Below are 61,098 nucleotides of genomic sequence, written 5' to 3' on the forward strand. Positions count from 1 at the left end.
ATACCGATTACCGCATAATCGCATAGTACCCAAATTTTATTTCCTTTTTGATCAACTGTTCTACTACACCATTACAGATAAATTGAATTCAGCTGGAAATCTGCGACTAGTTTTTTCAGAATCTGATGCTCTTCTGTTATTGTTGATTGAAATCTTGGCGCATTCGATTACTAGTCTGCTTTGATCGAGCCGGAAATTATGTAGTGGTGGTCAGTTGTTACTTTCTTGATATCTTATGCAGCTTCGTAGAGGAAATCATTGAAGAATGTCTGAAGTTCCTTCGTTGATCACTTTATGCATAGGCGCAATTAAAGATGCAATCCTTGAAGGTGAGTTCTTAGACGAAGTTGTTTGTGGTTATGGTAGTCGTTAACATTTTCTTTGAGGATTCGATTGGACGCCACTTAGTTAGGGTTACTTAAGGTTGCATGATTTGTTTTACGTTTCTGCTAGCATGGGAGTTTCCATCTGCAAATTAAGATAGAACAGTGGTAGTATTTGGGAATAATTAGAAGTTAAGTTTTGATTTTGGTTCAAAATTGAATTGCTTGATTGTAGGTGTGAAACATCTAATTGATCAATTTTGCTTTTTTTTTTTTTTTTTTTTTGTGCAGAAAATGGCAATTTACCTTTTGTTTACAAACTTCCTGCGGAATTATTTGATCAGCTCTTACCGAACTTACCTCCTCTAGCACTGCAGAATCTACAGGAAGCCATGTTTGTTCCTCTATCTTTGATCTCTCTCTAAGTCGTTTCTTTTCTTTTTGTTGATATGCTGTGTGTGTGTGGACATAAATATGTTCTTATACACAATTTCCATGAGCATTACTGACAAACACTTACTATTTTCATCTTTATAAACACTGATAATTCATGTCATGATATCAACCTAATGCACATAGGCTTTTTACTATCTTTGCAGACCATTGGTTAGCTCTACTGATCAGGGTTTTGTTGATGACTGCTTAAAACCTTCAAGAAAACGGAAAAGGTTTTCTAACAAGTCCTTTGGTTAAAAACATATAATTTGAACAGCAAAACAGCATATAAGCTGTAAACATTTCTTTGCAGATTTGATAACTTTGATATAGCATGGAAAGCCCTATATGAATCAAGATGGACAGATGTTCAGAAGTTCACAGTAGATTCCTTACCAGAAGATGTTGAACAGAATGAGTCAACCACCAACTGGCAGCAGATTTACTGGGAAAGACATCTGCAAAAGTATGCAACCTGTTTGAAATTTGAATACACCATCTTCACATAGTGGATATTTATTTCTTGATATTCAATCATATATTATCTGAGTTTGACATCTTAACAGTTGCCTTGATGCAGTAGCTGAGTTGGTTTCCATCACTTTGTTTGATGGCTTTCTTGGTGAAGTTGAAATTTCAGGTAATTTCTACTGGCTTTTGTATTCTTCTGTAAAGAACATTACATCACATCACATCACACACAATTTTTGTTTCTGCAGATGCATTGTTAAAGTCTATTACATACGAGAGGCACCTGAGCATGCCAAAAAGCTATCTAAAATTAGAATATCATTGTGAAAGATTTGGTCTATATGCCAGGTAAAAGAAAACCTTCTCCTCTCATCCTCTCTTCTTTCTGCAAATTCAATGTGGAGAAGTTTATCAAGCTTTGACCTTTACTTATTCAAATGCAGATGTCTGAGACTCCGTAATGTCCATTGTGTTGCAGAAATTGGTGTAAGTTACACAAACTAAAAGTCACATTTTTTTTGTTCTTGTATTGTTTATTGATTTTGCTTTTGTGTAACAGTATTTATTAAGGAAAAGTCGGTTGGAATATTTGGAAACACACTGGATCAAGTCAAAGGAGCAGGTAATAAGTATTTCTTGATGGTTTTGCAGCTACTTTAGTTTCCTCCATTAATAAAAAGATTAAGTTTTTGTTTTTCAGGTTGCTGGACTCTGTAAACTTCTGGATCAAAACAAAGACACTCTGTCAACACTTGAATTTCTCAACTGCAAGCTTCCTGCAGCTCTTATCACTGCAATTTGTGATTCATTATACCTGAAGGGATTCGAAACAAATGTGATTAAAAATTTCTCAATTAAAAGATCAAGCTTTCTTGACAGCTCAAATTTTCCATTACCTCTTGGTTTGGAATCATTATTATCAGCAGCAAGGTGTGTGTGTGTGTGTGTGTGTTATCCATGATTTAACTCCGTTTTAGTAGTCATTTAGTTATACTGATATCATAAATAAAAAATGATTTTTCAAACAGTGGTTTGACTAAATTGAGCCTCTCTGATAGTCACATATGGTGGAAAACTGCAAAAATGTTGTTTGATACCCTTCTTGATACGGAATCCGGTTTACAAGTATTGGATCTCTCAGAAAACTGTGTGAGTAATTTTAGTGTAAAATTTTTTACTTTTATAATATACGAATAAATTTAAATTTATATTATCAACATTTCAGATTGCAGGTTGGCTTTCACATTTCAAATGGGGATCACCTAACTGTATCAAACCACATATAAAAATCAACAAATCCCTCTCCTCATTACGTGTACTCAATCTCAGGTTTTTTTCTTTTAACCTTTCTGGAGTATTTATTATTTAGTTTAATATATATATATTTTTTTTTTGCATGATTTGCAGAAGCTGCAATTTACAAAAATCCGATGTAGATTGCCTTAAAAATGTGATGACTTATATGCCAAACCTAGAGGTCTTAAATTTAAGCGAAAATCAATTACGAGATGAAGGGATCAAGTCAGTAGCTCTTTTTCATTCCCTATATAAATATAAGTAACTTTTAGTATCATAAAAATTTTCATCTTTTTTATATTTTTAGAGTCTTGATTCCATGTTTGGTTGAAAAATCCAAGTGTCCTACTCCCCTTGCTGAGCTGTACTTGGAACACTGTGAGCTTTCGTGTATGGGAGCAAGTCAACTTTTAAAATTTCTTGAATCATTAAAAACCCCTCTAAAATCTCTATCACTTGGATATAATTATCTTACCAGGTTTGCTTCTCTTTCTCTCTTTTTTTTTTTTTTTATATTTTTATTTTTAAATATTTCTGTTGTTGAACAAACTTTTTCCTCACAGCAACTTCGGCCCATTTTTGGGGAAATTCTTGCTTTCGGGTATCCAAGAGATTGATATTAAAGGAATCAGATTAGGTTCTGGTTTTTCAGATGCACAACAAGAAATTACACAAGAGATAAGTCTTGTTCGCATCAATATAAGGTTTTTACTTTTTATTTTATTTTATATATAACTACATTATATACATATTGTTAATGTATAAAAAAAATTGTTTATAATTTTTGCATAGCAATAATTCGGGTGGAGTGGGAACAGCGAACCTTTTGTCAAAGTTGATTTCAGAGGCTCCAAATCTTGTTTCAATCAATGCAAGTGATAACTGGATACCAATTGAGTCATTTCCAGCTATATGCTCATGCTTGAAAGCCTCAAAAGGTGAACTACTCTTTTTTTTTTTTTTCTTTTAAAAAATTATGTTGCTATTATTGGAAATAATGTGTGATATCTGTTTATTTATGATGTTTAGGGAAAAAACTTGAGCGTTTAGACTTGAGGCAGAATCCATTATGCAACAAACCGGATATTGCTTCTCTACTAGCTGAATTTCAAGTAAATGGAAAACCGGATATTTTAATTTCACCACCCTTTTCAAATGTGCTTTATGACAACGATCCATAGCTCTGTGGAAAACCAAACTATATAATATATAATATAATGTAATATAATATGTAACTACTAAGTAACGAATTTATTTAATATATAGTGATAGTATGATGTATAAAGCCTTTATGTAATAATAACTTGTTAACATAGTTTTAATTTGCTTTTTAGGGTAGTTTTTGCTGTTGTTTTCATTTCATGTGGGTGGGCCCTGGATTCAAGCTTTTGATAAAAGTTTTTTTTTTTTTTTTTTTTTTTTTTGAGTTGAACTAACTAACTGGCCAGGCTGTAAAGATGACCTCGTTTTTATGTAATTATTATTATACAAATAAAGGAGTGTTGTACATCCAAAAGAGGAACTTCTCTTATTTGTCACTTGCTTGAAGAAACATTTGTTACGGTTGTCATGTAAAATCAATTAAATATTTTTGTTTTTAAGAAAAAGAGAAGGAAGTGATTGTTTTGTGAAGATGTGATTGATTTGTTCGGTGGTTATTTTGCATAGGAATGTATGGGTTTTTGTAGGTCGGATTGATTTGTTATAGGATTTGATGACAAGGACATGATAAAATATATATATATATATATATATATATATATATATATATATATATATATATATATATATATATATATATATATATATATATATATATATATATATATATATATATATTTTTAATAAATAAAGATGGGTTGGTGGTTTGGCTTTGTCATCAAGTTAAACCTTATCTTTTTGTTTTGTCTATCATCTCTTTGGAACATTTGTTGTGATTTATTTCACAAATGCTATTATTCTTTCACGGAAAAGGGAAAACCAACAAATGATTTTGAAATTGTATCCTATATATTTATCTTTCCTAATTGTTGGTTGATAATTTTACAAAAAGATATTCGCCTGGTTTCTCCATAAAAGTGGAAAAAGAAAAATCAAGATGCTAATGTTATAATTTAAGTTTTTCAATTTCGGTTAGAAGAAAATGATAAAGTTCGGAAAAAGTTACTAAAAGTTTAACTACTTAAATTATAATTTAAGTTTTTCAATCTCGGTTAGAAGAAAATAATAAAATGATAAAGTTAGGAAAACGTTACCAAAAGTTTAACTACTTAAATTATAATTTAAGTTTTTCGATCTTAGAAAAAAGTAACATATATTTAATTCTCACTTAAATTGTTGTTATTTTTTTGTTAGCATCTTTTTAGAAAAATACATTTATTTATCATATGTAATATAGTAAAAAGGAAATGAGATTTAGCGTCATGTCATCAATATTTTAATTATATAAAAATGATAATAACTTTCTCACAAAATATATATTAGTTAAAAATTGATAAATATGATCATGTTAAAGTTAAACCATGTATAAAATAAATGACTTAAAAGTTAATAAATTATATTTGCGGATGTATAGGGTATATGGTTATTAATATTGCATTTTATAATTTTAATTAATATATTTTGTGAAGAGTTAATCAGTAAAATGACAAAAAGAAATCTGTATGTGATATTATCATATTAGAAGATAACTATGTTCACAAAATGACTCTAATTTACGAAGAAAAATCTCGTATTCTCACGTGAATATAATTTAGCTTATTTTTCACCAAATTTATTAAACTAACAGAATACTTTAGTTAACGTTTCTGTTTTGAACATTGAAATCGGATCACAATCAAATAAACTCTTCAACATATTTCACTATTATCTTATTCATAATATGCATATAAAAGTTCATTATACATATTTCATAAACAAAGATATATTTCGTGAAATTATTATACAGATAAGTGTTTGGTTCAATATAGTTTTCTTCACAAATCAATGTCATGTTGATATGACAACTACAGGCTATTGTATTTTGGAGTTTTACTAGTAAAGTTATTTTGCGTATGTATAGATAGTTCATGAAATAGTGTTTAACAAATTATGTTTTCCAGTTTGGCAGTTGTCCTATCATGTTACTTGTTTGTCAATACTTTGACGGTATATACAACCAAAGCATACAATTAACTGTAATTTTGATTTTAATCTTTTTATGGTCTTGATTTTTACTTAGACAATTACTTCATAAATATATACATGTTTCACACAATTATGTTTAACAAATTTTACAAGTTAAGTAATTGTTAAACTTATAAAATAGTGTTTCGCAGACCAAATGGATTTGGCCGAACATTAACACATAACTTTGTTTATTGTTTATTTAGTGACGATAGATTACCAACAAGCACTTAAAATTTACAACGTAGGTGTAATCTTAAGGGGAAAAAAAAAGGAAACCAAAGACCTTGAATAGCTTAATCACCCTTAGCAATGCAAGAGAAAGGCCATCAACCAACTCATATCAATTAATTCATATTGCTTTTAATTCACCATGTAGACGTGCCTTTGTTAAATATTACTTGAAACCGATTTAGGGGTTATGGGGAAGGTTGGTGCAACACTTTAAATTTTGCAACATAGTGTAATTGTTTGGAAAATTTCCCGATGTAATGTAAATTTTTTAGTGCACAACCCCTAGGATTTTTTGTCATGCATCCGCAGGTGCTTGAAACCAATACCAAATCAATATCTAGCCAACACGAAAATGAATAACAAATAACATTGTTAGATGCATTTTACGCACCTATTTAGTACGTCTATTTCATAACTTTGTATTGCATTTAGGCTTAGAATCATGTATTTTACATGTTTTTGGGATATTCCATGGTACTATTTCATCTGCATACTTTTATGATTTTTCAGGGATTTTTGGAGGTGGAATCTTGCTAGGGATGATGATCGGAAGCTCGGAGCAAAATTTCATGATTTTTGGAGCAAGGATGCATGAAATGCAAAAATTGAAGAAACAAATCACAAACTGTTACATGGTTGTGTTTTTTAACACATGGAATAATCACGATCGTGTTTTTAGAATATTAGAACATGAAGAAGCCGTTTACACACTCGTGTTTCTTATGCCTGAAAATAAACACAGTCGTGTTTTCGCTAACATAAGCCATTTTTAGCAACGAGCTTTCAAGACTTTCCCCAACATAGCAATGTAATGTGGGAGTAAACACGATTGTGTTTTATCACTATGTTAATTTACACAGTCGTGTAATTGAGAGCGTGGGTTATTTGGCCGTGTAACATCCATAAAATTAGGGCTGTCAAATCGGGCAGTCGTGTCGTGTTTTTGTCTGACACGACACGACACGATAAGGTTTTGTATAACACGAACACGACACGACACGATGTCGTGTTTTTTTTCTCATTAACACGAAAACGAACCAATTAAAACACGACAACACGACACGAACGACAAATATAATATTACATAACTATTATTGTATTTCTTTCATACTTAAAGATATATAACACGACAAAAACGACAAACACGACAACCATATGCTTAATCGTGTTAATCTTGACACGAAAACAACACGAACACGAATTCGAATTTTGATTTCGTCCTGATTTCGTTTCGTTTCGTGTATTTTTGTCGTGTCGTGTCATAAATTGACACCCCTACATAAAATTCAAGCAAATTTAAAACCTTTTCAAAACATTTAAAACCAGTAGTTATTACAAATTTGTTTTCAAAATAGTCTAATATCAGAGTTTTCCCATAAACATAAATAAAACATGAGGAGTTGTACGATCATGCATTCGCCTTGTCGCGATCCCCCTAATGTACCTGAAACTGTAAGCCCAAAAGCTTAATGAGTTCCCCCAAAATACCCATACCCACGACAATATACATATAATCATAAACAACATACTATGAGTCCAGACAACCATCGGGTTGGAATACCCCAGGCCCTCAACCAATCGGTTGGAATGTCAACAAACTATGGGTCCAATCATCCTCGGGATGGAATACCACCAAGCCCACAACCAACAGGTTGGAATGCCCACATACTATGAGTTCAATCATCATCGGGATGGAATACTCACGGCCCACAACCAACAGGTTGGAATGCCCAGGTATATTGGCTTTCGCACAAAGCAGATAAGCCTTAACCACCAAACAAACATGTGAACATATAACAGATAATCACATAACAGTTTATACACAACGAACTGATCAAACAAACACATAACTAGGGGTATCAATTTAGGACACGACACGACAAAAATACACGAAATGAAACGAAATCGGGACGAAATCAAAATTCATATTCGTGTCGTGTTTGTGTCAAGATTAAAAAACACGATGTAGTGTCGTGTCATGTTCGTGTTCATAAATCGACACGAAATTAACACGATTAAGCATGTGGTTGTCATGTTTGTCGTTTTTTTCATTTTATATATTTTTAAGTATGAATGGAATACACTAATAGTTATGTAATATTTTTTTTTCGTGTCGTGTCGTGTTGTCGTGTTTTAATTTGTTTATTTTCGTGTTAATGAAAAAAAAACACGACATCGTGTCGTGTCATGTTCGTGTTATACAAAACCTTGTCGTGTTAGACAAAAACACGACACGACCGTCCGATTTGACAGCCCTACACATAACACATAATACCATCCTATTTATCAGGACACCGACCTAACCAGGTCACTAAGCATAAACATAACATCATCCTAACTACTAGGATGCAACCCAATAAACATATCATGCCATAACCGTATACAATCCATAAAGGGTCGTGTGATAACCCGAAATTTCTATCTTGTACAGGCATTCATATCAATCAAAGTCAGACTCATTTCTATTATCTTTTAGCATCGTTTAGGGTCTGTTTGAGTGTTTTAAGCCTAGTACATTCAAGGTTTGGGTTTAGGGATGAGTTAACTTATGTTCTTCGTATTGCATTCGATCCAAATACTCCTTCAAGAGGAGTGTACGGCCGCACACATGAGTGTACGGCCGTACACTCAAAGTGGTCGTGAACTCATGCCCATGTATAAGCCAATCCTTCTTTTTCCTTCACTTTTCACACATCCAAGTCAAGAAAGTCAATTCTCTCTCAACTATCATCAAGCTTTTCACCTTGATCTTTAAAAATGTAAGTATTCCTTCCATTGATTAGTTGAGACATTGCTTTATCTAGTGAAGATCCATGATTTCATCCATGAAATTATCTCTTTTGGTTAGATCTTCAAGTCTTCATCACTTTCACCAAGAACACCCACTTGTTCTTGGGCCGTGAACTCCATAGGAACCCTCAAACGTGTGAGTATCTCTTCTACCTTCTAGTTAAGCTTGAGAAACACTTGATTCCTAGCCTTGAATCATCATCTAATGCAATAACTCTAAGGGTGTACGGCCGTACACTCCTCATATGGCCGTAAACCCTTGTTTAGTGCATGTTTTGGCCTCAGACTCATTTTATGTCCCAACACAGGATCATGAACACTTAATGGATGCTAGATAGGTCCGTAAACACCCTTTTTGCATGTTTCTTCTACGAGTGTATGACCCTACACTCCATGACCGTACACTCAATGGTCATATACCACATTGGTCGTACACAACTTGGTCGTACACACCTTAATGTGGCCGTAAACCCCTTTGATGCAATCATATGTGATTGTAACACTTCAATTTAAGTGTTTCCTAGCCCCTAAGGTGGTTTCCTTGCATGATTAGTTGTATATACACTAATTATATACATATATGTGTCATTATATGCTTAACAGGATCCGTTTGTGCTCGAGGCTTCACTTGACATTTAGCATCATATATTGAACTTGCATTCATATCACTCACTACAGGTGAGTTCATACCCCTAACTTACCTTTTAAATGATTTTAAATGCTTTTATGGGGGGAGGGGGCAGGGTCGATCCAATGTTTTTTACTACCCGGGGCGAGAAATTTTTTTATGCCTATATATATATATATATATATATATATATATATATATATATATATATATATATATATATATATATATATATATATATATATATATAATTTACAAAATAAAAAATACAATAAATTTTATAATCAGCCATAAATACAAACAAAAACATACAACTCACCCAAGGGTTGCTAAATGCCTATATTTCTGACTTAGTGCATTTTTTGAAGCAAAACATCTCTAGTTTTACAATAATCAATATTTTGTTGTCTCTAGAAGTCGGAAATCTAGTTAGAAAGGATCTTTAGACAATAAAGTTAGAAATATAGCTCATGCTTCACATCACATAAACAAAAACACAAATGTTTATAAAGGTTATTCATACAACAAATATTGAACTCTAACAAAATTTGAAATAAAATTCACGAGAATCTTAGTATTGGATTTCTGAAATAGTATATACAAATCAGATTAGGAGAAAACATATTTGAAACATATATAAACAAATTTCGAAATATACAAATATGGTTTCTGAAAGAGTTCAAACTTAGAGAAAACAATACAACTCACCCAAATCTGCTTACAGAAACAACACCACCCAAATCATATACAAAATCCAATAAGTAAAAATAAATCAAACTTATGAAACAAAGCTAGATAAACATATATTTCAAATAAACTCACCCAAATCTACTTTCAGAAACAACAAAACCCAAATTTGATTTATGAAATAGTAAAGAAAATGATACACAACTGAAAATCCAAAAGACTTTGAGGCTTTCATTCCTTTTTCCTGTAATCAAATAGAGTATAAACAAATAAATATAAAAATAATTTGATTTCTGAAACAAATCCCAAATATAATGAAGTCATTCAATAGTTTGAATCTCAGTCTGATGTCTTTTAAAATTAGGAGAACACAAAAACTCATTCAAGATAAAGGCTTTGATGCTACTTGTTATTTTAAATCTCAACCTCTTTCAAGTTTCATACTCTCATTCCATTTCTGAAAGTAACTTTTGAAAACAAGTTAAATAAGAAAGTGATCAGATTTTTGAAGAAACCTAAATTAAATAAACACAGATTTCGAATGAACTCACCCAAATTTGATTTTTGAAACAACCAACAAGAAACGAATCACGCCCAAATTAGTGAACCACTAAATCAGAACTTCAGAATTGGATTTGATGTATCAGATTAAAGAAAATGGGACTTTAAAATCGGACTAGAGCAGAAAAATCGCTTCTATATTGGGACTAAGTGTCGACTGGTAAAAAAGAAATTGAGATGTGAGAGTTGTGTGTTATTGATTATTGACTGGAATGGAGAAATATAGAAATCAAATCTTACTTTTTAATTATTGGAGGTGTTTCTAGGTAAGGCAATGTCGCATTGATTTCTCCCATTGAAAGAAGCCAAGATACCAGGCGAGAGGCGACGTTTGGTTTGTCTATGTGCATGATCGAGATGAGACGATGACTCTTCATTTGTTTGGCGTCTGCTTTCCTTCTCACGATTACAAAACAAAATATGGGCTAAGTTTTCGGACCATATAGATATATATACAGACCATTTTGATGCCCTTAAAATTTTGATGTCGTGGGCCTAAGCCCAAGCCGCCCATGTATTGGGCTGACCCTGGAGGGGGGAATACAAGTTGAAACATTATAGTTATTATATCAATCACATGTAATTAATAACTATTAAACAAATGGATTTCTTATACTTCAAAATTGTATTATCAAACAAACTACTTTAAAACATTTTATCAAACTCTTTTATATGCTAAACACTTTATCAAACTCTTTTAAACTTATAAATTGTCAAAATCATGTCTATACATATATAGTTATATAAATAAGATTGAAATGGCTTAAGACTGATAACTCGCTTTATTTCTTGTTCCTTGTTTGGTTGTGGACTTAGGGTATCGGTTGTTTGTCCGAATGTCGTTTTGATCTTAGTTATATATATATATATATATATATATATATGTGTGTGTGTGTGTGTGTGTGTGTGTGTGTGTGTATAGATATAAAAGTTCTTAAATTGGTTCAATGCCTTTAGGTAACAAATGCATACAAACATACTCGGTCATTCAAACAACATTACTAGTAAACTATAATAGGTATAGTTTAGGAGACTACTACTCACTATTTCTACTACAATGAAACATACAAGAGTCAGTTCAAACATACTATAATGAGAAACAGAAAGAACATACTATAATGAGAAACAAGGAGAAACATACTATACACTATACAAAGAGAACATACATCACACTAGAATAGATAGAGCATACTATACAAATACAAGAATACTATAACATTAATGTGAGCCACTACTTCGTGGCATGGCAATCTACTGTTGTGTCACGTTTTGTAACCAGAGTCTCCTGGAGGGCGAGTGTGCATTTGTGTATAGATCTATGCTGGACTGACCGTCCTACACGTTGCTGCTAGCTACAGTGGGACCTGCAGATCTACGGGTGAGGAATGGCATACCACTTCGACGTCTTCGAACATCCTGTTTTAATAGTAGATCAAGCATGGTTATAATCATATCACATTTTACCTTAATTAACAATTGGTTTAAGGTAGTTAGTACGACAGTAGTTACTATATACAAATACTACAATACATCATTTTTTTCCCATTACATTCAGTTTGTGATCTTCTCACATAAATGGTAATGTAAACTATATTTCAGTAATGATAGTCATACTTGGGAAAAACACTCACTTTTACAAACAAACAACATTCAGAACATCCGGGTGTTGGTAGACGGCTGCATTTCTAGTAGAAAATATAAGATTTTCTAAGAGATACAAACATTTACTACAAACACTTATAAACATTTACTACAAACATCTACAAACACCTTTCTTAAAACTTATACAACATTTGACACTAAATAGTAAATACTTATGAACTCACCAGCTTAAACGTTGATCCTCTCTTTCAAAATAATTTGTATTCTCAGGTCACCAGTAGATAGGTACCGATGACCAGATTTTGGAGAAGACGGAGCACTTTCAAGACTCGTCTTTATTTTGATTATTCATTTTTGGTGTCTTATTATTATTGCACAGAACACACTTGTATTGAGTTATACTATTAATGCAATGGATGCATTGTTATGATATTGTACATGACGTCCTCCGCTCTCAAATGTTTCCACCAATTCGGTTTGGGGGTGTGACAGGTCGGCCTTGGTGCCTTAGACCCTGTTGATATAGTGAGTATAACTCACCTTGCAAGTAGTGTTGAAGTACTGTAAATCTCTAAGTGTTGTCTCGCCAGGAATCCCAAACTATTACACAATAAATACTAAGTTAATACCCAAAATAACCTTCTTGACCAAATGTCCACACCGTTCATTAAATCCATTCTCTTTATTGGTCAAGGCCCAAATACCTAGTCCTGACTTGAAAGTCCATAAATAAAGCCCATTATCGACCCAATTTACTAAATTAGGCCCAGCTTCCTAATTGGGCCTAACCCCATGATCCACTATCACTACTGGGCCCAAAATATCTTATTTACAAAGTCCGGTAAAGGCCCAATTTCATTTAGTCCGTAACCAACCCAAAATCCGAAGCCCATTTGACAAAGACCCAACAGAGGGCGTATGTGGGGCATACTCCTCTAGATGTTGACCACCATCGGGGTGGTTGACCCAATACGCTGGGCGTACTGGATTTACGTTGGGCGTACTTAACAATTTTCCAAAACCTTATTAAGTGCTTAATGGCTTAATCACTTAAGCCCAAACTTCAGATCCAGAGACCTAACATGCCTAGGATCCATAAAGTCATGAACTTTATCACTTTGGACGTACATAAATTTCTTAATACTTGGTCTTAATCCATTAAGACCTTATCTCTCCATGCATGGGACACATACAACTAATGGGACCTCATTTTTATCACTCAAGGTCCCTTTAAGAGTCTAGAAGGACAACCTTTTTTTGTCCAAATCACATCATGCACCACCTTATGGCTTATGGGATAAGAAATGATTCTATTAAAGTAAAACAGTGAGATCTATGCATATATACATAAAGTTTGGAACTTTATACCTTCTAGAGCTTCTTCAGCACAAGCTAACTTCAGATCTACAAGCTTAATTTTCTTCTCCAACTCTTTGATGAAATGACTTCCTCTTAAAGCACTAAAGAACACACCAAATAAGCTTAAACACACAAAGGAAAGGCTAGGGTTTGGGGATGACAAATGTAATTTGTGGAGGTTGAGGTAAGGGAGGTTTTGATGCTTATAATGTTGCTTATATAGGCCCCAAACCCTAAATATTAGGGTTTCACCCTAGCATTAGTACGCTTAGCGTACTCTTATATACGTGCATCGTACTCCCTCTTGGCCCAAGTTTGCAAACTTGGCCCTTAAACTTATCTTGGCTCTTCACTTCCAACCACAAGGACTATAAATGACAAGGAAATGATAGAAGAGGGTATGAGAATACCTGCCAAATCTCGGGATGTTACAGGCCGTTGCTAATTTTCGCTAAAAAAGAGGAGCTGACCTCATTTCTGGGGTTGTCGAGTTTTGAAGCTTTGATGGGCGATTTCTAGGGGATTTTCAAGCTTGATTTACAATTGGAAACTATTTTAATCCATATTTTGTAAGTTTGATTCATACTTTCATTACATGATAGACTTTGTTCTTGATTTAGCCACGTATGGCTAAACCCTTCTATTTTCGGTTTCATGGATTACTTGATGTTATATTTTTAATTCAATGACTTGATGTTATGTTTCATTATGTATCTAGCAATTGTAGTTTTGTTTTAACAAAGAGTTTGATTGTGATTTTTGTTCATGGTGGCCGTTTGGATTAGAATTAGGTCATTCTTGTCATCCAATTTTATGAAATATGTAAGTGTTTTGTGAAATTTGTTGGCTTAGTGTCTAAGTCCATAACTATTTTGGTATGTACTTGACCCGATTATGAGCTTGGTCCTTTTGGGTTGCCATCACCATTGCAACTTGTGGGAGGAATTGAGGAGATAGGATATTAATTATGATTTAATATATTATAAGAATAATTTATTAAAGGGGAAATAATATTGTTTAATCAATATAGTCAAGAATTAATTGATAATTAATTTTGTGGCTAAAAGACATGAATTAAATAAAGAGGACTAGAACTATCAATTATGTGATAGTTGAATATTGGGCTAATGGACTCCATAGAGGATGGAGTGGATGAATTCTATGGGTAAACCCCTAAGAAATCGCCCAAGGCCTCTAAGGAGGGAGTCCATGGACTGCTTAAAACCTAAGCAGTCAGATTATGGTTTCCTAAGTTCAAAACCCTAATAGCCTCACATATTTAAGGACTCCTAGGGCACCAAAAATGTGGCCAACTAATTTCTTAGGGTTTCTAGACGTTTTTGGTTGCCTATTCTCTTCTCCTCCTTCACCCTTATTACTAGTGGTGTTTGTGACTCCATTAGAGGTGCAACACTTGAGGCACTAAGCTTTTTGAAGCCAATTACAAGGAGAAATAGATTGTTATTGCTACATAACAATCAAAGGTAAGATCTAAACCCTAATTTTAATTGTTGTTTATTAGATCTAGGGTTTATAGATTTGGATAATTCAATTGCATGTTCATTAGACAAACTAGATCTAAAGCATTAGGGTTTGCATGTACACCATAGGAATGATGTAGTGCTCAAAACCCATAAGTGGTATTAGAGCCTAGGGCTGTTTGTTGATGAATTTGATGCTTATTTGATTGAATATTAACTGAAAATCGAAAATTTTGAGTTTTTAGGGTCGGACTCATTGAGTCCATGACTGAACTCGCCGAGTCCACTGGGTACTCGACGAGTCCAGTGCTGACTCGACGAGTCAGCGAGTCTGCAAGCTAATTTTCATGATATTCTTGCTATTTTGTCTTAGGATTATTACCAAAAACGTTTTTAATTGGGAAAATCCGATTTTTATTGATTTTGGGTGAATATCCTTACCAAAATAGAAGATAATTACCAATTAATCAAATATTTGTTGCCTTATAAGATAATGTTTAATTATTTAAGTTATTTGGTGAATAATCTTGCATATAATTTTACTAGGTCAAAGTTAGATAACCGCCAATTAATTGTTAATTGCCTTATTTCAATTGTTGATCTAGAGTGTTCTTGATAAAGTTTGAAAAAGTTTCAACTTACACCCTTAAGGTTTTATAGTTTTAAATTTGAGCTTAATAGTTTAGGTTTTGAAATTTAAATAGTTAAACCATAATGTTTTGAAAAGTTTCAAAACTTGCCATCAGGTTTTGTAGTTTAAAATTTGATTAAAAGTTTAATTTTGAAATATTAAATTCTAAAACTCCTAGTATATTTGAAAAAGTTCAAATTACATCCTTATGGTATTATTAAGTTAATTAAATGTATAATTAAAAGAGAGTTAATAATTTCATAAAGTTTTGGTTTACATTTAACTAAATTAAAAGTTTGATTTATTAAATTAGACCACTTAGTATTTTAAAAGTATAAAATACACCCTTATACTATATGTAACATTAAAAGTCTAATATTATATATATGTATGAGTGAAAAGTCAGTCTTACCGTTAGTAGGCCTCATTCACGAAGCTTGTCTATAAAGGGTGTTTAAGGAAATTGCCTATAAAATGGTGATTAAATGAGTATCCACTCTTACCCACCGCACTCTTGACTAGTGGAGGGTCGTTAGCCAAACGGGTAGGATAGGATGAAACCTTCCATTATAAATATAATGAAGTACAAAGTAACTAAATGCTTTTACTAATTCCCAAATCATATTTACTTTAGGCAAAATGTGAAATTGTATGCTAATCCATGGAATTACACTTCATACCCTTGTCAAACGTTAGTGGAGCGTGTGTGGTTAACCGACACACTAATTTAGGGTTGACATTGGTAGTGAAGGGTGGCTCGATGTTTATCATAGATCAATGGAGTGTGTGTGGCTAACCGGCACATTGATTAGGTGATAGTAGCATTGGGTGCACCACGTGATTCGCACGGTTATTCACACCTTGTTTGTGATCATCGACATCTCAGTCACAAACATGAAGGGCATAATCGAGATTTAAACATGCCATCGAAAAGTTCAATGAATCTCAAAAGATCTAGGAATTTCAGTTCATTTAAGACTTAAACTTCATTTTTGTTTTTCATGGTGGAAATTGGTAAATCGTCATTTACCTACCTTCAAATATTCTGCAACTAGATTAAGGCATCCATCTTCTAGGTTGTAGAGTATTGTGTTGGATCATAGCCTTAATGACTCATTTTGGTGTTTTATTAAGGACTCAATCAACTTGACTTGAATTTTCTCCCGTATTGTAGATGTCTAGTTCTGACAATCATGGTCTTCCTGAATCCTTTGAAGATGATATTCCACGATATGATCGAGGAACAAGAGATCATGCTTCACTTCCTCCACCTCCTCCAACTGTTCTCCCTAACCCACAAGTTCAAAGGCTTGAAAAGTTCAAGCTCATTCAAGCCCTATTGGCAAGTAAGCACGAAGATGGAAAGTCTATGTGTGCACACGTCTTAAAGATGAAGTCACACATTGACAGGTTGGGTATGTTGGTGTTGTCGTCCCCAATGAGCTAGCTGTAGACTGGGTTCTTGAGTCACTTCCTGAATCATATAGTGAGTTCTTTCGAGTGTACTATATGATGGAGCATGACGTGACCCTCTACAATCTCACCTATTTGCTTCTTGTTGTTGAATCAACAATGATTTGGCGCACTGGAGAAGCAAAGATGATTGGTAGATCTGCCTTCCAAACCTCCATGGAAATAGGCAATGGCAATGAAAGGCATGTTATGGTCAAAAGGTTTGACCATAAGAGAAAGGCAAGGTCTAAAGTAGTTTTGTGTGTTGTTCCAAAAGAATCAATTTGCTTTTATTGCCAATATAAGGGGCATTGGAGATGAAGCTGTCCTGTTTACCTGAGAGATCTAAGAGATGGGAGAGTCAAGACGTATGGCTCTACTTCATGTAAAATCCATTAACTAACTCTATAAGTTCTTATTTTTGATTCTTAATACATGATGTGATAAGATTACATTTTGATGTTTGACATGATCGAAGAAAAGAAAGGTTCGAAGCTTAAGGAAGAAGTGTGTTGAATCTGATCATGAAGAAATGGATTTCGATCGCATGGATTCAAAGATAGGATTTTTGAGCCGCTACTTTAGAGTTAGGATAGATTGCTAAGAAATATAATAGCAGAGTTTTCAGTTGAATTGCGTTGCAAGGACAAATTTTTCCGCAATAAAATAAAATTTTGATTTTGTCTTATTTATTTATCTTTGTGATGAGGTGTATGAAAAATTGATGTTTGAACGTTTCTATTATTAGCAATGATGGATTTGATTCTTAATTAGGTTATTTGTGGAAATATCGAGAATTTACCAAATAAGGAGAGTTTCTCATCGTCTAAGTATCAACTGGACAGAAACTTGGAATCATGCAGCCTGCATTGTGTGATGAATGAAAAAAAAAACTTTCATATTTGGAAATTACACTAATTCCTTGACAAATAGTCAAGTGAAGGACTAGGATCAGATACATTTGGTTGTGCGTTGGTCAAGTCCACCACAAAGTGAGATAAAATATTCGTCATGATTTACTAAAGTTTAGTAAATATGATTATACTTATAAGATTAAGTGTAATTATGAGTGATTGAAAAGGTTTCAATAAATGGCAGAACGAATAAGAAGAATCAAGAGAGTTTCTACATTCTAAGAAGTAAGGAGAGTACCTTTTATTGTGTTTTATGATAAGTCTTAATGATTAAGAAACATTCCTCAATTGATCCTCTAAGTAAGTCTTAGTGCATTTGTATGTCTAAGAAGAGGAATCGAGAATTGTGGAAATGGTTAAATCAAGAAGTCTATCATACATCGTTCTAATATCGAGTCTTAGAGTTATACTTCGAGATTGTGAATTGACTGACATGTTTTTTAGTAGGTTTATATTGCTTATCAAATGTGGAGTTTGAAAGTTTCTTATTCTTGTACATTTGAAATTGGTAAGTTGTGATGTCTTGGATAAGACAAAGACCAACTAGAACCAATTATGTAAAGTGTTTTGTCTTGATAAGAACTACACTAACTCTTGAATATTAGTTTTGTCAATGAATGTTTCTTGACAAGAGAATCTTATATGTCAAGAGGTTAGTGGGAGTTTTTAATGATCTTGAAAAAGTTTCAAGAACAAATTAAGAATAAACCTTATCAATCATCACTAGCACACGACTTGAGGTTTACAACCTATCGTGTTTAAATAAATTTGTTTCTGTGTCATTCCAGTTGATTTAATTATGCATGTGAGTTCTATGAGTTCTAAATTAATTGCATAATGGCAAGATACCCTAATCAATGGAAAGTACATTGATAGGTAAGTGTGAGTTGCTTAACAACCTGGGAAGCAATGGTGAGCCCTCGTGCTGCCATGAGGCAAGAAATTAAGATTGAACAAGTTCAGTCCATATAAGTTAGATTTGTTACAAAAATTGTCTTATGATTGTTGTTATGACAAATTTACATGGATAGGAACACATACGCTATAAAAATCTAAGTGTCATAAGGTTTCTCTCATTCATGAAAATGATTGTGAGGAAATGCTTTCATTAAGAGAGATTTTAAGAAGATATCAATCGTGAAAATTGTGTTCTCAAATTCAATTATGATTACGGCATCCCTCTTCATAGTTCGAATTATGAGATTTGGCAATTAGTCTAAACATTTTGAGACTTAGTAACATGAGTTCTAAAATTGTTTAGACGCACATATAAGCTATTTAAGAAAAGGTGTATAAGTTTAAGAAGATTAGATAAAGGATTATCAAAGCATCTAGTATTAGAAATATGAACTTAAGGAATTTAAGCATTGTATTCTGGAAGTTCAACTGTTTTCTGAATACATGTCAAAGCTAGTGGGATCATAAGTGTTATGCCAATAAGGAAATAATCATCATGTTAGTGGGAGCATGATTATTATGGTAATTATTGCAAGTTAGCAATATTAATTATAGAAAACAAAGATTCACTTTGCAAAGTTGTAGGGGTTGAAAAGTTGTTTTGCTATAATTAAGGGAGAGAATATTATACTTCGTTTCAAAATCTAAAGCTTAGATAGAGAAATGTTAATAAATTTAGTCAAGGATACACAGTGCATTCTCAAAATTCTATTATGATTACGACATCCCTCTTCATAGTTCGAATTGTGAGAACATATCACATAAATTGTTATGGCAGAAGATTGATAAAGTATCATATCTTTATGTAAGACATTATGCATCGTGTCCCATACGCTTCGGGTATAGGATCGATTGCATATGCTATAATATTTAACCATTCTAAAATTTTTCCAAATGCCTAGTGCATTAAGAGGGAAAAGGGACTAGAACCGGTTTTGACTAAAATAATTAAACAAATATCAAAGGACAATCTTGTTCAGTGAGGATGGGTCACCTGTGAGTAGTTGGAAGTATGGTATTGGATGGACCATATCGACATTATTATGAATAGATAAGATTCTATTTAGAATGAGTTGTCATGTGGCAAATATGGAAATGTTTCCATATTGGGAGTTGGAAATTAGGAATTTTATTGTCTAAGATTAGAAACTTTTATGCAAGAAGGATGTTCAAAGGAATGTACTTTGAGTGAGAGACATCACATCTATATAATTGTTTTGTAACAATTTCCAACAAAGCCTTCTGTAAGTCATTGGTCGGGTCTTTGTGACTTTTGTGCTGTGACTTCAAGAAATGAACGTTGCATAAAATGTTAGAATCTAAAATATTCTAACAGTGGCAGGAAACTTATATTCTTACACTAATAATGGGATTAGGAATTGTGAAATGAGCATCATTGGAAAGGTTTTCAATTGATCTATTTCACAAAGTATGGATCATAGGTAAACAAAGTGTGCATGCTTGGGGAATGGGACAACTTTTGTTATAATTCAAGTAATTAGTTGATTATCCGAAACATCAAGCAATGAATAATGAGTAATCAATATGGTGACTAAATAAGAGGTGTTTTATTTATACTCAAAAGTTTTGAGGCCATATAGGATTAAGTATTATTATTGTGTTTCACTTTGCATGTTTTGACTTCCAGAATAACTGGGTTATTCAAACCTCCACAATCGGTCATACGCTGGAAGTAGGTATGAAGGAAGACTATCGTGAATTCGTCTGTAGATTGTCTAAAGTGTTTAGACATAGCAAAAGTTTTTTTTGTAGAGTTCATGAGTGCTTTAATAAGATTATAGTATTGGATTAAACTCACGCTCACTTGAATCACTTCATGGATTTATCACGAGTGATTGTGAGACGATAATATTGTATATTCTTGAAACCGAGACGTATGAGTTGTAATTACGATTCGGTTGCACATTGATAATATGTAAATGCACCAGTAAATTGGTGTTATAAAACATATTGTTGTGTGTGATTTGATTAGTAAGAGCAAGCAAGCATTTGAGTTGAAGTTTATCCATTCCTTTTACCCAAAGCAGGATAAAAGCGATATATGTGGGCCCCTCGATGATTTAGTGATGACACCCTAAGTGCTTGGCCAAGTCGGGACTAAGTTTATGTGTTCACTTGTAGTCAGTTGTTAGTCGTCACAAATCGGATGTAGGGAAACAATACATAGAAGGAGAGAATGATCTAAATCCATGCCTCATGTCTATACGATATCTTGAGAATGGAGGAATATATGATCTCTTATCTAAAGGACACGCGTATTTGATAAGATCATAGTCGAGAGCGGCTTTTGAAAACTACGTTTTTTGATCAGGTTCTGAAGCAATACACAATAGTTATTAGACTTATCCAAGTGGGAGACTGTAGGATTAGTGTCTAAGTCCATAACTATTTTGGTATGTACTTGACCCGATTGTGAGCTTGGTCCTTTTGGGTTGCCTTCACCATAACAACTTGTAGGAGGAATTGAGGAGAGAGGATATTAATTATGATTTATTAATATATTATAAGAATAATTTATTAAAGGAGAAATAATATTGTTTAATTAATATTAGTCAAGAATTAATTGATAATTAATTTTGTGGCTAAAAGATATTAATTAGATAAAAGGGACTAGAACTGTCAATTGTGTGATAGTTGAATATTGGGTTAATGGACTCCATAGAGGATGGAGTGGAAGAATTCTATGGGGAAACCCATAAGAAATTGTCCAAGGCCTCTAAGGAGGGAGTCCATGGACTGCTTAAAGCCTAAGCAGTCAGTTTAGGGTTTCCTAAGTTCAAAACCCTAATAGCCTCACATATTTAAGGACTCCTAGGGCACCAAAAACGTAGCCAACTAATTCCTTGGAGTTTCTAGACGTTTTGGGTGCCTCTTGTCATTTCCTCCTTCATCCTTGTTGCTAGTGGTGTTTGTGACTCCATTAGAGGTGCAACACTTGAGGCACTAAGATTTCTGAAGCCAATTACAAGGAGAAATAGATTGTTATTGCTACATAACAATCAAAGGTAAGATCTAAACCCTAATTTCAATTGTTGTTTATTAGATCTAGGGTTTATAGATTTGGATAATTCAATTGCAGGCCCATTAGACAAACTAGATTCGAAGCATTAGAGTTTGCATGTACACCATAGGAATGATGTAGTGCTCAAAACCCATCAAAATTGATATTAAATGACAACATCAAATTAGTTTTGTGATGAGATTAACTTTAGTGTAAACTATAATTCCATTCATTTACGGTTCCGAGCTTACGAGAAGTATCGGGCATTGTTGGGAACATTCACATGAAACTTAATGCAACCTTTCAATCTAATTCTAAGAGCTTGTCTATATTAGGTTAGTGAGGTTATGATTAGTCAAAGAGCTTGTTTTTGTTAATTAATGTAACAACCAAAAATTTAGAGAGATTAGACTTTTAGTCAAATATTGACAAAAATGACAATTTGGTCATTATTGAGAAAAAGATGAGAATATGAAGTTGTAACTTCATGAAGATGGGCAATACAAGTTTAAGTCGCTATAAGAGGTTAGATGAGTAGGTTTTGGAGAAAAAATGCATGAGAAATGCATTTTTGGTATAAAAAAAAGTAAAATTTGTATTTTTATGCTTTTTAGGTCATCTTTGCGACTTAATAGATTAAGACCTGTATTAATTCATTGAGAAATGAATTAATATAGTTGTATAATGTGTTCCTAGCTTCGTGTGGATATAAAGTTCATTGAAAACGGATAAGAAACGAAGAAGTTATACGCGTTTAAAGTTAGAAGAAAAATCGACTTGAGCTGGTATGGAATCAACAATGTACTTTGCTAATTCCCATAGACCACGGTGTCGCCATATATTGTCACGATGTGTAAATGCACATAAAATAGATTACAATCAGTTTAAAGAGCTCATTTCGATAATTTTTCATGGGGGGTGATTGGGAGCTGAGATGGGGCGATTATGATGCACAAATGGTGCCAATATGAATTAAAGATGGTTGATTGCAAGGATAAACATCTTTTTCCCTCTTGAGGTAATGATTTTTTCTTCTTATGAAGCTTTGAGCTTCAATGTTGTAATCATTAATTTGGTTAGATTACTTGAGTTAATCAGTTTATAACTCAATTGTGATGCTATTGAGAGTGTTTAGAAGCTTTGAACAAACTTTGTATGTGATTTCTAAGGTGAAATCCATTACGGATAATTAGGGCTTCAAACCCTAACTAATGAAAGAGATGATATGATAGAATTGATACTATGACTTAATGAATTAATTCATACGTAATATTAATTCATGGAGCTTAATCAGTTTCTTGACAAAAAATTGTCAGGTTAGTATTTTCGGACAAAAATGTGATTTTGGTAAGTTGGAGTGTTATTAAGCTCTTAATCGTTTCATATGAGTCCTAAGAAACTCTACATGGTATGTGAAAAGGTTTTGGCAAGAGATTGATCAAGATGATCAAATGGATATTTGAAGCCAAAATGGGACAAATAGTGTTCACTAATTGATAACGTGATGTATCACTCTCATTCTTTCTTTATGATTGTTGTATGTTTGATATTATATTTATATATGTATGTAAGTATGAGAACCTTGAGGCACTAAGTGAATTCCATCAAGTTATGAGATAATGATAAAGCATGAAAATACATAGAAATCATGTATCAGAACATGTATGTATATATATATATATATATATATATATATATATATATATATATATATATATAAGATATTGATAGGGACATGTAGTAAAGCATGTAATGAGATTGAGATTCCTTCCGGAATATAAGCATATTTCCTTTGGGAAAGATATTGAGATTTTAGTATATTTCCTTTGGAAATGAGATTGAGACATGAGCATACTTCCTTTGGGAACATGAGTATATTTTTCTTTGGAAAAGATGAGTACAATTTCCTTGGGAACAAGATAAACATTTCTTCGGGACAAGAATAAGATCCCAGAAAGAATGAGGTTATGCTACTAGCAAGGAGAAGAGATGATGATTCTTTTGAGAATCTTGATAAATGATTCCTGCGAGAATCCAGATTTTGTATGAATAAAGATGAGATATACAGAGTATATGAGATTGAGCATAGAATGAGATATACAAAGTATATGAGATTGAGCAGAGAATATGATATACAAAGTATATGAGATTGAGCAGAGAATAAAATATACAAATTATATGATATTGAGCAGAGAATTAGATATGCATAGTATATGAGATTGAGCGGAGAATGAGATATACAAGGTATGTGAAACTGAGCAGAGAATAAGATATACAAAGTATATGAGATTGAGCATAGAATAAGATAACAGAGTATATGAGACTGAGTAGAGATGAGATATACAGAGTATATGAGACTCGGTAAAGAATAAGATATACATAGTATATGAGACTGAGCATAGAACGAGATATACGTAGTATATGAGATTGAGCAAAGAACGAGATATACAAAGTACATGAGACAGATCGGAGATGAGACATACTAGATCACGTAAGAGGAAGGGAAAATGAGATTAAACAAAGTATAAGAGACAGAGAAAAGATTATATGTGTTAGAGCATAAAGGACCGAGTAATTAATGATATAGATTCGGGTATAATAAATAGAGTAGAGAATATATAGAATCAGAGTCAGACTTATGATATGTGCAGAGTATAAAATGAGTTGGAGATGTAATTATAAAGACAAGTATGAACTAAGAAAAGATAGACAAAATAACTCACTGGAAAATTGTGTATGATACTGTAGATATATTTATGTTTTACATGCTCAAATTTATATGTCAACAGTCGTGACACCAGAAAAGAAGACCGGAGCACAAGAGGAGGATTCAGATAGTAGGATGTTATTATTGTATCCCTCATTTTTATATAAATGGATAGATTTTTAATTGTACTCATCCGCTTTAACCTTCGATGAAAAAGTTTTAAAATTTGAGTAAAATTTTGCATTTTTAAATAAAGACTTATATTTTTATAGATTATATGTTAGAGATCGAGGGTGTTACAATTAACATGGTGAATGGGAGTTGTTAGAGCTTGTTGGTAAATCTAAGTACCAACTTAGATAGGGTGATTGTAGAGTGATTGTGACCCATGCAACCAATTGCGATGCAATAGCGGCCCTATGTCGGTTAAAGTAGGTAAAGAACTGTGATTTTCAAAATAACGGTTTAAAATATTGGCGACGCTATTAGTGCCACGATTTACCGTTATTATGTTCATCGCTATAGCAACGCTATAACCGCTATTTGAATAAATTCCATTTTTGAGCTATTTTACATACAAAAAATGTTTTTTTTGTGCCATCTATTGAATAAAATTGTTTTTTCTTAGCCCAAATGACAACTTTTATGCCATTCCATTAAGAAAATTATGATTATATGACTGTAACTATGAATGTGATGACTTTTATTGAAATCATGTATATGTTGTCTTGCTAATTATATTGAACACTTGAAGTACTAATTAATTGGGTTGAGTTGAACTTTGATGTATAATTTATTGATTAGTACTCTTATATATATATATATATATATATATAATATAATATAAAAAACGTTATACCACCGCAAGAATCGCGATTTCAAATAACGGCCAATTATATTTTTGGCTACGATAACTGTATAGAATGTGACATAATTTCACGATTAGTATAACATAACTACATAGTAAAACAAAAAAAACGAAATCCTTTTCTTAATTGAATTCATTTACAAGTCTTGTATGTGTTTAAAGTTTGTTTTAATTAAACAGATACACCCTATTACAATACGCCTTGTGCAAAAAGACAATTAGTTTACAGTTAGTCACGTGTCTTTGTGGATCGATCATACTTGATATGTGTTACATTTTAATTGCAATGTTGTAGTGATATTTGGATTCATATTTTGTACCCCTTTATTTGTTGAGTTTGACAGCATAACGAATTGGTATCGTTATCAAGGACATAATGTTACTAATTGTGTATGCCAATATCTTTTCGCACAGGTACTCTTTTTCTAGTTGATACGGAAATTGATAAAACACTCAAAAGGATAAAGAAGAAAGCCAAGCTTCGAAAAAAGCAACTAAATTCTAGGACTTCTTCATCATCCAATCCTCTGGTCATCAAAATTTAGGAGGAAGTTCTTCTCTCTAGTGACTCAGAAATGGAAACTTTAACCTAATCACCATCACTTATATTATCCCCACCTACAAACACTACTCCACCTTCCTCACTTGCTCATAACATCCCAGATCCAACACCTACTGAAACACTAATTCCACCAATCAACATGGGAGACAATTCACACGAGCAAACCATTCGTTAATGGGTGAGGAAAGAGGTTACTCAACAACCTCTTTGCATCATATATACGGATGCAACCAACATTGAACTAATATCTAGAATTATGCACCTCCTAAACCACCTTTAGAGGACTCAAAAATGAAGATCCTCACAAGTTCCTCACTGAGTTCAATGTTGTGTGTGTTGGCGTGAAACCACACAATGTTACAGAGGACCAAATCAAGCTTCGGGCATTCCCCTTTACGGTGCAAGATGTAATGAAAGATTAGCTCTATGACCTCCCACTAGGGATGGTCACTATATGGGTAGATCTTGCACACCTCTTCTTGGATAAATACTTCCCAAAAAATGAAAACCTCATAAGAAAAAAAGATCATCGGGGCCAAACAACACAGGAAAGAAGTCTTCCACACATATTGGGAGAGGTTTAAAAAGCTTTGTGCCTGTTGTACGAAGCATGGAATCACAAAATATCAGATCCTACAATACTTCATTAAAAGCATAACTCCATGGGGAATGTGATTACTCAATGCCTCAAGTGGAGTGTTATAACATCCAGATTCTTGGAGGTATTTAAATTAATGTATTTTGGGAAGTTGGGCAGTGTCATGTCGTAGTGAAGGCATCCCACGACGTGGTGATGGTCGTTATGTCGTGGATTTTAAATGGCCGCCATAGCGTGGCAACCTATAGCCATGGCGTGGCAGCTGTTTAATGAGAAATCCTAATTTTCGGGGTTTGCGTTGTATTTAATGGAGTGTGATGGCTAGGGTTGCTCACCCTTAACCTCCATCACACTCTCTCAGCCTCCAAGCAAACCTGTAACGCCTGTGTTTCTGGGCTTGCCATATATAGCAATGTAATAGTCTAGGTTAACCTTTGTAACCCGTTTTGAAATAATAGAAGTGTATTATTTGAGTATTATGTGTTTTGTGCTTAATTGCTTAATTATGTGGTTTGATTAATTAAGAATAAAAATAAGCGTCAAAATTTAAGTTTAAAATAAACTTGATATCTTTAGATAATGTTGTAGTAGTTGAAACAAGGTTTCCGAAGATATAAAGAATGTCGAAATCCGAGTTATAACGAAGAAGTTATGACCTGTCGAAGTTTCGCAACAAAACCGACACCGTTGAATGACGTAAAAAGTGAAAATTACGTTAGAGTGATATTTAGCCTTAGTGATCTAAACGAGAATTGAAGATCTCGTTGTTAGTATCAAAGCGATAAAAAGTTAGGCGAGAACGGACGTCAAACGAAGAAGTTATGAAATTATAACGAAATTTTCTGTCCCGGCCTGTTAAAAATAAATAATAAAAATAAAGTCAAAATTAGCCGATGGAGTCTAAACGGAAGTTGTAGAGCGTAGTCTCACCTTCGCGTGGATATAAAGAACGTCAAAAACGGAGTTCGTATGAGGAAGATATGAATTTTCGAAGTTTCTTAAATAATTAATAATTAAATTTAATTATTAAACCTCGGTATTATCCGGAGGCGAGTCACCGGACTCATCCGGAGTACGCCCTGCGTACAAGTGTCGACACTCGCACTCGAGGACTTCGGATGACGCATGCGCTTACGATTTCGAAGCAGTACGCCCCGCGTACTGGGAGGCCTCAGCCTCCTATAAATAGGATGCGAGGGCAGCCGGCTCTTTTGCCATTTTTCTCCCTTCTCTTTCCCGTTTTCCATCGTTTTGCGTGCCAGAAATACCCCGAAGCCCCTGTAATATTCCCGAGTCCCGAAGCAAGTCCCGAGATCCCGAAGATCCCGAGAAGTGCGGTTTCCGAGCCGAAGCTCTGCCCGCGAGAAGTTTGATTTTTGTAGAGATCTTTCGGATCTGCTGAGGATTACTACTTTTGCAAGCCATAGTGCTGTCCGATCATCTTCTGATCAAGTGAGTGTATACTACCTTTCACAAACACGATAATAATACAAGTATGATTTGAGTGTATTAAGTATATTGTTGTTTATATGTGTGAATGTGTTGTTACTTTCTTCTAACGCATAATTATGAAGTATTTTATACGAGATACGTGTTATGTGTATATTTTGTTGTTATGTGTGTGAATGTATATTCACTTTCTTCTATCTTATAGATCTGATTATTTCTATATGAAATACGTGTTATGTGTGTGTGCCTCATCTGTGATGTGGAAATGTATTGATTGAGTATGCTATATAGGTTTTGAAACTATCTATAAAAATGTATGTTTTATCTACTAATATGTTGGGTAGAACATGGGTAGATAGTTGGTGTGTAATAAACAGATGAGAGGCCTCGATGTTGTTTTGATCCAGTCATTTAGCGGAATTTAGATGACGACCACGGACTTTTCTAGACAGTCCAGTGGAACGCTAGCAGCCTCATAACCTGTAGGTGTTAATGAACTTGGGTGTTCATTCGCTGTATTCCATCCCCCTCATGGTTGCCTTATTTGACTTATATTGCTGAGGAACCCCCGAAGCATGTGATGTCACCCCGATGAAATATTCTTAGACTAGGTCCCTTGTGTTAGTTATTTTAGGGACATAAAGTGAGAATAACGGGAATGAGTAATTGGGTTATTGTTGGTTGATAATAATTAATTTAATTATTTATTGTGGGTTGAAAACCCTATATGCTCACCAGGCTCGCAAGCCTGACTCACTCAGTTTTATTTGTATTACAGGAAGTGGCGCAAGGGCGTAAGATGGATGAACCATCAAGTTGTTTTGTTTACAAGTCTGTATATGTATATATATGTTGAATGATTTGTAATGTTATCGTTTATGCTTATTGGTCTGTATCGGAACATGACACCCCGAGTTTTAATTATATAATGAAAATACATTTCTTTTATGAAATGCTTTGGTAAACATTGTTTTATCATGTTTTGTTTTTGGGAACAAATTCTGCAACTCTTTCAAATCAAAAGGATTTACTCTGAAATTATTTTAAAAGCATAAATGAAAATCGGTCTTTTCTGGCCGAGATTTTGGGGATGTCACAAAACCCTAACCATCATTGTTTCCCTCTCAACTTTTTTGTGTTGATTTTTGGAGATTTGAAGAAGAAGGAGGTGACTTCTAGACTTGGATTCAACAAGCAACTATTCTCACCTTCTCATTGTGCATCTTCTAGACTCTTTTAAGTCCCTGATATCCGTTTTTTATTATAAAGTGTTAGATCTTGTGTTTTGTCCCATTTTTCTTCTTTATCTTGTTAGATGGGATGAGGAGATTTCATAAAGGTTGCAACTTTATGAATCTCTAGATATTTTTGAGTAGTCCATGGCTTGGATCTGGAGTTTGGTGGTTGGTTTGTGCCACGCAAAAGATTTTGGTCATAAAATCCCATTTTGACCTAAGTTGAGTCCAAGACTTGCATTGGACATGCAAGTATATAAAGAATCAATCTTTGGAATGGTTTTGGTGCTATAAGTTCTTCTGGAGCAAATGATCGTGTGACTTAAGGGATTAAGTGCTTCTTGATTAATTCCTTGTTATTTCTTGCCTTTTTGGGTTTATGACTTGAGATATAGACCCCTTTGTGGATCTCAAGGGGTAAAGGTGGAAACTTTACCCATTTGGACGTTAGAAATGATCAGATATGGACTTTGGAACCTTTGGAATTTAAGGATTCGACTTAACTCATTAGGATGTTTTGGATCTAGTTCCCACAATGTGGCCTAGGCTGCCATAGCGTGACGACCAAAGGAAGTCGCTTCTTTTATCGTTTGGAGGCCACTCTGTGGCCATGGATGGCCACGCCGTGGAGGTTCAACCTTGGTCGTTGACTTTGACCAAGATTTGACATAGGGGCATTTTAGGTATTTTGATATGTATTCTGAGTTTTTTCATTCTTCTTATAAAGGTAACTGATAAAGTTGATTTTGGAGCAACATGTTGTTTTAGTTTTCTCGTTTGTCTATGAGGTGAGTATTCTCACTGTATCTATAGGTCGAAGGCACAAATGTTGGCCCATTATTGTGTTATTAGGATGATAGATGTTAGGTGGCTTATATGTTTTTGCATGATGGGTTGAAATACACCTAGGGTGGGGATCATTATCGTATGCTTAAGTTGAAATAGACCCCAGGGCAGGGCGCACTATTGTATGTTTGGGTTTAAAGATACCCCAGGACGGGGCCCGTATATGTTGATCGGGTTGAAATACACCCTAGGACGAGGCCCATATATGTGTATTGGGTTGGAGTACACCACATGGTTAAGCCCAATTGTATGATTGATATGTGGTACTTTGGGGAACTCACTAGCAAATATTCCCCATCTGTTAATTATTTGTTATTGACAGAGAATGGAGAGCCAGAGTCTTATCTATAGGTGTTAAAACTAAAATACTCTATAAAATAGAAGAAAGCCATGAAGGAGGAGTTAGATTCACTTAACAAGAACCATACATGGTCCTTGGTCAAATTACATGCATGAAAGAGAGCTTTGCAAAACAAATGGGTGTTCAGAGTCAAGGATGAAGCTGATGACAATAAGAGGTATAAAGACAAACTAGTTGTAAAAGGTTTCCAATAGAAGGATGAGGTTGATTATAATGAAATATTATCACTAGTTGTGAAGACGACTACTATTTGACTAATCTTGAGTATTTTGGTTGCTAAAAATTTACATATGGAACAACTGGATGTTAAGACTGCATTCTTACATGGTGACATTAAGGGAGATATTTACATGTCCCACCAGAAGGTTTCGTGGTGAATGGTAAGGAGAATCTGGTTTGTAAACCAAATAAGAGTTTATATGGATTGAAACAAGCCCCAAGACAATGATATTTCTAATTAGACATCTTCACGCAGGAAAAAGGGTACAAGAGATATGAGATCGACCATTGTTGCTATTTGAAGAAGTCCAGGACCTCTTATATTATTCTTTTATTATGTGTTGATGATATGTTGGTTGCTGGATCAGACATACAAGAAATCAATTTGAAGCAACAATTCTCCAAAGAGTTCGAGATAAAGAACTTGGGAGCTGCCAAACAAATTCTCGAGATGCACATAGTCAGAGATAGAGTTGCTGGAACTTTGAAGCTTTCACAACAGACGTATATCAGAAAGATTCTAGAGAAGTTTAACATGACTAATGCAAAACCAATAAGCACACCTTTGGGAATTCATATAAAACTTTCCAAGAAACAGTCCCCAAAGACGGACGAAGATAGATAAGAAATTGCCAAGATCCCATATGCATCAACAGTTGGTAGCTTGATGTATGTTATGGTGTGTACCCGACCATACATTGCACATGCAGTGGAAGTGGGAGTTGTGAGCAGATTTATGTCAAATCTAGGTAAAGAGCATTGAGAAGGGTTCAAGTGGTTGTTGCGTTACTTGAAAGGTACTTTTGAAGTCGCTCTATATTCTAGCAGAAATAAAGTGGTTTTGGAAGGATTCGCTGATGCCGGTTTAGGAGGATGTGCAGATTCCCAGAAAAACCACTATCGGGTATGTTTTTCACTATCAAAGGTACAACATTGAGTTGGATGTCCAAACCTAAGAAAAATGTTCCCTTTCAACTACATTGGCAAAATATATGGCCACTGTAGAAGCAAGTAATTAGTTGATATGATTGAAGAACTTTTTGTCAGAGCTGTGAATAAAAAAAGAATACCGTCTTCTCCATTGTGACAATCAAAGTTCAGTACATCTTGCAAAAACTTAAGCGTTTCACAACCAAACAAAAAACATAATGACGCGATATCATTTTTATACGAGACCTAATAACTGATAGTATACTAAATCTGAAGGAAACCCTTGGTGCGAAGAATCCAACTGATATGTTTACTAAGGTGGTACCAATTGATAAGTTGAAGTTGTGCACAACTTCAACCGGGCTTCCATGAACATGAAGAGGATGCAAAGACTCGAGAGAGACGAGTGTTACAGAGGATACAAACTTGGTTGGCAGCTAAATGATGATCAAGACTCTAATTGGGAGATTGTTAGATATGAAGACTTATCATTAGATCTGAAATTCTTTTGGGCGGGCCAATCTTTTTAAGGGTTTTTTTCTTTGTGTTTTTCAGTTGGACTTAGTCTTTTAGATGTTAGGCTAAATCTTGTTGTTCCTATATTTATGAACGATTGCATCTGTAACATTGTAGCAGAAAAAGCTTGCATGGAATAAAATCTCTCTCTCTTTCTCTCTCTCTCTCTCTCTCTTTCTCTCTCCCCCTCTCTCTCTCTCTCTAGTTCGATAGTGGATGTAGCTTATCACAAGATAGTGAGAACCACTTAAATCTTTATGTTTTGTGTGTTTTGATTTTGATTTTCGTTTTTGTTTTTTTATTGTATTCCTTAAATATGCTTTCTTTCTCATTTCTTTTTAACCTAACATTGCTTTTGTTTACTACAAAAGAGGTGGGGAGGTATACTCGTTTAAAGCGAATTAAACATATTGGGTCGTCAGTATCTCGTGACCATTCTGCAATTCAGTGTGTTTATACAATGATACAATTAGCAAAAAACCCTATAATTAACAAATAAAAATATAATTTAATAACTTAATATAAAAAATGGCTAAGTGAGACTAGATCACTTCGTAGAGGCTTTGCCTCTTAAATTGGAGGTCTTGAGTTCTAATGCAGACATTGGCGATTTGGCGATACTAACCGCTAAATACTAACCCCGCCATTCAAAAAAAAAATATAAAAAAAGGCTAAAGACGGATGTTCTAAATAACATAAGACGTGATTTTGGCGACAATGTCAAACTTAATATTTTTACAAGCCATGTTTGTAAGGAGTGATTTTAGATGAGAACTTTGTATAAAATTAATATTTTTATATTTATTTTTCAATATTATATATATATATATATGATTTAAAACGACATTTTATTAAAACTTAACGATAAGTATAAGTTTTGAAGTCATAACGTATATGACGAAACTATGATGAATTTTTTAAAACCTTGCTAAAGACGAAATAATATATAAAGACGAAATAATATATAGTTTGTTACTATTTTTTATTGAACGAACCTAAGTTAAAAATGCTTGACCCTACACTTTCTACTATTTTTCACATAAGTCGTTAACGATTTTGTGTTGTTCTTATTATGTATAGTATAAAAAAATATTATTTTGTCCGGAATAAACTGGGAAAAGAAGAAAACCCAGCAGGAACTTATTGGAAACTGTACATAAATAAATAACATCTCTCTCTTTCTCTCTCACACATACACACTGACACACACTCTCTATATAGTATCTGGTCCGTCGATCCAGCTACGCTTTTCACAGTTCTCTCTCCCCGCTGTCTCCGTCACTCCCCAACTACTACCACCACCGTCTCTCGGCTCCGGTCAGATAGTCTCCTTATATTAATCGACAGGCGTCGTGGATCTGATCAGATCCGTGGCTCTCAATCAAGCCCCTGTGCAATGGAGGAGGCTCTCGAAATGGCACGCGCCAAGGACACGAAAGAGAGAATGGCTGGAGTAGAGAGGCTTCATGAACTTCTAGAAGCTTCGAGGAAGAGTTTATCGTCTTCGGAAGTTACTTCTCTCGTCGATTGTTGCTTAGATCTCTTGAAAGATAACAATTTTAGGGTTTCGCAAGGGGGTTTACAGGCTCTTGATTCTGCTGCGGTTCTTTCCGGTGAACACTTAAAACTTCATTTCAATGCCCTAGTTCCTGCTACTGTTGAGCGTCTCGGCGATGCTAAGCAGCCCGTTCGCGATGCGGCTCGACGCCTCTTGCTCACTCTCATGCAGGTAAGGTGTCGGTGTGTGTTTTTTACTGTCACTTTATAGTGAGCTTTAATTGTTTTTCACTCATGCTTTGGGTATTTATAACAGCCCTTTTTGGTGATCGAACTTATATATCTTGAATTCTTATTTGTAATTGTGGGATTCTCGGGTAGAGTATTAGAAGAGAGAGATCGATTAGATGATGAACTATTGGTTCTAAGCCATCTGTGTGTTTCTTATGGATTGCTATGTCCAAGTATTTCGAGTCTGCATTTCTCATATCTTGATATGGCTCAAAAGATAAAATTTTCTACTGAAGGTTTACAGTAGGAATTGATAATTTCAATTTCCGTAATTTGTTACAGAAGCAGGTTTCTTTGGCAGTCATTTGTCATTAGATACTATTTCCGGTTAATTTTTGGTACAAGTTTGTTTTTGTTTTTAGTTTTTTGTTTTTTTCACTTTGTTGCTAGCAAGGTCGACATCTGATTATTTTGAGTTGATTATATTATATTTAGTGACTGGGTCTAAATTTCCGAAATTTATTACTAGTATGTGTTGTACATCAATCTTGTCCATGATCTACAAATTGCCCGGGGAATCTTACATTTGAAACTGTGAAGTGCATTCAATTCACTTGCTGCAAGTTGTATGGGGTTTCATGGCCTTCGATTACAACAGTTGTACTCTACTTGTGCCATAGACCTGTCACATGTGGGCCCAATTTGAGTTTCTTATGTTTTCCAACACGACTTGCATAAGCTGTAGTCAATTGGTAACACATTGTGCCCTTATCCATAAAAGACTGAGGATTTTAATGTAGTACTTCCTAAAATGAGTGTACAAAGGGCAACTCACACACACAAACTTATCGGATTTACAAGGATTTGGAGGGAAGTCTTTATGTGCTGCATTTCCCTTGCATTTTGCTAGAAAGCATTTGTGTGACTCAACCCATGGCTTTCCTATCATGAAGGAGTTATTGTATATTTTCACAAACCCATTAAAATAATCAGATTGGCAAATTATCATTAATATCTTCCCGTAGGCATTCTATGATCTTATCAATTTCATTAAGCATTCAAGCTCAACTATACTGATGGCAAGTTACAATGCCGTTATAGTTCCTATTACCCTGTATGATCTTTTCACATGGAATTTCTGTCTTTACGGCCTTAGGGGTATATTCTTTAGGATGAATTGAGCTTAACTGTGATTTGTTTGTTCAGTTTGCAGATGCCTACTCAAGCTGAGTTAACTTACTTTTGGCCTACCCTTAATGAACATGCCATTGCCCAGCCTTGTATCTATATAGTTTTTATTTTCAGTGATCTCGTTGTAGTTAGATTGGTTGTACAAAGTTGTTTTTATTTTTCCTATCAATGTTATATGGTTGCAAATAGCTGAAAAGCTTACTAGCTTGCATCTTGGTTGTGGTGCAGGTTTCATCTCCAACTCTTATTGTGGAAAGAGCTGGATCCAATGCATGGACTCACAAAAGCTGGAGAGTTAGAGAAGAGTTTGCAAGAACTGTGACATCTGCCATTGGTCTATTTGCATCTACAGAGCTACCCCTGCAACGTGCTATTCTTCCTCCTGTATGTTCTCTTCTATTGTTTCACAAGGGGCTTTCAGTTTCATTGTTAACAACATGCAAAAAACAACATACTAATACTTCCACTCTCCCCTCTCGTATCTTCATGTGATCAGATATTACAGATGTTATACGACCCTAATCCAGGTGTTAGAGAAGCCGCTATTTTATGCATCGAGGAGATGTATGCTCAAATTGGGCCTCAATTCCGTGAAGAACTCCATCGCCATCAGCTTCCATCATCAATGGTGATTATGTTAGAGCTAATGTTACTGTTACAGTTCATTTCTTTTGTGTTTTCTTCAACCCACTGACTTGAGATGATTTCAGGTAAAAGATATCAATGCCAGATTAGAAAGAATTGAACCAAAACGTCCTTCAGAAATACGAGTCAATACATATCCTCCTACTGGTGCCAAGTCTTCTAACCATAATCCCAAAAGAAGCAGCCCAAAAGCCAAGGCTTCCTCTCGTGAAGTTTCCCTTTTTGGAGGTTAGTTAGTTAGATATGTATACGTATATATATTTGGCTTATGTCTATAGGTTCAATGCAAGTCATTACTCTTTTTTGTTGTTTTCTTTACTAGGGGATAGTGATGTCACTGAAAAGCCTGTAGACCCAATAAAAGTGTATTCAGAGAAGGAGCTAATCCGTGAGTTTGAGAAGGCTGCTTCAATCCTTGTTCCTGAGAAAGATTGGTCTGTTCGTATTGGAGCCATGCAAAGAATTGAAGGCCTTGTCATTGGAGGTATGTATTAGTTTACTCATATTTTCCTTTTAAAAATATACACACAAATTCAAACTTGTAGTAGACTCAGACTGATATTCCTTTCATTTGTCATTTGCCACACCAGGTGCAACTGATTATCCGTGTTTCCGTGGCCTTCTAAAGCAACTTGTTGGTCCTCTAAGCACACAGTTAGCTGATCGAAGGTCCAGCATAGTTAAGCAGGTATAGCATGCAGCGTAGTATTTTACCTGAATCATCTTGATCTCCAGCTGTAAATCATTCTAACCTTTTTATTACAATGCGTGTGCTAGGCTTGCCACTTACTGAACTTTCTATCTAAAGAGCTTTTGGGAGATTTTGAGTCATGTGCAGAGATGTTCATTCCTGTGAGTAATACAGACTTATCTTCTTCTTTGAAAGAAGCTATAGTTTTCCCAATACCTTTCTGACACATGATTTGACATTCAGGTCCTTTTCAAACTTGTGGTGATCACTGTTCTTGTAATTGCAGAGTCAGCAGACAACTGCATAAAAACGGTATCTAATTGTTATATGTTCGTTTTCTGGATTCTATTTCTTCTTACACATATTTTTTTCCAGATGTTGCGTAACTGCAAAGTTGCCCGGATACTTCCTCGTGTTGCTGACACTGCAAAACATGACCGCAGTGCGATACTTCGTGCCAGGTGTCAATTCCCTCTGTCAACCAAGATTCGGTCAAGACCATATATTACTATATTACTATTTGCTAATTGCTAATATCATCACATTTCAATTTTACAGATGCTGTGAGTATGCTTTATTGATACTGGAATATTGGGCTGATGCTCCTGAGATACAACGCGCAGCTGATCTGTATGAAGACCTTATTAAATGTTGTGTGGGAGATGCAATGAGCGAGGTCTTTTTTTAAGTCTCTTATTCTTGTTATTTATTATTTTTTTATTACAAGTAATTAACGCAAGATGGGAACCAAACAGGTGCGGGCAACTGCTAGAGCGTGCTACAGAATGTTCTCCAAAACATGGCCTGAACGTTCGCGGCGATTGTTTTCATTGTTTGATCCTGTTATTCAAAGGGTATGTATGTCTTTTCCCAAATAAGATGAACAATCTTTATCATTTATTAATATATTATTTTATGCACAGATAATAAATGACGAGGATGGGGGTATGCACAGGCGACATGCATCACCTGTAGTTCGTGAGAGGACCCCACAAACATCATCTCATAACAATACTTCAACTCTATCAGGATATGGAACTTCAGCAATCGTTGCAATGGACAGAAACGCAAGCTTACCTTCTGCCCCCTCACCCTCACCTTCTCTCTCATCCTCCGTTTTTTCATCCCAACCAAAATCCATTAGCAAGGCCCCTGAACGCAGCCTAGAAAGCGTCTTACATGCCAGCAAACAGAAAGTCACTGCCATTGAAAGCATGCTTCGAGGCTTAGATTCCGGAAGAGTTCGATCATCAAGTCTCGATCTTGGTATAAGTTTTGATTCAAATCATCATCATTCATCATTTAACATTCTATAATTATTATTATGTTATATGTATTTTTGGAATGGCTAATTTTGTCTTTTATCTATCGGTGCTAGTACAGGAGTGGACCCACCTTCATCTCGTGACCCACCATACCCTCTCGCAGCCCCTGCGTCCAATAGTCTCGCAACCTCTTTATCATTAGATTCTACCTCCGGTATCTCAAAAGGCAACAACCGAAACGGTGGCTTGGGTTTATCAGACATCATCACTCAAATCCAAGCTTCACGTGATTCTTCCAAGCACCCGTATCGTGGTGGTAACAACACCACAAACACACATGAAAACTTTTCATCACTTTCATCCTACACAACAAGACGAGGCTCTGAAAGAAGCTCCTTCGAAGACAACAATGATATCAGAGAAGCCAGACGATCAGTCAACTCACATCATACAGACACCAGACACTATTCAGAATACTCACATAATACCAGTCACGTCCCCAATTTTCAAAGACCACTTTCGAGAAAGAATATTCCCGGGAGAATGGCATCAAACAGACGAAGGAGTTTCGATGAGAGCCAATTCTCACCCGGAGAGATGTCAAGCTATACAGACGGGCCATCTTCTCTTAATGACGCGTTAAGCTCCGGTCTCAATTCCAGCTCAGACTGGAACGCCAGGGTGGCGGCGTTTAACTATTTACACTCATTACTCCAACAAGGACCAAGAGGAGTTCAAGAAGTCACACAAAGTTTTGAGAAAGTCATGAAGCTATTCTTCCAACACTTAGACGACCCTCACCATAAAGTCGCACAAGCTGCCTTAACAACACTCGCTGACATCATCCCAGCTTGTCGAAAGCCTTTCGAAAGTTACATGGAGAGAATATTACCACATGTGTTTTCCCGGTTAATCGATCCAAAGGAGTTAGTTAGACAACCGTGTTCAACAACTTTAGAAATTGTCGGGAAAAGTTACGGTGTGGATTCGCTTTTACCCGCGTTACTCCGGTCATTAGACGAACAACGTTCCCCGAAAGCGAAACTTGCTGTGATTGAATTTGCTATTATCGCGTTTAACAAACACGCGGGAAACTCAGAAGGTGCTGGGAATAGTGGGATTTTGAAGCTATGGCTTGCTAAATTAGCACCATTGGTTTACGACAAAAATACGAAACTCAAAGAAGCGGCGACAACGTGTATTATATCGGTTTACTCTCATTTCGATTCGACTTCTGTTTTGAATTATATTCTTAGTTTATCGGTTGAAGAACAGAATTCTTTGAGACGTGCGTTGAAGCAACATACGCCTCGGATTGAAGTGGATTTGATGAATTATTTACAACAGAAGAAAGACAGATCACAACGCGCGAAATCTTATGATCCGTATGATGCTGTTGGGACCTCTTCTGAAGAAGGATATGTTCAGGTTACTAGTACTAAAAAGACTCCATTGTTTGCCAGGTATTCTGGTAGTTCTATTGATAGTAGTGATGGTGGTAAGAAATGGGGTTCGGGTTCTGGTTCTGGTCTAGAAGCTTCTACACAGATTGTAAGACATGATGGAAGTGACGATAATCTGTATCAGAGTCTTGATTCCAATAATGGTAATGTATATTCTTCAAAAGATGCTAAGTATGTTGCTAGTTCCATGCTGTCAGAAAGTTTAGACATGGAGGCTGCTTCAACACCGCGTTTCAATGGACAACAGGTTGATATCGAGGGTCCAACTGATTTGGAACTTAATGTCACAAAACTTGCAGCTTTGAAGATCAATTCTTCCTCTGATACAAGACCAAGCATCCCTCAAATCCTTCATCTTGTGAGTTGTGGTTCTTGAGCTTATTATAATTACAAATTTAACCTTGATAACTAACAATAACATGTTTATTGGTTTGCTTAGATTTCTAATGGGACTGATGAATGTTCTACAACAAGTACAACCAAGCGCAATGCCTTACAACAGTTGGTTGATGCTTCTGTTGTCAATGATTCCTCCATATGGACAAAGGTATGGATCGAATGCACATATTGATAGAAATAATTATACTTATATATTTATGTTTGTTTGATTGATGTATTTGGTTGCAGTATTTCAATCAAATTTTGATGGTGATACTTGAGGTTTTGGATGACACGGATCCATCAATCCGGGAGCTTGCTCTCTTGTTAATATCAGAAATGTTGAAGAATCAGGTAAGCTCTTTAATTTTTCATGTTGTGTTACTTTAAATATAATCCAATATTTTCTTCTAATGATTTCTCCAGAAAGATGGCATGGAAGATTCTATTGAGATTGTAGCCGAAAAGTTACTACATCTTACGAAAGATACAATCCCAAAAGTAGGTTTTCATCATCAAAATTTGATATGTTTTAATGCAGAATTGTTATTTATAGTGTTTTCATTGGTAGGTATCAAATGAAGCAGAACACTGCTTAAGTGTTGTTTTCTCTCAGTATGATCCATTCAGATGTTTAAGTGTAAGTTATTCTACGGATTGGAAAAATGTTTTTTTTTTTAAATAGCAATTTCTATGCATTAAACATTTGTGTTGTGAGGTTGTAGGTTATCGTTCCGTTATTGGTCACTGAAGATGAGAAAACTCTTGTTGCATGTATAAACTGTTTGACCAAGGTACAAATTTCTGATGAAACCCAAAAGTAGTAGCATTGTAGTTAAGGAAACACCTTTGTAAAATGATTTTGTTTTTGTATGTGTTACACAGCTTGTGGGTAGGCTTTCACAGGAGGAACTAACGGGTCAATTAGATTCCTTTTTGCCAGCTCTTTTTGATGCTTTTGGTAATCAGAGTGCCGATGTCCGCAAGGTAATTATTATTATTATTATTATTTACAAATTAATGTGTTTAAAATAATTATTAGTTAATCTGTTTGTTGTTGGTGGTGGCAGACTGTTGTTTTCTGTTTGGTGGATATCTACATAATGCTTGGAAAAGGGTTTTTACCATATTTGGAAGGACTCAACAGTACACAGTTACGGTTAGTAACGATATATGCAAACCGTATATCACAGGCCAGGACGGGGGCTCCTATCCAGGACTAGCAATGATGAGATGAGATGAGATGTTCATTTTGGTTGTGAATCAATCTTTTGTATATTTGTATGTCTTGTGTGATGTGTTGTGTGCATTCCGTTAAAAGGTTTTAAGAGGGGGTTTCTTTGTATGTTATTTGTTTTTTATGGCTTCATTTTTGCCCCTTTTTTGTTTATTATTACAACGCTTGATTTGATTGGAGTGGAAGAGTAGTGTGGTTTTCTAAAAAACGATTTAAGTCTTAGTGAAATTGTATCTTGGTGGTTGCTCTATGTGACTTAATTTAACCTGTTTGTAGATGAATCAAGATGGCAGAGACTAGGTTTGGGTTTGGCAGGGTAGTTAGCTCCATTGTTTGTGTAGGGTGCTTTAGCTACGCTATTATTGTGTAAAAACTTATAGGATTATGATGCATGAGGATAAATGGTCGTATGCATGTCATATTTTGATGCATTTGGACAAGTATAAAAGGATTAATCACGCGGTGAAGGTAGTGGTTTTAGTTTCTTTATTCTATAAGGCATTCATAACTGTATTAATAGTTCATAAGGTTTTTCATTATTCAACCATTAGGTTACTATCTAGACATGCACAAAAAATTTGGTTCACGATCCTAATTGGCCAAAGAACCGGTAAATTGGTCCGCTATGAACCGATCAGATTTAGGAACCAAACCGTTGGTTTGCACCAGTTTGATATTTTAGTTATTGAAACCGGTTTAGATAGGTTCAACAATTTTTTTTATTTAATGAATGAACCGGTTTGAACCAAACCGTTTTAAGGTTGAACCGATGTTGCCATTTTTGAATTGGAATCAAAACAATTTAAAGAACCGGTTCGGTATGATGAAAAAACTATTTTGTGCACCTCTATTACTATCTATTATCGCATGGAAAAGTAATTTTCCATTTAAGTTAGCAATATATCATTCAAAATTATTCCAACTTTATATAACAAACTATTCAACTATTGTTATATTTTAACCGTACATGATATTTTGAGAAACATGAAGTGAAGCTAGTAAATGGGCAACCTAAGGCCATGCCGTGGGGATTGGTTTGGACAGCTTAATCCATTAAAGTATTTTTCTACAACTCCAAGAGTTACAAAGCTCAAATCTGATTCTTCCAATTGTCTTGATAAATAAAATTTCCAACGTTATTCATTAAGGCACCTCAATAAGTCAAGATCCCGAACCCAAATTCCTTAAAGGCGACTAAATGCATAAAGTCACTCCTTAAGCGTCCAAATCTCTAGAGTTGCTCACCTAAGGTTTCCAGAAGGGTTTCCTACAGATAGTAAACCATAAAGATCGTAGCTTTATGAACATACATGTCTAATGCATGTCCCTTCCATTTTAGGTCAAAAACATGGCAATAAGGAACTAAAGCTTAAGTAATGGAACCAAAACTTCATATATCCTCAAATCTGGAACATATGACACTACAATGACCACATGGATCCATAAAGTTGGCAACTTTATGAGATCGAAACTTCCAATTTCTCACATCATGAAGATTAAAGGACAAAAGGGCTAGATCTAGAGACAAGTAACATAAAGGTTGGATCTTGATGACTTACAAGAGTCCAGAAAATGTGCAGAAGAGGGATAAAGAGAGTTGCTTACTGAAACAAAACACAAGGGTGCCTTCTTCCTCAAAACACCACCAAACACTCAAAGGTTAGCAATAGAGACTAGGTTTTCTCTTGGAGCCTGAGGGAAAGTGATTGAGGCTGAGGGTGGGCAACCTTAGCCATCACGCTCCCTTAAATAGGGGCTTAAACTCCGAATTTGGTTTTGCCATTAAACAACAGCCACGCCGTGGTACCAACTTAGTGCCCATGAAACTTTGGCCTTGGCCATGTCGTGGCCACCAGAAATCCAATATCCAAAAATATTAAATTACTTAAAAAAAACATATCCGAAACTTAGCGTTACAAGAATTTAGATATTTTAGCCTTGATGAAAAGGAAAATGGATCCCGATTTCTGATTATACATGCTATGAATTGTGATCTACTAACCGTCCAAACTTCTTCTTTGGTTGCTTAGGAAATTATATTGTTTGTAAACTGTGATTTTCATGTGTTTGGGTTTTAGATTAGAATTTAGTACTTGGAAACTTCAAATGAAGGTTATATTCTGTGTACAAATTACACCATCGCACATTAATTTTCTCTCTTTATTCAACGTTGACGTATGTACTTTATTCAAACATTTGGAAAAACATACAAAACTTCCCTCTGTTTCTTTTATTTATTAGAGTTTAAAGAGCTACTTAGTGCTGCTATGGCCTATGAGCATCTATGTACTTGAGCACCTTGGGGAGTGAGTACATAAAATAAGTTAGATAGGTTTATACTTGTGTCAAGCTTCTACAACCATATGCACATGATCATGTGGGTTTCCTCATTCACAACTTCTATTATGGCTTTATCGATTTTCTTCTTTCCCTCTATATTTCATGCAGATATTCAAAGGCAATATTTTTAGTAAATATGTTCTATCTTTTTTGACATGCAAAAGTTTATAAAAAGACTAACCAAAATGGACCCAAACATGATTTTTTTTCCACGCGAAGTAGGATTTTTATAGTATGTCCTATGAGTATTGTGTAAATGGACGAGAGATCCAACGGTGACCGAATCACCATCAACTAGTTCACATGCATGGATCTTGTAAGGAAATATGACAATTATCTCGTAGGGGTTGTGCGTAAAGATATCATGGAAGACATCCCCCTTATTACTGATCTCTACATAACCAATTTGTTGGGAGTAACAACAAAACAAGTTAAACACTTCAAGACAAACGTCAGAAAAACTTCGTTGAAACTTACAGAATAAAACTTCTAAAAACTTCAATAAAAAACTGAACATAATATTTAACATGGTTTGGTCAAGGTGACTAATGTCCACGGGCAAACGGGAGAGAGAGAGAGAGAGAGAGAGAGAGGATTTTATTAACTTTTGAGGAGCTATTGCAAACACTAAATGTTGTATTTACTTTGAGCTCTCACTGAAAAACTAACAATTTACAATGATGAGGATATGAACCTATTTATAGGCAAGCGTGAGAAACCCTAATTCTAATGGGCAATGCCCATCCATAACTAGCACATAAAGGGGATGCATTAATTTCCAACCAATCACGGAGTGCCATATCAGCGCTTCTAGAATCTTCAACCTCATAAACAACAACTATACACATGATGAAGCATCAAGAGCCAAGATGTCACATCATGTTCCGCCATGGCACATCATGATGGAGTATTTATCATCATGATGGTGCATCAGCCATATGGAGAATCCTCCTTGATTATCCTCATTCTTATGAGCAACATTGGACAATCTTGAGCATCCTAACGAACATTTCACCTGAGTGGTGGATCAAGAGCCATGATGCCGCATTATGAACATTAGTGGTGCATCATGCTCTTGAATGGCACATCCTGATCCAATAAATAATCAACAACACTTCAACACTCCTGGAGCGCGACAAAGCACAAAATGGTGGCGCATCTTGCAGATGGAACACCTTGGACATGATTCACGAACCTTGATCAAAGGTAGCGCATCTTGCACCAATAGTGGCACATCTAGTGCATGATGCATATCAGATGCTCAACACCCAACTCCAAGTGCTCCATGTTTATTCCCGATGCCCCATCTTCCTACAAATGCTCTATTTGATTCTGATGTTCTATGCAACTCCAAGTCCTCCATGTTAATTCTAAGTGCTCTATGGTGGACAAAAATTCTTACCCCAACAACTTCATTTGACAATAAAATTTCACCATTCCTAACAATACCGTATCTCTCTCCTGTTGAACCCTTCTCTTCAAACTTTTAGAAGGCCATTTGAAGCCATGAAAAGCTTCAATTTTTCAGTGGTAACCACCTTGGTTAACATATCAGCTAGATTCTTCGATCCAAGGATTTTCTTCAACTTTATAGTTCCTTCAATGATTAAATCTCGAATGAAATACCTTATTTTAATGTGTTTCGTTCTACTATGAAACACTAGAGTCAGATAATGGATGTACCAGAAGCAGAGTCACACAACTTGACTTTACTATCTCGAAGATCTTTCAGGTACTTTGGGTAGCTTTGTTTCCAATATCCCTTCAATTGGTAGTAGAAACAAATGGAATCTTTGGGGTTAATACTTGGAATGATCCTAGAACTACCTTTTCCTTTTACCGTATGATCAAAGGATTTAATCCTAGACGACCCCTTTCCATTGGGAAGAGAATCTTTTTTGGACCACAATTGTCACCAATTTCAATGCCCATGGAAATTTAGAAATTAGACCTAATAAGAATCTCTTATTTAGATGTGCTCTTAAGCATTTCTGCTTCAACAACAATAAATATTTGGGTTAGATCAATTACGACCACGTCGATATTCCTCATATAAAAGTTCTCAATGAACTGATCGTATGACTTTAGAAGCGAAAGAAGAACCAAATCAATGGCTTGCTCCCTTGTGAAAATGAAACCTATTCTATCCAACATGTTAATGTATGATTTCATTTTCAGAACATGCGTACACACATAATTTCCATCTTGATGTCTAAATGCCAATATGGATTGAGTAGATTCATATATTTCAACTCGAGGAAAACATGATGCTGGGAGAGTCACTGGAGGAGGAGGTGGAAGAGTTGAAGAGAAATAATATCCAGTTCCATCATTTCCTATGGAGGGGTAAACAATTTCACATTGACTTGAAATTGGAAGACCATCTCCAGAAGATTAGGGAAACCCATTTCCATAAGAATGAGAAAGATCATTTCTATCTTCATAAGACATCTAAAATTAAGAGAAATTAGAATTCAAGTTAGTTGATTTTAATCATTAACTATTAACCCAAAATTTAAATAAAGGCTAAGATCCATATTTTCGATTTGAACTTTGAAGAGGGATGCCATAATCAGATTTGAATATATATATATTTAGGTAGATAAGACTTTTACCAATTCCAATCGTATGAAACTCCTACATCTTTTGAGATTCATTGAATCTTATCAACAACATGTTTAATCTCGGATTATTCTCTCACTTTTGTGACTGAGATGCTGATGACCACAAACGAGATGCAAATACCCATGCAAACCCGCTTGGCACCCTTAATGCCATTTATCATCTCTAATAAATGTGTCGGTTAACTACACGTGTTCCATTAACAATGATAATTTTCGAGATGCCCATCATTTGTCTTTATATTCCCTATTAGTGTGTTGGTTAACCACACACGCTCCACTAACGACATATTAAAGTATGATGTGCGTTTTCATGGATTAACGTACTTTCTATATTTTTCCCAAAGTAACTAGAGTGAGATTTTTAAAAGAAGGTTCTAGTAGTATAAAACATTAGCATGATGATGTAATAGTTAAGTTCAACAATTGTAACCCATTTTGAAGTAATAAAGATGAATTATTTGAGTATTATGTGATTTTGTGTGCATTATACTTATTTTTAACGACAACATAAAATAATAATATAAATACATGTAAAAAATAAAATAATAGATAGATCCAATGTCTATGAAGAAATTTGAAGTAGTCGTAACAAGGATTTTAGATATATAAGGAATGCTAAAAGCCGACTTATAACGAAGAAGTTATGATCTGTCGATGTTTTGCGACAAAACCGGCACGATGCTGTGTGTCGTAAAAAGTGAGTTTGCGATAAACTACTTTTTAGATTTATCAATCTAAATTAAAGTCGTAGTATATGTTAAACCGAGAACGTACATGAAAAGAACATCCAAATCTAACTTTGTTTAAGGAAGTTATGATTTTTCTAACATTTGGCATAGTAATGCACAACCCGAAAATCGAATTTTAGATTGATCGATTTCTAGCTAACACAACCTAAATGAGAATTGAATATCTCATTAATATGAGTTCAACGATAAAAAGACAGTAAAAAACGGAGTCCGTATGTTGAAGTTATGAATGTTACACGGTCGTTAACAGTGTAATCTTCTCAGACTGTTAATTTTAAAAACCTACAAGAATTAGCTAATGGGGTAAAAAAGAAAGTTGTAGATATTGTCTATACCGACGCATGGATATAAAAAACGTAAAAAATGAAGCTTGTATGCAAAAGTAATGAATTTTTTAAAATCATGGTTTTACTTTCGTCCGGTGCCACGTGTCAGCACCATGCTTCACCTTGGTGCCTACGCAAGGCTCACGACGAGAGATCCGGGCTAGTCAATTTAGAGATAATAGGTGACGAAAACGACTTTTCGACAAAAGATTATTTAGAATAAATAATCTTAACCAAGTTGTAGAATATGTCTCAAGGGTTCCGTACATATAAAGAACGCCGAAATCCAAGTTATAACGAAGAAGTTATGACCCGTCGAAGTTTTTCGGCAAAACCGACACGACACCGGAAGACGTAAATAGTGAATTTAAGATAGAGGATTTTTTAGCCTTAGTTATACCGATAACATACAAAAAAAGAACGCCAAAATCTGACTTCGTATGAGGAAGTTATGATTTTTCAAAGTTTTGGCTTAGCAGTGTACAACCCGAAACTCGAATTTTAGTTCGAGCGGTTTTTGGCTTACGCGACCTAAATGAGAGTTGAATATCTCATTAATAGGAACTCAACGGTAAAAATACAAATGAAAACGGAGTCCATATGAAGGAGTTACGAATTCTTCGCGGTCATTTAACAGTCTAAACGCCTCCTACTGTTAAATTTGTGATCCGTCGAGAATTAGCCAACGGAGTCTAAATGAAAGTTGTAGATCTTGATTTTACATACGCGTGGATATAAAGAACATCGAAAACGGAGTTCGTATGCAAAAGTTATGAATTTTTGAAAATCGGCTGATTTCCACCCTATGTACGATGGCACGTGTCAGCACCAGGTGAAAACTTGGAGCCTACGCAACACCACGACGTGGTGACTTTCCAGGAGCACTATAAATAGAGGTGTCGAGGCAGCCTTCAACCTCACACCTTCACCCATTCTTTCTCTTTCTAGAAACACTCTCTAAACCTCCCGAAACCCCCCCAAAAAGCCTAGGGAACCCCTAGTACGAGGCGGAAGCCCCGGAGCACCCGACGGCTCCGAAAAGAAGAGCTTTCGGCTCGGAAACACTACTCCAGCAAAGCCCAATTTTAATTAAAACCCGTTGTAAGTGAGCTATGCCTACCATATCTTTAGTATAACTTATGTTTTAATATAGTAACGTTATTAGGAACTTATAATGAGTATTTGGGCTATTGTTATGAGTTATATAAGAGTGTTTCTTAACGCTTATATAATAGTAATAATATCTAGACTATTAATTAGTCGCGGTTAACGTTAGACTAAACTCTAGTGGTAATGATACTTGGTTTTGTCCGAGGGAAATTGTTTTAACAGTAACGAAGTGCTGTCCGAGTACCAAGTCATCACCTTATCACGTGAGTGCATAGTTACTTTCATCTTACACATAGATATGAAGATCATTGGCAGCTATGGACTTAGTGCCTATTGAATAAATGCTGGTAGCTATGGACTTAGTACCTAATAGATAAACGTTGGTAGATATGGACTTTGTACCTAGACATTGGTAGCTATGGATTTAGTACCCGATGAATGAACTTTAGCAGCTATGGAATTAGTGCTTTACGAATGAGCCTTGGCAGCTATGGACTTAGTGCCAGTCATATAACCCTGGAAGTGAAGGACTTCAGAATGAACGAATGCAGGATAGATGACTCTTAAGAGTAAGGAAGATAATAGGGATGAGTAATTGGGTTGATTGTTTGATTGTTTAAGCATAATAATTATATTATTGTGGGTTGAAAACCCTATGTACTCACCCGTTTTCCCAACCTGACCCACTTAGAACTTCCTGATATCTATGCTGGATGAACAAAATATACATGTTTTATTTGATTTAAACTATATATGTACTTTATACCTATTGATATGTGCATATTTAGTCATATATTTCGTATAATATCTTAATACTTTTTGGCTATTTTGTCTTAATTATTGAACAAAAGGCACTTAATTATGTTAAAATTATATTTTCAACCTAAAAGATGTGCTCGGGTGAAAAAGGAAGCGGGACTAGCGGTCGGAAGTTTGGGAATTAAAGTTTGAAGAAATAGAGCTTAAAATGCGAAGAGCTTGGTGAGTTGGCCATTAACTCGACGAGTTGATTGGAATATTCGCGAACAACTTAAAGCCTTGCCGTACACGGATTTTAAGTGATGGACTCGTCGAGTCGGTCAAAGGAACTCAACGAGTTGCCCCTGTTTTTAGAAAAACATATAAAAGACATTATTTCCCGAAATCCTAAGCTTTTTTGGAGATTATTGGCGACCAATTTGCGATTAGAAGTATTCCTGAAGCTTTAGTATTCGGAAATTCAACCTAGAGAGCAATTTGGAAGAGATTAAAGGCAACATACATTCTCTTTTCCTAATCTTTTGCATAAACTATGTTTCTATCATTAGATTTCGTTTTTCAGATGTTTATTGTAGTAGATATAAGCTAAAAACTCATTACTTCTGTTTAGGCTAGATAAACTTAGGATATGGTTTGATTTTATGGTGTGGATTAATTTGATTTGGTGAATTGTCTTATTAAGCTTGTTAAAGAGCCTTATGTGTTGATAATAATTATATTCTGTTAATAATCAAGTTGTTGAGATTGCATGAACATCTTCTTAATTGCTTGAACCATAAATTTTGTGAACACAACATTATATGCCCAGTATCAGTGAACATGAACCTAGGGTTAACTAGAAAATAAGTACATTAATGTGTAAGAATGTATGATGAACAACCATGCATGAGTTGATTGAGTTACCAAATTTAATTAGCTAAAATTACAAGTCTTACTTGATCTGAATCAAAATACTAGGAAACTTGTTAGTTTAACCAATTGACCACGATTTGAATTAACATGTTTGCTAAGGATTAGTAATAATGAACATGAACCTAATAACATTAATCGGTAACCAACGATATATTAATCCATTGCACTTGCCATAAAATCAACCACATGAATAAGTGAGTCGAACCTGAACAAAAGTCTCTTTTATTATTGAATTTAGTTACTTTCTATTTACTTTAGTTGTTAATTGTCTTTGTTTGAGTGCTAGTTAATTGTTTAAGTTTCTAGTCTTGAAAAACTAGAGAAAACCCTTCTTTCTATTACTTGATTTTAGTTAGATAATTCTTGTAGTTAGTTTAATTGTTACCATTCCCTGTGTTCAGTACCCTACTTGCTTGAACTATATTGCTAATAGATAGGTATACTGCCTTTCATGTGTTTAATTTGTGTTTAAAATAGTAGGATTAAAACTAGTGCATTTCACACACATCACCTATAAAAATGATGGGTAAATATGGGTAGATAAAATACTTGATAAGCGATGAATTAAAATGATGAGAGGCCTCAATGTTTAAGCTAACTTAGTCATCTAGCGGAGTATAGATGACGACTATGGACTATTCTAGACAGTCTAGTGGAACGCTGGCAGGCTCGCAACCTGTAGGTGTTTGTGGACGATGTATTCACCAGTATACTCCATCCCTATCATGGTTGCCTTACTGACATATATTGTTGAGGAATCCCATAAGTAATATTGTCTTCCCGATGATGATCCTTAGGCTAGATCCCTTGAATTAGATACTTTAGGGATAGGAAGTGAGGATAACAGGAACGGGTAATTGGGTTGATTGATGTGATGAAATTAATAAACTTAATTACTGTGGGTTGAAAACCTATGTGCTCACCAGGCTCCCAAGCCTGACCCACTTACTTTATTCTAGACAATCTAGTGGAACGCTGGCAGGCTCGCAATTTGTAGGTGTTTGTGGACGATGTATTCACCAGTGTACTCCATCCCTATCATGGTTGCCTTACTGACATATATTACTGAGGAATCCCCTAAGCAATATTGTCTTCCCGATGATGATCCTTAGGCTAGATCCCTTGAATTAGATACTTTAGGGATAGAAAGTGAGGATAACAAGAACGGGTACTCAGGTTGATTGATGTGATGAAATTAATAAACTTAATTACTATGGGTTGAAAACCTATGTGCTCACCAGGCTCCCAAGCCTGACCCACTTAGTTTATTGTATTACAGGTAGTGGCACAATAACATAAATGCGATGATCTGATGAGGGATTATGGATTATCGCCCAGTAGAAATAAATAGAATGTCGTAACGCCTATGTTGTTTTTTATGCTTTTGATTTGTATTGACAATGACATCTCGAGATTTTTAATATAATGAAAATACATTTATTCGGAAATGATTTGATAAGTTATTTATCATATTTTTGGGAACCAATTCCGCAACACATTTCTTCAAAAGTATGCTATGATTTTCAAATAAATTATAAACAAATCGGTCTTTTCTGACCGTAAAATTGGGGATATCACAAGTACTTTTATATCACTATACTTTTTAATGATATTATATCCTATCAAACCTATTCGACTAATGACTCTCCACCACACAGGGGAGCAGTGGGTGTGAATGAACACTCTTTCAACGACCATTTTATAGGTCTCTTCCTTATACACTCTTTATAGCATGGTTTTGTGAATGAGACATACTATTGATTTGACTGAATTTTCTTATATATATATATATATATATATATATATATATATATATATATATATATAAGGTGTATTTCAAACTTTTTCAAAATATGAGGTTTAAATATTAATTATTTAAATTAATTAATATTAAACAAATTATGATTTATCTTTATCTTTTTAATTAAACAATTAATTAAATCAATTAAATCATTTGTGGATTAAACAATTATTTACTATTAACGAATTAACATAATAATTCAAATTTAATCATAATCCAAACCCTCCTAATTTTCGAAAAAAGGGTTGGGTCTATCAGGTTTTAATTATTCAAATTTTAAGGATTTTGAAATAATATTTACTGAAACAACATAAAACCCTAAAAAGGCTCCCTAATTTTCAAAAAAGGGTTAGGGATGCTAGGGTTGCAAGAACCCTAGCAAATTTCGAAAATTCTAAGAGTGGAGGTTAGGGTTTCAAGAACCCTAGCAAAAATCGAAAATTCCTCCCTTAGGGTTTAATTTCTATAAACCCTAATTTTGATCTATTCAACATTGTACAAGATCAATCGAATACTATAGCTCTGATACCACTGATGGGTTTTATAGGTTACAAAAAAGTATAATGCGGAAAAACTTAACCCTAAGTTCACATGTAACCTATTGGATCTAAGTTTTCTTTATTGATTGAAACAAACAATTGAACATCAAAAACCTTAAGAATACCCTACTATTTTTTCGAAATTCATAAAGGGTTTTAGAGTTTACATACATTTTGATTATTGTATTAAATAATCAACAATTCCTTCTTGAATAAGCTTCAGAAAACAAGCACCAAAAATCTCATGCCTCTAATGGTTTGTACCCAAATCCTAGCAATAGAAGACTTGATAGGAGAGAGGAGGGATGATGGAATTTTTGGTTTTCTTCTCTTGAGAAGGAGTGGCCAAAAATATGAGCTCTAAGGATCCTTATATAGCTGAATTAGGAAACCCTAGACAACCTTAATTTAAATATAATACTAATATGTCAAATTAGGTAATTATCTACATTACTAATGATTGAGGATTAATCTAGAAATGGAGGCTTCAAGTTTTCGACCGTGCCTAGAATATTCTAGAATCTTTTTTCCTATTCAACTATTAAACAGTTACAATTTAGGTCCATGCACTTTTAGTTAATCCATATAATCCCAAAATTAATTCCAATTAATTTATAATTAACTATTAATTAAATAATACTATTTCTAATCAATATATTAACCTCATAATATATTAATAAATGATCTATTGCTAATTATTAATCTTATACTAAACTGATAAATCAACCTCTTTCTTTCTTTCTCTTTCTGTCTCTCTCTCTCTCTCTCTCTCTCTCCTCTCTTTCTCTCTCTCTCTCTCCCTCTCTCCAAAAACTCAATATATCAATTACCAGTTTTGAGGGAAACCCAAAAGAACTTTGATTTTAATTCAGTTATATACCAATTTAGTTATTGGCTTAGACACCAAATTCAACACTTCTAACTCAACTTGTTCTTCATTTTCTGGTTTTTTGTTAGTGTTGGAGCTCTTGGAAAGTTCATCCTTATATAGAACATTCTCATTGAACACCATATCTCGACTTCTGATAACTCTTTTGTGCTCGTTAATCCATAAGTGGTATCCCATGTCATCCAACCCATAACCTATAAATGTGCACTTCCTTCCATTCGCCTCTAACTTGTATCTCTCATAGTCCTTAACTTTTATATACGATACACAATCGAAGACCTTCATATGTTTGAATGAAACCTCACCACCTTGCCTGTAACACCCATAAAATTCATGAAAAATTTAAACTTTTTAAAACCATCCAGAAATCATATTTATATACAACATAGTTTTCATAACACAAAACACGAGGAGGTACACGATCAAGCATTCGCGTTCCCGTGATCATTTGAAGTACCTGAAACATAACCCAAAACTATAAGCCTAAAGCTTAGTGAGTTTCTGATGGGTTTTGGTCATAAGAACATCCTATGTGCTCATACAAACCCTAATGCTTGGATCTAGGTTTCTCTATTGTAAATGCAAGTTATCCAAGACTGTAAACCCTAGATCTAACATATGATAATCAATATAACATATAATTAGGGTTTAGATCATACCTTGATTGTTATGTAGCAATAACAATCTCAATTCCTCCTTGTATTGACTTTAGAAAGCTTAGAGTCAGAAATGTCACTCCTCTAATGGTTCACAAACACCAAGAGCAAGAGGATGAAGATGAGAGAGGATGGAGGCTACCCAAAAATGTGTGAAACCCTAGAACAAAGCTTAGCCACGTTTTTGGTCCTTAAGGGGTCTATATATAGTGAGGCTATTAGGGTTATCTAACAAGGAAACCCTAATTTGGATGCTTAAGCCCTAAGCAACCCATGGACTCCTTTCCTTAAGGCCTTGGACGATTTCTTATGGGGTTCCCCATAGAATTCGTCCACTCCTTAATTTAAGACAATCTATAGCCCAAATTACAATTATCTTATAATTACAATTCCAGTCCCTTAAGTTTAATTAATCTGTTTTAGTCACAAAACTAATTACTAATTAATTATTGACTAATATTAATTAAACAATATGATTTCTCCTTTAATATATTATTCTCATAATATATTAATAAATCATATTTAATCCTTTCTCTCCATAATTCATCCTATCAAGTTGCTTTGGTGAAGGCAACCCAAAAGGACCATGCACCATCGGGTCAAGTACATACCAAAATAGTTATGGACTTAGACACTAATCCAACAGTCTCCCACTTGGATAAGTCTAATAGCTATTATGCGTATGACTACAGATCCTGATCTGCAATCGTAGCTTTCCAAACCCGCTGTCAACTCTGATCCTATCAGATACGCGTGTCCTTAGATAAGGGATCATATATTCCCCCATTCTAGATATCGTAAGACATGATTTCCAATCATTCTCTTTTTACTATTTCTCGATCTCCGATTTATGGCGACTGACTAATTGAACAAATCAATTTAGCCCTAGCCTGGCCGAGCATTTACATTTGTCATCACTAAATCATCGAGGGGCCCAAAGATATCGCTTTTATTCTTCTTTGGATAAAAGGAATGGATAAACTTTGATACAATGCTTGCTTGCACTCACTCACCGAATCACACACAACAATATGTTTTATAACACCAAGTTACTAGTGCGTTTTCATATTATCAATGTGCAACCGATTAGCAAGACACAACTCACACATCTCGGTTTCAAGAATATAAGATGTTATCGTCTCACCAATCACTCATGATACAATTCATGGAGTGATCCAAGTGAGCGTGGGTTTAATCCAATGCTCAAATTCATATTCATAAGCACTCATGAACATTGCAGCAAATATTTGCTTATGTCTAATACTCTTTTAGACAATCCAAACACCAATTCACGACAGTCTTCATTCATACCTACTTCCAACATATGAACGACTGTGGCCCGTTCGAATAATTTGACTGTTCTTAACCAATTAAATTTATTCAGGAAGTCAAAACATGCAAAGTAAAACACAAGAATAATACTAATCCCATATGGCCTCAAACCTTTGAGTATAAATAAAACTCCTTTTATTTATCACCATATCGATTACTCATTATTTGTCATTTCGGGTAATCAACTTCTTACTTGAATTATTACACTTGTCCCATGCTCTTAGCATGCACACAATGTTTACCTATGGTTCTTACTTTGTGAAATTGATCAAATTGAACACATTTCCAATCATTCTCATTTCACAAGTCCAAATCCTTTTTCATAAGTGAAAGAATATCAAATTCTTGCTACTTATAGAATATGCTAGATTCTAACATTCTATGCAATGATTCTCTCGTAATGTCACTGCACCAAAGTCACAAAGACTATTGCCAATGATATTATAAAATATTCTATCGGAGATTGTTACAAGACAATTCCTTAGATATGATGTCTCTCACTCAAAGTACATTCCTTTGAACATATTTTTGCATAAAAGTTTCTAATCTAGACATAGATTTTCAATATTCAATTCCCAATATGGACACATTTCCATATTTTCCATATGACAACTCATTCTTAATAGAATCCTATCTATTCGTAATAATGTCGATATGGTCCATCCAATATGGAAACATTTCCATATTTTCCATATGACAACTTATTAATAGAATATTTTCTATTCATAATAATGTCGATATGGTCCATTCAATACCATGCTTCCAACTACTCATAAGCAACCAATCATCGTTGAACTTTGGATTGTCCTTTGATAGTTGTTTAATTATTTTAGTCAAAACCGATTCTAGTCCTTTTTCCCTCTAAATGCGCTAGACATTTTGAAAATTTTAGAATGGTCAAACATTAAAGCATTTGCAATCGATCCTATACCCGATGCGTATGGGACACGACACATAATGTTTTATTTGCTATGTTCTCAAAATTCGAATTGTGAAAAGAAATGCTGTAATCATAATCGAAATTTTAAGAACACACTATGTACCTTTGACTAAATTTATTAACATTTCTCAACCTAAGCCTTTAGATTTGAAACGAAGCATAATATTCTCTCCCTTAATTATAGCAAAATAACTTTACAACCCTTACGACTTTGCAAGGTATAACTCTTGTTCTCTATAAATAATATTGCCAACTTGCAATATGTGCCTTAATAATCATACGATCATAACATTTATGCTCCCACTATCATGACGATTATTATAAAACATAACATTTATGCTCCCACTAGCTTTGACATGTATTCAGAACTAGCTTAACTTTTAGAAAAACAATATTTATTGAATTTCTTAAGTTAATGTTTCTAATACTTAGTGCTTTGATAATCTTTTATCAATGCTTCTTGAACTTATACACCTTTTCCTTAGATAGCTCATATGTGTGTCTAAACAATCAAGGCTAGTTGCCAAACCTCACAATTCAAATCATGGAAAGGGATACCGTAACCATAATCGAATTCGAGAATGCAATTTTAGAATCACTATCTTCTTAAAATCTTTCTTAGTGAAATCATTTCCTCACAATCATTTTCATGAAGGAGGAAATCTTATGACACTTAGATTTACACGGTGTATTTGTTCCTATCCATGTGAATTTGTCAAAACCAAAGTTTATGACAAATTCAAACTCATATGGATCGAACTTTCTTAATCTTGATTTCTTGCCTTATGGTGGCACAACTGCCCACCATGTCTTCCAAGTAGTTAAGCAGCTCACCCTTTCCTATCAATGTACCTTTCATCGATTAAGGTGCTTTGCCTTTTATGCGTTCAAAATGAGAACTCATAGAACTCACATGCATAATTAACTCAATTGGAATAGCACAGAAACAAAATAACATCAACACGATAGGTTGTAAACCTTAACTCGTGTGCTAGTGATGAATGATAAGGTTTATTTGATTTGTTCTTGAAACCTTTCAAGACCATTAAGACTCCCAATGACTCCTTGACATATAAGATTCTCTTGTCAATAACCATTTCTTGACAAACAATTATTCAAGAGTTAGTGTAGCTTATATCAAAACACTTCATAAATTGGTCCTAGTTGGTCTTTGTCTTATCCAAGACATCACAACTTTCCACATTTGATGAATGTTATAAACCTTATTAATACTTTTTCACTCGACGTCACAATTTTAACTTTAAGACTTGTTATTGGAATGAAGTACGATTGACCTTTTGATTTAACCATTTCTTTAATTCTTGATTCCTCTTCTTAGACATACAATTGTACTAAGAATCACTTAGAGGATCATTTGAGATATGGTTCTTAATCATTAAGACCTATCATAAAACATAAAAGGTACTCTCCCTTCTTCTTAGAATGGAGAACCTTCTATCTTTCTGCCTACTTGATTCTTCTTATTGGTTTTGCTATTGATTTAAACCTTTTCAATCAATTCAGAGTTACACTTAATCTTATAAGTATAATCATATTTACTAAACCTTTAGTAAATCATGACGAATACCTTTGTTACTCTTATGGTGACCTTGATCAACACACAACTTTGTATGTTCGATCTCCTAGTCCTTCACTTGACACTGTGTCAACGAATTAGTCTAATTTCCAAATATAAAATTTCTCATTCATCATGCAACCAAGTTGCGTGATTCCAAATTTCTGTCCAATTGAAACTTGGGCGATGAGAAACTCTCCATATTTGGTAAATTCTCAACTTTTTCCATAAACACCATAAATAAGAATCATATCCATTTGTTGTAGAAATATTCAAACATCAATTTTCATAACGATTTCATTGCAAGGAAGTAAACAAATAAATAAATAAGTCAAACCAAAATTTATTTTATTTATAAAAGAAGCGGAAAACATTTGTCCTTACAATGCAAAATCCATTGAAAACTATGTAATTCAAAAGGAAAATTTCTAACAACTCTATCATAACTATTTAAGCTCAAAATCTAATCTTCAAGTCAATACGATCAATATCCATTTCTTGTGATTAGATTCATCTTGCTCTTTCACCAAGCTTCCTTTCTTTTCACCAATCCTACAAAAACATTCAAATGCAATCTTATCACATCATGTATTTTGAATCAATAAATAGGAACTTAACAAAGTTAGATAGTGGATTTTACCTGAAGCGCAGTCATACTCTTTGACTCTCCAATCTTTGGAATTTTCAAGCTCTTGGGGCAGACTTCTATCCAACGCCCTATCTCTTGGTAGCAAAAGTAGGTCGCTTCTCTTAGAACGTCCTCGGAAGCATGGTCGGTTGACTTTCCCAACAAATACGCTCCATTGCTTCGCCAAATCATTTCTGATTCAGCAATGAGCATGTAAGTTAGGTCAATGAGGTTGTCGTCATGATCTATCATATAATACTTTCTTTTGAACTCATTATATGATTCAGGAAGTGACTGCAAAACCCAATTCACAACCAACTCATCCGGGAATGACACACCCAACATTATCAACCCATCAATGTGTGATTTCATTCCTAGAACGTGGGCACACACGGGTTTACCATCTTCATGTTTCATTTCCAATAAGGCCTTAGTGATATTGAACCTTTCAATTCTTCGATCTTGTGGGTTAGGGAGAACAATTGGAGGAGGTGGAGGAAGTGAAGCATGATATCTTGTTCCTCGATCGAATCGTGGAATACCATCTTCATGTGGAATGCTTGTTCCACGAGATTTGGGAAGACCATAGTTGTTGAACTTTGACATCTACAAAACGGGAGAAACAAATTCAAGTTAGTTGATTGATTGAGTCTTTGGTAAATCACCCAAATGAAATTCCAAGGCTAGGACCCAACACAATACGCTACAACCTAGAAAAGGGATGCCGTAATCTAGTTGTAGAATTTTTGAAGGTAAGTGAATGACGATTCACTAATTTCCACCATGAAAAACGAAAAAGAAACTTAAGTTTTAAATCTATGAAAACTCCTAGATCCTTTGAGATTCATTGAACATATCAATGGCATGTTTAAATCTCTATATGCCCTCTAGTTTGTGAGTGGGATGTCGAGGATCACAAAGCGGGTGTGAATAACCATGCAAACTTACATGGTGCCCTCACATGTTACAATCACCTATTCGATGTGCCGGTAAACCACACACGCTCCACCGAACTATGACAAACATTGAGTCACCCTTTGCTACCTTTGCTTAGAACCATTTAGTGTGCCGGTAAACCACACACGCTCCACTAACGTCTTCGCAAGGGCACAAAGTGTAATTTCATGGAATTGCATCAATTCACTTTGCCTAAGTAACTAAGATTGGGAATTTGAAAAACATTTAGTTACTTTGTATTTCATTATACTTATAATGGAAGGTTTCGTCCTATCCTACCCATTCGGCTAACGACCCTCCACTAGTCAAGAGTGCGGTGGATAAGAGTGGATACCCATTCAATCGCCATTTTATAGGCAATTTCCTTAAACACCCCTTATAGACCAGCTTCGTGAATGAGGCCTACTAACGGTAAGACTGACTTTTACTCATACATATATATATATATATAATGTTAGACTTTTAATGTTATATATATAGTATAAGGTGTATTTTACACTTTTAAAATACTAGGTGGTCAAATTTAATAACTATACCTTTAATTCAATTAAATTGCAAACCAAAACTTTTATGGATTTATTAAACCTCTTTTAATTATACACCTTAATTAATTAATAAAACCATAAGGGTGTGAATTGAACTTTTCAAAACATTACTAGGGTTTTAGAATTTAACATTCCTAACTAAACTTTTAATCAACTTTTAAATTCCAAAACTTGAGGGCTAGTTTTGAAACATTTCAAAAACATTAGGGTTTAGAATTTAAATATACATCAAAATTATAATTTTAATCAAAATTTAAATTTCAAAACTTGAGGGCAAGTTTTGAAACATTTCAAAACATTAGGGTTTCAACTATTTAAATTTCAAAACAACAAAACTTTTGGGTTCAAATTTAAACTGTAAAACCTAAAGGGGAAAATATGAAACTTTTCATAACTATAAGGATCAAATAACAAATAATCTAAATTAACATTTAATAACATAATTATCCATATTTGATTTATTTAATGATTTCTTGCAAAATAATTTACCAAATTAATCAAAATAATTAATCAATTATCACATAAGGAAACAAATATTTTATTAATTGATAAATATCTTCAATTAGATCAAGAATATAGTCAAATATATCATAAAATCGGATTTATATTGATCTAATATGATAAGGCAACTATCCTTAAGCAAAAACAACAAGAAATCCCGAAGTTTGCTCCATCTGACGAGTTGACTCGTCGAGTCAAGCATGGACTCGTCGAGTCAGCATGGACTCGGCGAGTCCAGCCCCCAGAAACACAAAAAATAAAATTTTCAAACATATAATGCATCAATACAATAGAAACCAATCTAGGCTTTGATACCACTGATGGGTTTTGGTCATAAGAACATCCTATGTGCTCTTACAAACCCTAATGCTTGGATCTAGGTTTCTCTATTGTACATGCAAGTTATCCAAGAATATAAACCCTAGATCTAACATACGATAATCAATACAACATATAATTAGGGTTTAGATCATACCTTGATTGTTATGTAGCAATAACATTCTCAATTCCTCCTTGTATTGACTTTAGAAAGCTTAGAGTCACAAATGTCACTCCTCTAATGGTTCACAAACACCAAGAGCAAGAGGATGAAGAGGAGAGAGGATGGAGGCTGCCCAAAAACGTGTGAAACCCTAGAACAAAGCTTAGCCACGTTTTTGGTCCTTAAGAAGTCTATATATAGTGAGGCTATTAGGGTTATCTTACAAGGAAACCCTAATTTGGATGCTTAAGCCCTAAGCAACCCATGGACTCCTTTCCTTAAGGCCTTGGACGATTTCTTATGGGTTTCCCCATAGAATTCGTCCACTCCTTAATTTAAGACAATCCATAGCCCAAATTGCAATTATCTTATAATTACAATTCTAGTCCTTTAAGTTTAATTAATCTCTTTTAGTCACAAAACTAATTACTAATTAATTATTGACTAATATTAATTAAACAATATGATTTCTCCTTTAATATATTATTCTCATAATATATTAATAAATCATATTTAATCCTTTCTCTCCATAATTC

The 61,098-nt window shown here is 34.5% G+C and overlaps 2 protein-coding genes across 2 annotated transcripts; both read left to right on the forward strand.

The window, feature by feature from the left end:
• Positions 1-17: 17 nt before the first annotated feature.
• On the forward strand, positions 18-3,863 carry LOC145012840 (RNI-like superfamily protein). Its single transcript, XM_078971641.1, has 16 exons — positions 18-329; positions 615-717; positions 923-991; positions 1,072-1,224; positions 1,325-1,398; positions 1,478-1,577; positions 1,673-1,715; positions 1,789-1,851; positions 1,930-2,159; positions 2,258-2,378; positions 2,455-2,558; positions 2,637-2,750; positions 2,833-3,003; positions 3,089-3,229; positions 3,318-3,463; positions 3,555-3,863. Exons 1-16 carry the CDS (start codon positions 266-268, stop codon positions 3,704-3,706), a joined length of 1,848 nt encoding a protein of 615 aa, XP_078827767.1. The 5' UTR covers positions 18-265; the 3' UTR covers positions 3,707-3,863.
• A 29,588-nt stretch (positions 3,864-33,451) lies between these two features.
• On the forward strand, positions 33,452-41,178 carry CLASP (CLIP-associated protein). Its single transcript, XM_078971323.1, has 20 exons — positions 33,452-34,028; positions 35,447-35,602; positions 35,715-35,846; positions 35,929-36,091; positions 36,186-36,347; positions 36,454-36,551; positions 36,641-36,715; positions 36,798-36,866; positions 36,930-37,015; positions 37,113-37,230; positions 37,310-37,408; positions 37,478-37,820; positions 37,938-39,640; positions 39,722-39,829; positions 39,910-40,014; positions 40,087-40,161; positions 40,232-40,300; positions 40,386-40,454; positions 40,546-40,647; positions 40,731-41,178. Exons 1-20 carry the CDS (start codon positions 33,696-33,698, stop codon positions 40,881-40,883), a joined length of 4,218 nt encoding a protein of 1,405 aa, XP_078827449.1. The 5' UTR covers positions 33,452-33,695; the 3' UTR covers positions 40,884-41,178.
• Positions 41,179-61,098: the final 19,920 nt, after the last annotated feature.

Source organism: Lactuca saligna, chromosome 8, assembly GCF_052625555.1.
Source record: "Lactuca saligna cultivar CGN05327 chromosome 8, ASM5262555v1, whole genome shotgun sequence".
Classification (NCBI taxonomy): Eukaryota; Viridiplantae; Streptophyta; class Magnoliopsida; order Asterales; family Asteraceae; genus Lactuca; species Lactuca saligna.

Excerpts from the sequence above, each read along its gene's own strand:
- LOC145012840 (XM_078971641.1), top strand. The coding sequence starts at position 266 with ATGTCTGAAGTTCCTTCGTTGATCACTTTATGCATAGGCGCAATTAAA. Across the intron at positions 718-922 it reads CAGAATCTACAGGAAGCCAT|ACCATTGGTTAGCTCTACTG; the intron begins GTTTGTTCCTCT and ends CTATCTTTGCAG. Across the intron at positions 2,160-2,257 it reads TCATTATTATCAGCAGCAAG|TGGTTTGACTAAATTGAGCC; the intron begins GTGTGTGTGTGT and ends TTTTTCAAACAG.
- CLASP (XM_078971323.1), top strand. The coding sequence starts at position 33,696 with ATGGAGGAGGCTCTCGAAATGGCACGCGCCAAGGACACGAAAGAGAGA. Across the intron at positions 35,847-35,928 it reads ATCAGCTTCCATCATCAATG|GTAAAAGATATCAATGCCAG; the intron begins GTGATTATGTTA and ends AGATGATTTCAG. Across the intron at positions 37,016-37,112 it reads AGTGCGATACTTCGTGCCAG|ATGCTGTGAGTATGCTTTAT; the intron begins GTGTCAATTCCC and ends TCAATTTTACAG.